At 58.8% G+C, this 60,016-nt stretch overlaps 1 protein-coding gene across 1 annotated transcript; it reads right to left on the bottom strand.

Annotated features, from left to right (window-relative positions):
- Window positions 1–13,231: 13,231 nt before the first annotated feature.
- On the bottom strand, window positions 13,232–16,732 carry LRRC4 (leucine rich repeat containing 4). The gene has a single exon (XM_032778362.2). The coding sequence runs from the start codon at window positions 15,623–15,625 to the stop codon at window positions 13,688–13,690; it is 1,938 nt and encodes a 645-aa protein (XP_032634253.1). The 5' UTR covers window positions 15,626–16,732; the 3' UTR covers window positions 13,232–13,687.
- Window positions 16,733–60,016: the final 43,284 nt, after the last annotated feature.

Raw genomic sequence — 60,016 nt, 5'->3', positions numbered from 1 at the left:
GGCCCCAGGCTCAGTCGCTCACCAGCCATGGCCACGCTGGAGTCAGCCAGGCTGCTGAGCGGGTGCGATGGGGACCAGGCTCTGAGGGGCACAGGCCTTGTGTCCTTTAGGGACTGAGCCAGCGTTTCAGCAGCAAGTGTGGGGCTGCCCCAGGCAGCTGAGGGGTCCTCCCCAGCAAGAGCTGGCTGGCTGGGCCAGCCAGACTGCAGGGTGCCCCGTGCCAGGCTGAGCAATGAGGCAAGTTCCCTCAGCTCATTTGGTGATGGTGTGGAGGGGGCTGCCCTGAGCCTACCAGAGAAGGAAGCTGCAGCAACATCTCCTCCCAGCACCATGGCCCAGGGCACTCAGCCGGGAACATGCTGTCTGTGCGCCCTGGGCGGGCACACGCTCTGCGATGGGGACATCCTGTGAGAGGGCCTGGTGGAAAGCTCCATGCAGGGAGGGCTTCCAAACCAATGCCAATGTGACAGACTGGGAAGTCCTCAAGTCAGGGCTCTTGGCACAAGGCTGATGGCCAAAGGGCCACTGCTCTTGTGGGGATTGAGAGCAAGGAAACGGGCCATGATTAGCCACCAAGGCCAGGCCAGGGGTTGCTGCTTACAACAACCATACGGAAGTATTTCTTCACACAGCACACAGTCAGCCTGTGGCGCTCATGGTCAGGGAATGTGGTGAAGGCCAGAAGAATAACTGGTTTAAAAAAAGATTTAGATAATTCCTGGACAATAGGTCCATCAGTGGCTATTAGCCAAGCTGCTCAGGGACACAACTCCATGCTCTGGATGTCCCTAGCCGCTGTTTGCCAGACGCTGGGAATGGGCGACGGGCTGGATCCCTTGATGATTCCCTGTCCTGTTCATTCCCTGTGGAGGTCCCCTCGGCGTGAGAGCAGGGGGACGCTGCACCCTGGAGAACCATCGCCAAGCCAGAGCCTCACCCAAGAGCAGTTCGCCTGAGCCAGCAAATGGCAGGGCAGGGAGATATTTCTCCAGGTGCTTTCCCCCTCTGCTGCTAACCAGGCCGACACAGGCGATCGGGAGGGAGCAGTTCAGTGACTGCTCCAGGATTCTTCACTGGCTCCAGAAGCCTTGGCTGCTCTCGGAGATGGTGCGCCTTGCAACGATGCATCCTCTTCCAGCCAGTGCCTGTGGTGCCGAGACCCTGAGGTCTGAGCCTGGCGGCCGAGCAGAGCCGGAGGAAGGCCCCACAAGGCCATTAGAGCATGCGCTGGCCAGAACGCACTCTGACTGCTGTGCCCAACTCCCACATGGCATCTGGAATAGAGGGCCTCTCCAGCACATCACATGCAGCACAACCACTGGCTCCCGCCCCAGTCCATGCAGCCCAGTGTCCACACCAGCTGCTTCCAGGGACGATGCAAGAACCGGTTGTCACGGAGTGTGGGGGAGTCCGGCCCTGCACCCCTCTTCCTGGGACTCTCAGCCAGCCAGTGAAACAGAAGGTTTATTGGACAACAGGAATGCAGGTTACAGCAGAGCCTGGAGGCCCAACCAGGACCCCTCAATCGAGTCCTTCTGGGGGTTCAGGGTCTTTGGATCCCAGCTTAGGATTCCCTGAATTCCAACCGCCCAACCCAAAACCAAAACTGAACTGCACTTCCTCCAGCCGGCCCCTTCCTTTGTCCGGCTTCCCGGGCAAAGATGCTGACACCCTCCCCCCTTACCTGACTCAGGTTACAGGCTTAGGTCCTGTCCCTCACCTAAAGTCCTCCCTGGCTCTCCCATCCCCCACACACAGTCCCTACTGCATCACACCGGTCGATAGCAGCTAGGGGATAATCAGCCCCCCATAAAGATCTCCCACCGCCAGCAGAGATTGGCTTTAGCCCTGAAGCTGGAGGTTTTATATCCACTCCATTAGCGGTAACAACTCTGGCTAATTCTTGTGATCCACTGAAATGTCCAATCCCTCTCTCAATCTTGCTAAGTCTTGAACTCTGACATCCAGTGTCAGGGAGTTCCACAGGCTAATGTCACCATGTGCAGAATAAGTATTTCCTTTTTTTTTATCAATTTTGAATATGCTCTTGAATGGAACCAGGCTGGGCAGATGCTCCTGAGTCCCTATCTCTGTCCTTCTCATTATTTAATCCTCATTCCATCCATCTGGTCTTGCATGTCTTCACCCACTGCAGCCCTTCCTGCAGCATGAGCAGCCTGCTGTTTGTAACCTTCACGGGCAGCTCCCTAGTGGCCAGTGCTTCAGCCTGGCTGGCTTTGGAGTTGGGAGGCTGGGGACATTCTGAGCAGCTCCCTCATTTGTTGCCCAAGGATGGAGAGGTTCGTGTTCCTTGGACGATTTCACAGCTACTGGAAGCTGTGCTTCATAGCTCCTTGAGGGCAGCCTTGCCATCTGTGCCTCGCAGCCCAGAGAGCCTCTGGCATGTGTTAGACATCAGGAGAGCCCTGGAGAGCTACCTGAGCCCGGGGCGGGGCCAGGATCCCCTCCACATGCATCTGCGATTGCCGCCCTGGGGCAATAAGCAAAACGCAAGGAGTTGTCAGCGTCTGTCCAGAGCCCCTGCATGCTGGCAGGTGACACCCAGGACTCTCCCAGTAGTCTCTGATACATCCTTTGGCACCAGCGTCCTGTGCCCATGCCACCGATATGGCTTGGCTGCATGGCTCATATGGCCTCCATGCCCTTACTCTGCTCATCCTTGAGCTGTGGGATCCCCAGCTCAGAGAGTGGGGATTTGCCTTGCTGTCCGCTCAGCGTTCCCTGTCCCCCAGCCTGCTTACCGCTCCGACCCTCCCGAATCGGTGTTGGGGTGGCGGATCCCTAGGGTCAGAGGGACTGTTCCGCCCCTTGGGGTCCTTGTCTGGGGTATTCCCCGAACATGACACGCCTGTACTCCGCCCCCATGTTGGGATCAGTGGAGCTGTGTCTGGTGGTCACAGCCAGCATTAGGAAGCCAGGTCTGGCACACACAGCACTGCCACAGAGAGCTCACAGCCAGGACAGATGGAGCAGGGTGCAAGGAAGCAAAGAGACTTGTCCAAGGTCACTCAGCTGGTCGGTGGCAGAGCCAGGAATTGAATGTAGGTTTCCTAAGCCAGCGCTTTCCCTGCTGCTGCCGGCTGAGCCCCTGAGATCCAAAGCTGCAGCTACCCCAGCCCAGTCTGCAAAAGGCTCAAAGAGAAATTGATCCAGCAAGGCCAAATAGCCCGTAAAAGGAAATGCTGGTGGAAAAGAGCTGGCCGGATAAGTCTCTTTCCCCCGTGCCCCCAAATTCCAAGTCTTTTGGGGAGGAGGTAAGATTTACTGGCCATGTTAAAGCAGGGATGTTGATGCTGCTGGAATGGCTGGAGAACAGCCTGCCCTGTAGCAAGGCCATTTTCTTTGGGGAAAAGACAGCCTGGCTCTGATTTCAGCTGCTCTTGCCAACTTGCCCCTCAGAGGAGCGAGAGCTCAGGGAAACCCGTGTCAGCAGAAGGCTCCGGCTGCTGTGAGCTGGGCTGCTGCAGCGGTTCAGGGTCTCTGAAGAGTAACTGTCTAGGGGAAGAAAAGAGGGGTTGGGACAGCGGAAAGGCCAATGAAGAAAAGGGGTGTGTGTGCAGTGCTCCCTCCCCTCCATCAACTTCCGTGATGGCTGTGAGCCTAAGGAGGGTTGTCACACACACACACGCACGCACACTCGCTCGCTCGCTCGCTCTCTCTCTCTCTCCCTCCACCTGCTGCCATAGAAGGGGAACAGAAACTAAGCAGTGCAAATCAATCTGACTAATGAAAGCTTTGCTGTGGTTCTGTGAGGCTCACTGGCCAGGGGCCACAGAAGGGCCACTGCCCGATTCCTTGGGCTAATGTAAATGTGGAGTAATTCTCCTGACTCCAAGAGGGTCACTGGAGTGAGCGAGCTCAGAATCTGGCATGGGACGGGCACCCTGCGCATGTGCCAGCGTCCCGCTGAGATTAGGGGCTGGGCTGCAGGAAGGTTCAGGGGCGTGTGCGTGTGTATATTTGCACGCTTGTAGAGCCCAGAGCTGCGCTGAGTGTGACATGCTTGCACATGCGCACGGTCCATCCACCAGCTCTTGCTCCAAATCATCATGTCACAAGCAGTGGAGTCCAGTGGGAGATCACAGAGACTGATGCTAATAGAACGGAGAACGTATTGTTCCGGCTCTTTTACATACAAATAGCCTGCATTGGGTCCCGCCTTTGTGGGTGTTTCCTTTAACCCCAGCACTGGCCGCTCAGCTGGTAGCACTGGTAGCCTGCTCTCTGGCTGGGAACAGCGTAAGCGTTCTCTTGACATCATTCAGTTCTCTAGGGCGAGCGGGGAGGGGAGTTGTTGGGATGCCAGATGGGGTGGGAGGGTGCCCACCTAGCAGGGAGATCAGAGCCTTGCTGGGAGAAGTGGAAACCAAATACCTTCTAATTTTCCTAGTCTGGCAGGAGGAGGAGGATGTATTTTTAAAATATTGTCTCTGGCTGGCTGCTGACTCACCAGCCAGGTGAAGCGAGCAAACCTGTGACTAACCCAGCACTAACTAATTTTGGGGAAGGATCACGTTCCGATTGACAACAGCCCTGTAGCAGTTGGTTGTGCTGGAAGAGGATAAATGGCTTGTGGTTTTATAGTCGTATTGCACTCTTGGAAACAGGATCTTCTAATCCGTGTGTGTCGTACTTCACCACTGCAGATCTCACACACCCACGCACTAGTGTACACAAAGATCTGTGCAATATCTCGATGCATTTTAAATATTGAACTCTATCACTGTCAGGTACAGAGCTGTAGGCCAGCTACAGTATAGAACAGGGACATCCCATAGACACAATGGATGTAACTGGGCATTATCTGTGTCGCATGCTGAGAATACACATGCAGAATAGGGGCATTGAACTCTGTACACTGTAAAACCATGAACCATTTATATATACATACGAATATGTGCCACACAGGTTATAGGGGTGTGTGTGTGCGAGTGTGCATGTATGTGTGTGTGTATATGCAAAAACTGGAGACTAAATTGAATCATTCTAGTGTGAAGTACGGACTTGTAGTCCTTTAAACTCCACCATCATTGGCTGGATTTGCTACCACCTCTGATGACTGGGGACACACTCATATGCGCCTGGTGTATCTTTTGTGGGTTACAGGAAAACTACCATGGAATATGAAAGGATTCTGAACACTTTTTTTTTTAATTAAATGCATCTTTTTTGTCCCTCATTGCAACCCCTGGGCACCTCTTCGAAGTATACCCCCCCGCCCCGGGTGGACTAGGGAGAACCTCAGAAGGGTGCGTTGCCAGTCGGCGGCTGCTGCTACTTGAAAACTCATGCAAGCTTCTGCAAAAACATCCGCAGCAACGAAGCCAAAAATATTGCAGCAGTAAATAATTACTGTTTAAACCCCAGGCGGAGTTTCTGTGGGAACGTCTGACCCGCCAGCCAGAACAACCCGGGCGCTTTGGCATGGCTTGTCCGTGTTTGGGGATGTCCCCAGAGGAAGGCATCTGATGCTGCTTAGAACGGGTCAGAGCAGCGAGCGCTCGTCCCATGCGTACGCTGCTGGTCCATTGAAGGAAATTTCTCCAAAATCAAGGCCAGACTCCTTAATGCAAGTTCTCCTGTGACAGAACCATCATTACTGGCTGCATGGGGTCACCCTAATCCTGTCCCCCTCCCCTCTGCAGACTGAGCTGGGCCCAATTGGGAAGCCTTTCTGAGGGGAAAAGTGACCGAAGGCAAGGAAGGATTCCTGTCGCTCAGTTGCATTGAAAAGGTGTGATGGAGTAGGGACTGTCTGGTGTGGGGAACGGGAAAGCAGTGGGATGTCTGTAGGTGAGGACAGGTAGTCAGGTTGAATGTGAGCCGGCAGGGGGCGAGGGGTGAGCTGCTGGGCAGAGGAGAAGGAAACAAAGGGTTTGAGTTCGGGCCGGAGGAGGAGAGGCAGGACAGTTTGGGTTTGGCTATGGGGAGGAATTCAAGGGGATCCCTAGCTGGGATCCAAGCACCCTGAACCCCCAGAAGGACTCAGTGGCAGGGGTCCGGACTGTGCCTGCAAGCTCTGCTGTAACTGTGTTTCTTGCTGTCCAATAAACCTTCTGTTTTTTACTGGCTGGATAAAAGTCACTGTGGGTCCCAGGAAGAGGGGTGCAGGGCCAGACTCCGTGACAAAAGGCAATTGGCACATTTTAAGGGTGTAAGGGAACTGTCTTAGCCTGAGCTCCTGCATAACACAGCCAGAGGATTTCACCCAGGGATGCCGGCACTGGAGGGAAGGATTTTGCTTCTGCAAAGCATGATTTGACTCGGAAAAGTCACTGGTGCCGTCTCCTCATCAGATTCCAGGCTTGTGTCACACTGATGCCATAACAAATTTGCTTGGTTTCAGAGTATACAACTGCTTGTTTTTCCCCTAGCTGCCAGCCTTGCGGCTTCAGCCTGGGCTGTAGGAGGCAAGCTGTGATCTTTCCTGTTCAAGCATCATCACCGGTGGTAAAGAATTCTGCTAGCCAAATTCAGCCCTTGATGACATCTGTGGAACTCCATTGTCTGCAGTGGAGGCTGCAGGAGCTTGGCCGAAGCCCTGCGATTGGCATGTCTGGATGATGCTCGAAGAGGTGCAGACTTCAGCTCCCCTTTGGCTGTAGTGGGAGTAAAAAGGGGTGACAAGTGTCATTAAGGGCACCCGCTGGCGGGTCTGAATCCCCCCCGGGAGCAGATCTGCTGAGCTTAGTTATTTGTCAGTCAGGTCACCCTGGAAAACTAGCTGCTTGTCCTAGTGCTCTCCATTGGGGCTACCCCACCTAGCCCTTCACAGAGCAGGCCCAGGGTGAGGCTGGGCTTGTGTGTCCCATGGGGACTCCCAACAGTCACGCTGCCCAGTTCTCATGGCACTGAAAGCCAGAATCACGCGGGAATCTGCCCTGACGCACGCCCTAGCCCTCGGCACAAGAAATGCAGCCTCAGCCTGGAATGGCTAGGAGAGGAAGGGGGTCCCAAGGCCCCAGCAGCCTTGACAGCCTCCCACCTCACCGGGAGCAAAGCATCCTCTGTCCCAACCAGCTTCCTGCTGGAAGGTGCCAGCAGCGTGGTGGGAGACACCCCTGCCAACGCCATCCCAGAACGGGGAGGCTGCGGCACCGGGGGGGGATTTCTCGGCGCTGTTCTGACATTTACTTCTTTTGAAAGTGCATCTTTGTTAGTAAATATTTGCCTTTTGTGGGTATTGCAGCTAATTAAATACCTGGTGCTGTGATTTGCGGGGGTGGGAGGGAAGGGGTGCGACAGGCCTCGCCCGTGACTCATTGAGAGAGTCCAGAGCTGGGGAACCCACCTAACCTGGCTGTTGTGCTGCCCCTGAGAGCCAGGAGTTCTAATCCCGCTGACACCTTGGACAAGTCACTTCCCCTTCCCCGTGGCCCGTCTCAGTTGCGGGCAGGAGCTAGCAGTTATACAGCATTTATAGCAAAGCCTGGTGCAGTGCCACTGAAAAGTCTCTCAAATCCTGTCGGTTTTCGGGAGAGAATCCAGCGTCGTTCTAGGTCAGTGTAAGCCTGCGCCAGTGTCATTGTGCCATTGGTTCAGACACAGCACAGCCTGCATCATGGCAGGGGATTGGCCCTTGCGTCCCTCTAACCCCGTGGGTCTGTGATCGTCTGAGGAACTCGCCAGGTCTTTTTACCCTGGGGTGCCTGGCCTGTGGGTTTTGGGAATCGGCGCAGTTCTGAGTTGGCTTCCGGGCCTGTGGGGGGGGTCTCTGTGGTTGGCATGTGTGGTGCCGGGTATGCCTGGAGCCGAAGTGGGTGTGTCTGAGGGGTTGTGATGGAGGAGTATTCAAAGCAGCTTTGACAAGGACTCCTGGGCGCGGTGTTAGGGTCTTGCACCGTCTGCCAGCAGCACTAACCGCAACTCCTAGGCATTGTTCTAAAACAATGCACAGGGCCTGGCCCGGCGAGACCTCCGCGCCCCCAAGCGATGCGCAGAGGGAGCTGCCTTCCCAAGCTCCTCTAATGCACCCCGAGCATGGTCTGAGCAAGAGCTGCCCTGGGAGGTTGTAGCTCCATCCGCCGTCCCTGGGCCCCTTGCAGCCCCCTTCCCTGGAGACCGGACTGCAGGGCCTGGCTCCCCATCTCACGGAGTCCTGTACTGCAGGCCATGGCTGCTATGGCCGAGGAATAGCTCAGATTCCTCTGCCTGTCCCGTCTCCTCCCTCCCCACCTTCTCCGTGTGATCCACGAGTTGCCCCCTCGGTAGGGGGTTCTGCTGGATGGCGCGGGGGGTCCTGGCCATTACGGAAGCTGTTCCCACCCCTCTGTGGCTGTTGGCCATGTCCCTGCGTCTCCCCCTGGACGCCTGGCTCTTCGGGATTCCTTCGACAAACAAGCTGGGGTGTTTGTCGAAGGGGGTGCCGGGGTGGGCCCAGCCCTGGAGTCATAAAACCATTCCAGCGCCTGCCTGTCTGAGAAAACAATGGCAAAGGCTTCTGCCCAGAATCCCCTGCAAAGATTGCCCCGCTCTCCATCCCCGTACACCTCCCCGCTGGCTTCTCTTCCTGGCCTCGGCCTGGGCTGTTGGCTGATCTGCCGTGTCTCTGCAGCCCCCGAATAAACTGCCTCCCATAGCCTTAATCGTTACTGAACGATATTCAGGGAGCAAAGTTTGGCAGAGCTCGGGGAGAAAGGGAAGCAAACGGGCTCTCTGCTGCCTCTAGCAGCTGTAGCGTTCAACCGCAGCCATGCTCTCAGCTGCAGCTCACCCCCGGCCAAAAGCTCTCCCCTCGCCGGAGCGCTGAGCCGCAGAGCCGGGTTCCTGAGGAGAGGAGGCTGGTTTCGCTCTCCCTCTGAAGTCAGTTTTTTGCTAGAAGCAAGAACGTTATTTGCTTTGGTATTTTAATTTAAAACCCAAATTAAAACTAAGCGCTTAACTAAAACCACTGTGTGGCTCCAGCCCGATCCCTGCCTGTCTGGGTTTGGGGGAGATAGTCCCCCCGGATAGGAGGGAGGAGCGCACAGCGCAGGAAGAGCCCGGAGCACAGACCCAGTTCGTGGCAGAGCTGGAGCAGAGACCCGAACGAAGTGGTGCAGCGTTTTCATTAACCGATCAGCCGGAGTGATAGAAGCCGTCCCGGAAGATAAAATCAGACACATGTTTTGACAGAAACACTCCCAGTTTCCACAAAATAAATAAATAACCCGACTAAATTAAATGTACAGAACCCCAGCAAGACACTCCCACCACTTCTCCTGCGGGCGCTGGCCGAGTCGGACTCATTGGAGCGTTTGGCTCTGCAAGGTGCAGAGGCCGTGAGTGGTTTGGGGTCTCTGCAGCCCGGGGCAGGGAGGTTAATGACCTTCCTGCCTTTGCTGCAGGATCACAGGGTCCTGGCAGCCCCAAGACACAGCCTGCCCTGCTCGCTTCCAGGACAGTCTTCTCCTGCCTGGCCCAGGCCTCTGTCCTGAGAATCAGAACTTGGGACGCGGCCTGGCAGACTCCTGCCACAGAGCCAAAACCAACCGGCATACTCCCCAGATCCATGACCCCGAAATGCTGGGGGGTGGGGGAATGCTTAGCAATTTGTTCTTTAATTCTAGGGAACGGGGCGGGAACCGGTCTGTGCTAAGCCCAGTGCCATCCTGTCTCAGGGCCATGAGTCCTCGCCCTCACCCCTGGGGTACGGCAGGCGGGTTCTCCTGCGGACTGAGCCTTGCCCCCCAGCAGACATTCGGTGAGAAGTCTCGTTGGGGTATCAGTGCCCTGTGCCCCTGCCTGCAGGAGGAGACGCCCAGAGATTGCCTGGCTGTGCTTCCGCCAAGCGGCAAAGGGGGGGCCTGTTTGTCAGGAGATTGGAAGTGACCCGCCCCCTCCTCCAGAGCACCCTGGGGAGGGGGGGTCCCTCTCGCTCCGCTGGGTCTGGGGGGTTGACAGGGCTGCTTGTTGATTTGGGGTTTAGCTCATGGCTCCTCCTGGATGTGGTGTCTTGACAAAAGTTGTGTGTAGGTCAGGGAGGCAGGATCCCACTGGGTACAGCCAGCCAGTGCCCTGTTTCTGGGGGTTGCGATGCCCAAGCCCCTGGCAGGGTGTGGTGGACTTGTGTTCTTTGGCTGCCATTGTCGTCTGGCTGGGCTCCCCTCCCTGCGCGTCCCAGGATGCGTGGGGACAGGTTTAACTTTCTCTGGACCAGGATCAGCACTAATGATTCCTCTGCCCATCAGTGATGGGGAAGTTCTCTGGTGGTGGTGGCTGCATGGTGGGATGAGGGTGCTCGGCAAGCTGTTCCTTGCCGCTGCCGGCCTGGCCCGTGGCCCTACGGGGAGTTTGGGCAGGGGGCTGGCTCGCTGGGAGGGCCAGGGTCGGATCAGGGCAGGGCCTACCCCGGAGGTGAGGCCTGCCTTTGGTTAGCCTGTTGTGTCTCGTTCACACACCAGCCCAGCCCCACGCATGGCAGCCTGCAGCACGCGCCCTCCCCTGGAACAAGCTAGCGAGTGATTCATTCATGGATTTAGCCCCTCTCTCGTTTAATGACGAATTAATATTTTACAGCAGAGGAACCTATAAATCACAGCGTTAACTGCCTCGTCTGTGCCTGCCTGGGGAACTGGCCCCTGTCCTTCCCCCCCCATCCCGGGCGCCCCACAGAACGGCCAGTGGACACAGGCCTTTCCAGCCCCCGTGTGTGGGTCACGCCCGGCTGGCAGGAGTCCCTGGGAAAGAACTGTCCCTTCAGCCGGCAGCTCTGTCTGGCTTGTGCACATTGCGGAGCTGGCATCGGTTGGCACAAAGAAAGTGACCAGGGCGGGGGGAGCTTGCGCCTTACATCCCATTCTCAGAGTCTGGAGGGCGTTGGCCCATCGTGGTTGGGAAAGATTTGGTGACCCTTTATGGTAACTAAAGCGGGTCGCTTTAAAAGCCTCCGTCGTGTTGCAGGGGCAGATGCAGAAATTTCACTCAGCAGCCGTCTCCCAGAGACCATCCCCTGGCGTGAGGACAAGAGGAAATCCTCTGCGGCTGGAGGGTCCAGCATCCCAGAGCCGGCTCAGGCCTCTGGGGCAGCAGAGCATGGGGGAGGGCAGCTGAGAAATGGGCTAATGCAGGATCCCGCAACATTGGCCAGGACCAATTACAGCTTCTCGTGGCAGGGCCATCCCCCCCCCTCCCCCCAGGGCTAATGGGCTTTGTCCCTCTGCGCTTCCTTCCAGCCCCCCACGTCCCCCTCCCAGCTGCTTTTCAAATGGCCTGTGCTCCCTGGGAGAATTTCCTTTCAGTGCAATTTCTCTGCTGGCCGAGTCTATTGAGGTGCAGCACTCAAGCTGACTAATGGACCCGCGCAATGGCGGTCTGCTCTGGCTTTTGCTGAGGGGGTCGCCCCGCAATCAGCCGGGTGGCCTCCCCTGCCCCGCGGACTCCTTTCGTAACTTCTAATCAGTCCGGTGCTGACAGCCAGGCGCTTTCCCTGTGGTGGGGGTCGGCCTGGTTCAGAGGCTCCGGTTCAGGGAGCAGGACCCGAGCAAGGGAGGCCGCCGGCTGGCCCTGCGCCAGGTTGGCCTTTTTCTTCTTTTTAATATGATCCTGCCAGTCCTTGTGCAGTTTAATTCCTACATGCAAACTAGCCATGCCAGGGGCTTTCAGCATCTGCAGCTTAACATGTGAGGCTGGGGAGAGAGCCCTGGCTGCCTTGTCTGTCCTTCCATCCAGGCACCTGTCTGGCTCCCCTGCGCCCACCCACTTGCTCCACGACTTCCCCCTCTCTGACACCAGTATGCTAATGCACCTTAGCCTTGCTAGGCCACCAGGCTCCCAGGCAGGAAGCCAGCCCTCCGGCACCATGAACTTGGGAGTGTAAATAGCATGCAGAGAGTGGGTAATCCAATACCCTGCACTGGAGAGAACTCCTGGGAATCCCGAGCAAGCATTAATTGCGAGGGGAAGGGGGCGGGGAGCTGGGTTATTGCTTGCGGGGAGCGGCTTGATGAGGTTGCAGTTAGTTCTCCCCTCTCCTTTGGCAACTCAGTAGGGCTGGTTGTTCCCCATGCACCCACTCGCACCAGGGCCCTGTGCCAGCCGGGAAGCTCTCGGACTCGGCTGCGGCTGCCGGCGCTCAGTGATTTTATTTCATTTGAGGAGAGGCTCCAGCCAGCTTGGAAAATGTTCAATGCTTTTTTTAAATGAACCTCTTCGGTTTCTCTCCCCTGCTCCCACTTTATTTTATTTTGGCTTTTCTGACCAGTACCAGGTCAAAACCCTTTGGGTTTGATTCTGTTTGATTCCCACCTCGGGCCAGCGGGTCAATTTAATCCTTTAGGGACGTGTCATTAAAAATGTGAACAATGTTTATTAAAATACAAAAATACACTTGTTTCTCAGAGTACAGGCCGATTGTTCTGGAGTCACTCTGTCTGTTCTGACCCTTAGATTTGAATCCTTTCACTTTATTTGTTAAAAGCTCAGCTCAGAAAGGAAAGAAGTTCCGCTGGAAATGGGCTCGGCCTCCCTCAGCGTTTCCCTGTTCCCCAGACACCTTCCACAAGTTGGTTTTGGGGGTGAATGTGCCAGGGAGGAGAGCCTTTTCCCCCTTCCATGGTTTGCAAGATGCTCACATGAGCAAGAGACACTCTCTCAATCTGACGATTCCCCCATGCGTAATCTGGTTGCATTTCTATAAACAAGTGAGAGTATTTCTGCCTTGCAGCAGCTCCCGTTTGATTTGCTCCTGCCCCCACCAGGTGACAGATATCTTAAAGAGCCCTCGATTGATTGGGGAACCCCAGCAGTTGGGGAGGGGAGAAAAACTTCAGCTCTTGCCACCTTAATAAAGATGGTAAAAAAATCCTAAAATTGGAGCATAGTCTACAGTCATCTGTCAGCTCTCCCACATCATAGCCACACACACGCAGCGCACAAGGCTGCTAGGATGTCCTCTAGCCAACCTGACCTAACCTTCCCTTGCTCCCTTCCCTCCTGGGAAAGTCAAAGGCGCACACACATGGTCCCTGTGCGCAGCAGGTTAAACTGAACTGCAGGAATCTGGTGCAGTGTGGAAGCATTTGACTGAGAGTGACGCCAATTTCTCTCTCTCTTTCACTGCTCCGTTGGGATATGTGATCCCTACAGAGCCGGCACACGCACAGCCCTGCTGAAATACATGGCAAACGTTGGCTTTTTTTTCTTTAATACAGATATATATTTAGCCCCATGGTCTCTCCATCTCCCTCTCCCCCCCCCCCCCCCCACCCCACAAAAAAACCATTATTGCATTTGTAACATTTTGGCACAGTACAAATTCTTGGGGCGCTTTTTCCTTCTTTTTTTAAATAAGATAAATCTGCAAATATCGACGTTGGGCTTTCAGAAAAGATGGTTATAGAAACGGGTTTGTGTCCCGCATTCTGTGGAACAGCGCCTAAGAGCTGATCCTTCCTCCCCCGCTCCCTGCCTGGCCCTTCGCTCGGTGTGTTCCCAGCCTCGCGCCAGAAAGTCAGTCTGGCCTCGGTTTTGTTTTAGGTTCTGATCCCCCCCACCCCTTTTGCTTTAAATAGAACTTGCAAGTTAGAAAATAGGTTTTTTAATTTTAATATAATCTGCTTCTCTTATCAGCCCATAGATTTAATATATAAGCATATACAAGAAAAAAAGTCTCTCCCCCACTCTGTACAAAAGTTGCTGACTTGTTTTGTTTTGTGCATTCTATTGCATGTATAATTTCTGAAAAAAGTCATATTTGAGTTTCCTGTACTTTGTCCTTGGTGTGGGTCTGAATTATATAAGGTTCAGAGATAGTGGTTACCGTGGGGTGTAGCGAATTCCCCAGGCTGTTTTCTGTCCAGTGGGCCCCATGTGACGGTTTGTAGGTGTTGTAGTTAATATGGTCATGAATTGTAGGCAGCACAACTGCCCCCTCACCTGATACACTGGGCGGAGCCGCTGGTGCCGCTGGCAGATCCTCGTCCACCTGAATGATCTCCACGGTCCGGGCGGCCGTCACCGTGCTGCGTTGCTGGTGCCGCTTGCGAAGTTTGTAAAAGACAATCAGCATGGCCGCTGCCAGCAACGTCACCGCCACGAAGCAGCCGATGATGATTTTAGTGGTCTTCATCACCTCGTCCAGGCTGGTCTGCATTTTGTCATTAGTGTCCGCAGTGGGCACCGCCATCTGCTTGGGCGTTTTGGTGGTCTGGATCAGCACTGTCGTGGTGGTGGTGTATGCCGGCTGGTACCCTGTCGAAGTTGTTGGCACTGGTTTAGTGAATTTTGGGGAGATGTCTTCGGGGGAGATCTCTGTGGTTTCCACCGTGACAGTGGTGAAGAAGCTGTAGTTGGAAGTGTTGAGCTCGGCCGTGCTCACGTTGAGGTAGGCCGAGGCATTGGAGTTCCCTGCCACATTGGTGACCATGCACGTATAAACCCCGGTGTCCGTTAGCAAAACATGGGAAAAGTTCAAGGTCCCATCATTGAGGACGGATATCCGTGGGTGGTTGGACGCGTGGCTCAGAACGGTCCCGTTAGGCAGCAGCCACCTCACGGAGGACATGGAGGGAGTTCGGCACTTGAGCTCCGCCACTCGTCCTTCAGAGATGTTTAGATCCATGGGGGCGTCCATGATAAAGGGCGCAGAGCACTGGAAGGAGGTCTGGTCCACCTCCACCAGAAACTTGCCCCTCATGTGCATCGGGGCGTGGCAGCGCCCGCAGCAGGTGGAGTTGGTGGGGATGTACTCCCGCAGCCACCAGGAGAGCCACAGGATGTCGCAGTCGCAGCTCCAGGGGTTGTGGTGCAAGTGCAACTCCACCAGGTATCTCAGGGGGGCAAAAAGGTCGTGTGGCAACGAGGTCAGGTTATTGTGGGCCAGGTTGAGCTCCACCAGCGAGGTGAGGTCGTCGAACGCGTTCCGCTCAATCAGGCTGATCTGGGAGTTCATAATCCACAACTTCTTGAGAGACTTTAACCCATGGAAAGATCCTGGCTTGATGTCAGGGAAGTTATTCCCCGACATCTCCAGTTCCTCCAGCCCCACGAGGGGCGTGAGGTTCGGCATGTCTTTAATGTTACACATCCCAAGATTAAGGTACTTCAGGTTGTATAATCCCTCAAAAGCCCCCTCAGAAATATACTCCAGCTTCTTCAGCTCACCCAGGTCCAAGCGCATGAGGGACGGGACCCGGTTGAAGGCGTATGAAGGGATGCTCTCAATGGGGTTGTTCCTGAGCCACAGCTCCCGCAGCTTGGACAAGTACTCAAAGGCCCCGCTTGGGATGACGGTCAGCCAGTTGTCAAACAATTCCAGGGTGTTGAGACTGGCCAGCCCATTGAAAGCACCCACCTCAATCTGGCGGATGGAGTTCCTGCCCAGCTGCAAGACCTCTAAGTGGTGCAGGTGCCGGAAGGTGTCCGCTTGGATCAGCTGGATGTTGTTCTCCATGAGGTTGAGATAGCGGGTGTTGGAAGGGATGCCCTGAGGGACCTCTGCCAGGCCGCGGCGCGTGCACACCACCTTGCTGAACTGGTTACTGCAGGAACAGACGGAGGGGCAGTTCGGGGCTCCAGCCCAGGCAGCTGCTGCAGACAGAATCCACACCTGCGCCGTGAGGTAGACGACCGAGAGCAGGGCAGCATTCCAGGTGTGGTGCAGAGTTGCCTGCCACAAGAGCTTCATGATGTGGCACGTTCATAATTCACCATTGTCCGGGATTTGGCACAGAAAGGAGAAGGGGCCCTATTCCCTTGGCTTAAACCAGCTATTCGTTCCTCTTTCCAGCTAACAAAGGGGGGGGGGGAGCTGGGGGGAGTCAAGGGAAAATGGGGTTAAAAAAAAAGAAGCAAAGCAAAAGCCCCCCCCCCTTCCCCCCAGCCAAGCCCCCTGCTCTGTAATTGGCACCTGCCTGGGGAGGAAGGGGTCTGTGAGCTGCTCTTTAAGCTCTCGCCACAGGATGCTGCTCCATCCCCCCCTTCCCCTCTCCGGTGCAGCTTTGAATGAACAAAGGGGAGGAAGGGGGAGGGGGGAAGGGGAAAGGGGGTGAAAGACAAAATGGCTCCTAGTAAATCCAAAGCAGGAGCCGGGAAAGCAGCGTGGAAGGAGCCCGGCTGGAGGTGAGGCCCGCTTGGCTAGGCAGGTGCATAGTTGCCTTCTGCCCCGGGGAGCAATGCTGCCAGCGCTTTGCAAATTTGTCCTTGGCTCCGAGCGCAGGCTGCTGCTCGCAGCTGCTGGGGCTGCTGCTCCATCGCTGGAGCATGCACCCTGCCCCCCCCCCACCCCCGCCGGGAACAGCCAGACAAGGAACCAAAGAGAATCACTCTCTCTGCTCGCTGCCCCTTTGCCAGTCTCTTCCTCCGCTCCGTGCTCGCTCCCCTCCCCTCGGGGGGCTCTGCTGGGGCTCGCCGGAGGCTAGTGGTCACTGCACGCCCCCCCTCCCTCTGTGTGCAGGGCTGCGGTGCCTTGCCCGGCTGCAGCCTCCTCGCACTTTGCGGCGACCCGGCAGCTTCTCGGGGGAAGGGGGCACGCGGCCGTGTGGAGGGGGGGCCGCTCTGAAGTGCTGCTGTCCTGCTGAGGGGAGCGCGCCAGCGTTAGCGCCGAGCCTGAGCTTCGGCGCAGGATGGGCAGGGCAGGCGGCTCCCCTCCTGTGGCCCCGGCCGGCTCCCCCACGGCTCTGAGGTAGTGAGTTGTGGCGCCAGCCTTCCGGTGCCGTTAACGTCTTTGTTGCCCGTCAACTGCGGTGGCGGCGGGAGGAGGCGGAGGAGGCGCAGCAGCGGCACAAACGGCAGCAGCAGCAGTAGCGGCGGCGTGAGCCACACCGGAGCCCGGTAACATCTTCCCTTCCTAGCCGTGCCGGCGGCAGCCCTCTCCCCTGGCACCCGGGCTCCCCGCGGTGGTGCTGGTGCAGGCGGCAGCCGCGCAGGCTGCTCTCTCATCCTTTTGTCCTTCAGTGGGAACGTGAATGTACTGCTGACGCATCGTGTGCTGGGCAGAGCAGGAGCGTGATGCAGGGCTCGCAGCCTCCCCCTCCTCTGCTTCCCTCCAGGGGTTAACGGCCAGGCTGCCTTCGCTCGCTCCGTGCAAGGAGGGCCAGGGAGCCGGGGCGCGAGGAGCCGCTTCGGTCCGTGCTGCTGCAGGAGGAGGCAGGGTGGCCGCGGACGGGGCGCCGGCGACCCCCGCTCCCCCGGCTCTCAGGGTAGAGGCCCAGCGATGCCCTGCCGAGGGCAGAGCGGGCTGCTGTCCGGGGGCCTGCGTGGGGGCCCGGGTGAGGGGGCGGCGCAGGGACAGAGGCAGGCAGCACTGAGCAGCTCAGACCGTTCCTCTGCCTCCCCCACGTGCTCCGTCCCCGCCCCCGGGTTTCCCAGGTGTCCTCATTCCACGAAGAGGGGAGTGCGGCTGGGCAGCCTGGGGCTGGGGTAGAACGGCCGTGTCCCAGGGCTCGGGGGGTGGGGGATGTCTGAACTGAGTTGACCCATACCCTGAGGGGTGGCTGGAGCTGCACCATCCTGTGACCGCGGTGGGAGGAGGGATGTTGGGCATCGCCCTGTCCTGTGACCCGGGTGTGTGTGTCTGGAGTCCCCCTGTCCCGTGACCCTCAGGGATAGTTGTGGGGTCGCCCCATCCCTTGTCTCTGGGGGGTGGGTGTCTGCAGTCACCCCGTCCCTTGACCCCAGGATGGGCAGGGGGTGTCTGGAGTCATCCCCATGACCCCAAAGAGTGGAAGGGGTCTGGAGTTGTGTCATCCCTTGAACGTGGGAGGAGTGGGGTGTCTGGAGTCGCCCCATCCTATGATCGAGGAGGAGAGTGCGGTCATCCCATCCCGTGACCTGGGGGTGGGGGGTGTCTAGTGTTGCCCAATCCTGTGACCCCATGGAGAGGGGAGGGGAGTGAGGATCACCCTGTCTCGTTAGCCATGTGTATGTGTCTGGAATCACCCCATCCTATGACCCAGGGCGGGGTCTGGTGTTGCCCCATTCTGTGACCCTGTGGGGGGGAATTTGGAGGGGGGAGTTGCCCTGTCTCAAGTGTGTCTGGAGTCGCCCCGTCCCATGACTGTGTGTGTGTGTGTGTCTGGAGTCGTCCCGTCCTGCAACCCGGGGGGCGGGGTAGTGGGGGTATCGCCCTGTCCCATGACCGTGTGTGTGTGTCTGGAGTCGCCCCATCCCGTGACCCGGGGGGCGGGGTAGTGGGGGTGTCGCCCTGTCCCATGACCGTGTGTGTGTGTCTGGAGTCGCCCTGTCCCATGACCGTGTGTGTGTGTCTGGAGTCGCCCCATCCTGTGACCCGGGGGGCGGGGTAGTGGGGCTGTCGCCTTGTCCCATGACCGTGTGTGTGTGTCTGGAGTCGCCCCATCCCGTGACCCAGGGGGTGAGGTGGGCGGGGTCGCCCTGTCCTATGACTGTGTGTGTGTTACTAGATTCACCCTGTCCCAGGGGTGGGATCTGGAGTCACCCCCATCCCATGCCCCTGAGGGGCGAGGGGGGGGGTGACGCAGGAGGGAGCGGGACCGGGGACGTGTCTAGTTTTACTCGCACTGTCTGCATGAGGGATGGGAGAGCAAGGGGGGATACCTGAGCCAGGAATGGGTGGCCCCAGGTGACACCTTTGCTGAGAAGGAGCCAGGGGGAGGGGAGTGAGTCAGCTGGAGGTGGGGTTTCAGTTTGGGGCTGGCTGGGAACAGGCAGGGAACCCCAAGTCTGAGGTCTAAGCTCCTTGCCCCCCCGAGGGACCCGATTGAGGGGTCCTGGTTGTACCTACAAGCCCTGCTTGGGACTGTGTCCTGTCATCTAATAAACCTTCTGCGTTACTGGCTGGCTGAGTGTCACGGTGAATCGCAGGAAAAGGGGGTGCAGGGCCCTGACTCCCCCACACTCTGTGACAGGAAGGTCTGGAGCTGCATCATCCCTTGAACTTGGGGGGAGGGAGATGTCTGGAGTTGCCCCATCCTATGATTCAGGAGGACAGTGGGGTCATCCTGTCCCATAACCCTGGGATGGGGGGGTGTCTTGAGTCACCCCCATCTCATGACCCGAAGGGGTGTCTGAAGTTGCCCTGTTCTGTGACATGGGGGGTGGGGGTGAGTGGAGTCGTCCTGTTCCAGAGTGGGTTCTGGAGTCGCCCCATCTCTTGACCCCAAATGGACGGGGGTGTGTGTGTCTGGAGTCGCCCTGGTGAGTGTGTCTGGATTCACCCTGTCCCGGGGTGGGGGATCTGGAGTCGTCACCATTCCATGACCCCAGGATGGGCAGGGGTGTCTGGAGTCGCCCCCAGGATGGGCGGGGGGGTATCTGGAGTCACCCCATCCCATGATCCATGAAGGGCTGGGAGCTCTGAAGTTGACCTGTGCTGGGGGGCGGGGGCAGCTCACTTGTTGCCTCGTGTGCCCTGAAGCACGAGGGGCAGGGGCAGGGGAGAGAGCGGTGGTGGTGGTGGGTGGGGGCTGTGATCCTGCTTGCGGCCCCTTGCTGGCTCCCCATGCCCCAGGACAGGTGTGTGCAGCCTGGCTCCCTTCTTGGGGTGGGGGCAGCAGGCTGGGGTGTTTGTGATGCCCCTTCGTACCCCTTGTAGCTGGATCCCACCGGGACTGGCCAGCCAGCATTTCCCCATCCGCCATGGGAGGCCGGGCGTGCTGCCTTGCCAGCTGGGGGCTCTCAGCTGATGTTCCACGTGGCTGCTCGGTACCTGGACACTAGGCCAGGATCCCAAAGGGCTGAAGGTCCCTCGTGCCCGCAGCTGGCTCCGCCAGGCTGTGCCCCCACACACACACACGCACCCACCTCTGGGTCATGCCAGAACAAGCCTGGCTCTCCGCCGCCCACAAGGGGAGGCTGGGAAAGCAGCGGGATGGCTTGGCAAGGCAATAGGCACATGATGCTACCTGCTGCATGGCTGGTGGGCCTGTCTGGCTTTGCAACCCAGTCTGGTGAGCGGGGAAAGGGAGCAACTTGTCTCCCAAGCAGCCTTGGGTTCATTCCTTCCCCCCTGGGGCAGAGTGATGTGATGGGCAGGGCAGTGGTCTCGGGTTAGAATGACGCCTGCTCCTGCCTGGGGCCTGTTACTGACTGACAGCGATGGGGGGAGGACGGGCAGGGTATAATCGCTGACTGCACCCTGCTTGGGGCACAGGGTTAGCTCGAGGCTCCCGAGACCCCGGGTATTGACGGAGATTGCGTTCGACGTCGGCAACCTGAAGCCACCGGCAGAGGGTTTGCAATGTGCTGCACTCGTTCAATCTGTTTGATACTTTCCATGGTAAGACCCTGGTCTTAGCTGCTTGTACCTGTGTCCAGCTTTAACTGTAGGTGCCAAAATGCTCCCTGCGGCGCGTCTGCCTGCGGCTGCGGTTTTGGGATGCGTTTCTGCTAAACCAGTGCAGCCCTTTCTGCAAACGAGGTTGGGGGAAATGTGGCTTTGCAGCTGTTTGAGTGAGACGCTCTGGTGGCCCGGAGCTGGCAGCAGGTCTAGGAACGGAGCTGCGAGGGCGTCCCTGGGAGCACGGACCCAGATTCTGCTGTTCCTATGGAAAGCCACCCAAACTTGGCAAGTGTGCGGGTGCACAACAGACTTGTTAGTTCGGCAGCTCAATGTGCCGACGATTCCATCTGCCCCGAGCCAGCATCAAGCCCTCGCGCTGCCCAGCCTCCGCCTGTGTATCCCTGCAGAGGTGAACGTGCTCCATTGTGGGGCTGCCGGCACCGCAGCGGCACCGGACTGAGAGCAGGGGCCTGGCTCTCCTATGCTCTGTGCCCCCCACCCACTGAGGCACAGGGAGGGTTGAGGAGAAGAAGGGAGCAAAGAGGGGGGTGGCAGGAGCCGGAGTGAGCTGCGTGGGTAGGAGCAGAGTGGACCAGAGCCAGGCGAGGGGCATGGGGCAGCAGGGGCATTTCTCCTGAGAGCACATTCCCCTACCGGCTCCTCATTCTCAGCTGTCGTCACTGCAAAACCCACTGGCCAAGCATCTCGCCCGGCCCCTCGTGCTGAGAGGATAACAGTCTGCTACTGCTGCCGGTTTCTCCGGTCGCTCACGGGGTCGAGCTCTGTCGTGTGGGTCAGAAGATTCCAGCCTACTGATGACCCACGCTGGGGGTCAGTGTGGCTCCAGAAGGTGGAAGGTCTGTTTTTTCCAGGGGGTTTGTTTTGGAAATTACATCCAAAAAGCCCAGGAAAAGGATGTTAAGGAGCAAAGTGGAGCCCACTGCAGTCAGGAATGCCACAATTGAGGTTGTTTGTGCAACCTGAACTCTGCGCCCTCGGGCACGATGACATTATCACACGTTTTTTTCCACACTGCCCCGGAGGTGACTGAGGCGGGGCAGTAAAGGAGGCTGGGTCTGCAGAACCCCCGCATCCTTTGCTGCAGACGGGTGTGCAGTGACTGGGGCAGGGGATGCTGGAGGAGAAAGGAGGATCTCCTGGCGAAGGCAGTCGAATGCTGCCCGGGAGAACTGGATTCTCCCCCAGCTGCCACCCCATTGTTTCTGTGCAGCACTGGACAAGTCACAGAGGAAAATGCTCAGCTGGCCACTAGCTGGGGGGCCCAGGAGAGATGCAGGGGCAGACCTGGAGAAGTGCAGTTGATGGCAGCTGTGCTTCAAACAGACAGCACTGTACACGTGCTAGGTATGCTGGAACACCAGCCCGCAGGTGTCTCGAGTTGGGTGCCAAAAACTAGCAGACGTTCTTGACAATTTTGGCCTTAATCTCTCCAGGTGTCAGCCCCCAGCTGTAAACAGGGATGATAATGCCACCTAATCTCACTGGGGAATTGTGGTGACAAATCCACTAAGTGTGTGAAGTGCTTGGATACTGGGGTGAGAGCACCATGGAAACGCCCAGGAGGAAAGGAAGAAATGTGCAGCGGGGCCTGGGGCACGTGAAATCAGGCCTGGGTCGCTCGCTGACGGAGGCAGGAGGCCTGTGGAAGGAGCAGCCTGGGGGAGCGCTGCGCCTTCTCTGCAGCATGGGATGGGATGGGCGTTCCGGCATTTCCTGACTTCTGAGTGCCCCACTTGGCCACCTTCTCGCTCCCTTAGGGTAGTTTTGTGTGTGTAATAGACAGCCTGTCGATGAGGGTGGGGGAGCCGTATCGACAAGTGGGGTGGCCTGGCACCTCTCAGAGAGCTCCCAGACAGCAGGGGATGTGAGCTGGATCTCTGGGGGCCCCTGAAGTAGAGCACCCTTGGAGAGCAGGGGCAGATGCCCGTGACCACACTAGGCTTGGCTGGAGCGGAGCGACCGGCGCTGCAGTTTTCTCCGGCAGGGTCCTGGAGGTGGAGCGGTAGCACCTTGTGGTTGTCTGTGTCGCGTGCTGCTGTGGTTGAAAAGCACGAGCATTGAAACGTTTCTGTCTGGGCGGGCACGGCACCTGCAAGCCTGTTGTATTGGGACGAAGGCTCTATCTATAGGTGATGGAATGTGCTCAGGTCCCGTCATGAGGCTCTCGCTTCTGCTCTGCCTACGAGACGTGTGGATTTTGTGCCCTTCACCACACAGTCCCAGTTCCATGCACGGGCACTGGCTTGGTGTAGAAATCCAGTCGCTGTTCCCGCCTGTGGCTAGCTAGACCCCGCTGAGTGCACAGCTGTGGTCACCCTAGGGGGAAATTTCTCAGGCAGGTGCACACCAAAGCAGCATGACCAGCGGGCCCAAATGGACTCTGAATTCAGGAGGGGCTGACTGGCTCGCAGGGACCTTCGCCCCGTGGCAATGCAGGTGCATGGACTGGTTTCTTGTGTCACTCTGTGTCCTGTTGGCGGGCAGAGCTGGGTTCCCAGGTGGCGGTTGTGTGGCACTGGAAGCTGTTGGTGGGCAGGGGAGAGCTACGTTTGTGCCTGTCCCTGGTACGGAGGTTGGATGCCCCCGTTTGCTGATGGAGTCCACGCTCTGGGGAGTCCAGCGGCTATCTGGCATCACACAGCAGCATCTTCTTTTCAGGCATTTCCCATCATCCCCCTGGCACAGCTGTTCCCTCAGCCCCGGGCCTCGCTCCTGTCGGCCAGGCCTTTGTCAGCTGGGGCGTAGGCTCCTGTCGTGTGCGCCACATGGGGCTGCCCCTTAAATTCCCCAGGGAGCGGGCACAGAATTGGGTAGCTGTGAGCCAGTGACACGACTGCACCGCATGGAGCCTCAGGCGCCGGATGAGGCCTGCGTGGCTCGGGGCTGGCTTGTCAGAGGGACGCGGCTGTGACAAGTCAGAGCTGGAGATCCCTTGGGTCTTGGAGAAGGAGCTGCCAGCTGGGCATTCTCCAGAATCCCCCCCACCCTCGTCTGTAGCCCCAACCTGAGGACTTTCAGGTCATGCTGTGCGGCGGCCGGGAAGGACGGAGGGTCCTAGCGAGGACTAGGGCTGGAGAAGGAATGGGCGGCTGACTGCCTCTTCGGGGAGGAGCAGCAACTGGGTCTACGGGCTGCGTTTTTAACATGCCCCTTGGGCTGTTGGCCTTGTGCCTCCCTCCCTGTTCCCCCCCTCTCCCGTCCAGTGGAATAGCCCAGGATCCCATCCAAGCTCTGCAGGAGGGGGCCTCCCCTCCTCACCCCATGTAAGAGCCCGGGCCCGCTGGAGCTCCCTGCCTGGCAGAGTGAGGGCCGTGGTGCCCGTTGGCGAGGGCGGGGACCCTGCTAGCGCCCGTAATGGATTGGGAGGGTTTGTGAGATGAGCCAGTTCTGCTGATGGCAGGCTGCCGGGGGGAGGGGGTGATTAGAGTTGCTATTTTTAAATACTTGGTGGCGCTTGACGCCGTAGTGGTAGGAGCCCTGCCGGCACTGAGATAGATCGGTCTAATTTTGCTGGAGCTGGCTACGTCGGGAGGAGAGTAATGGGATGTAATTCTGTCTAGCCTAATGGGAATCACTCTCCCCTGCTCCTCCCCGGCCTTACTCTGTGCAAGCGTCTGCTTGCCTGAATTCAGCCCCGCCAGGTTGCCAGCTCGTCCACAGTGCCCCAGCAAGCAGCAGGACAGGAGTGAACTGAGCCTGGGCGGGTGGTGGGCTGGGCTGGCTTATAGCAGCTCGTTCATTCCCTGCCAGGCTCCCTCGGGAGAGCCCCAGCTCTGCCATGTCCCTGTCTCTCTGCCCCATGGCTCTTGGGGTTTGTGGTGGTGCAGCACCAGGGAGAACTGGTCCCCGACCAGCACCCTGGGCTGTGCCCTGCAGATACGCACCATCGGCAGGTTCTCCAGCTCCAAGCCCCACGGAAGCAGGTCTGGGACACGAGGGGGATGTTCCTGGCAGGCGGGAGCAGTTCCCTGGTGGATGTTCACTGAGTCGCTGGCGAGTCCCTGTGCATTGTGGGAGAACCATTACCCTGTGATTGAGCACCAGTGGAAACAATGTGGTGGATGATTGCTAATTGTTTATACTGTGGTAGCACCATGTTGAGCCCCACGGAGCCGGGCCCTGCCCGGACCCCGTCCGGGATCCGGGGCCCCCACGTTGAGCCGGGCCCTGCCTGGACCCCGTCCGGGATCCGGGGCCCCCACGTTGAGCCGGGCCCTGCCCGGACCTCGTCCGGGATCCGGGGCCCCCTCGTTGAGCCGGACCCTGCCCGGACCCCGTCCGGGATGCCCAGACATACAATGAGAGGCAGCCCCCGCCCCAGTCAGAGCGGGCGGGACAAAAGGAAGGGTCTGTCCTGTTATAGAGCTGGGAACAGAGGCCCAGAGAGACCCTGTGGCTTGCCCAGTGTCACCCAGGGAGACTGTGACATGGCGAGAGCAGAGCACAGAGCTCCAGGGTGCTCGTTCAGTGCTTCTGCCACAAGGCTCATGTGACGGCTGCTCCGGAGCTGGGTCTGAACAGGAATTTTGCTGTCTGCCTCTGCACGTGGGTGAGGTGAGGCCACACCTACGCCGCCTCCATTGCGGTGGAAGGTTCTGGCCCGGCCCCGAGACAGGGATCCAGCTGTCAGGCGCCACTAGATCATGGTGCTGTCTAGTAAGGAGGCAAAGATCTTATCACGGCTCAATTTTCCATCTAGCTTTGTAACAGGTGATGCTACTTCATGGAACAGGATGCACATGGCGGGGGGCTGGCAGTCAGCGTGCCCCTCCTTGGAAGGCCCCACAGTTCCCGAGCCGGATCCCAGCCTTGGCCGGCCCCTTTACAGTCGCCCGAGTTGTGATGATGGAGGCGCTGCCGCCAGTTTGAGCATTCGGAATCTCCTCATCTTGGGGAGCTCTGAGAGTTCAGGGGCTCAGCTGGGATGGAAGAGCCACAGGAACGGTGCCTCCGCCTCCAGTACCAGCCCAACGAGCAGCGCGCCCGGGGTGCTGGATCTCACACAAAATCCAACCTGACCCGAGCGAGCCTTCCCCAGCCCTGGTGGTCATGGTTACAGCCCGGCCTGTGCACTCACAGCGGGAACGCATCCACTCTGGGGTGGAACCCAGCCGCCGGTCAGCAGCCCCACATTGCAGCAGGGCGGAGGGCCAGCTTGGGCAGGATGTGATGGATCTTCTCTCCAGGGGACAGGGCCGGATGGTAGAGTGGAAAGCACATACCCCGTGGGGAGCCCGGAGCCCACGTTCCCAGGCAGGGCAGTGAAGGGTTTGGGGCACGGTCCCTAGGTGGCATAGCAGGCGCCCCTCCCTTTCCCAGGGGCAGAGCGTCCCACCTGTAGCCTCGGCGGCCAGCGGCTTTGCTGGGATGGGTGCACGGCTGACAGCGTGTCCCAGCTGGAGCGGTGAGCGGGTGACTGGACACTGCTGTGGGCACGGAGCTGGTTCCTAGCGATGCCAGGGCGCGCGTCTGGCAGCGAGTCGCTCTTAACCTCCTCCATCGGCGTTTGCTGGCAGGCCAAGACGGAACGGGAGGAGTGACGCGGCAGGAAGGGTGACAAACCGATTGAAGAGGAGATCAGACTGGGAAGCCCTGGGCGTGTGGTTGGAGCCAGACACAGTTACCAGTGCGGTGGCTACACTGGGCCAATTGAATTACAGCCACGTGGCACCTATAGGGCTGCACCAGGATCCATCCATCTCTGCCTAGTAGTCAGCTGGGGCCGCCCACCCGGGCTGCCCTCCCACCCCGGCTGCTCTCCCACTGCCCTGAAATGCGGGGCCGAGGGGGGGAGCAAGTCCCCACTGCTGGGCTCTGATCCCTGCTCCGTGACCTGGGGCGAGTTCCTTCCCCTGAGATAACCATGGCCTCCCACCCCCACAGGGCAGGGGCTGTGGCTGACAGAAGCTCTGGGAGCTGCGGGTGCACTGGGTATGTTCCCCACACCACCTTGACGGCACCGAAGTGAGAAGACGCAGGCACAAAGCCATGGCATGCCGGGGCCCCTGTGGGCTGCGCATCTCCACGGCATCTGGCCACCAGCCATGCCACTGACCTCCAGGGACCATGCTTGTCCGCGTGCTGCCCTGCGTCCGCCCTGGCGCTCTGGCTGAGCGTTTCTTCTGTCAGGCAGGCTAATTCAATTAACGAGCTGCCACTGCTAGGCCCTGATGAGGATTTGATTGCAGAGGAAAGCACTGGACAAGCTCCGGGGCCAACGGGCTGCAGACGATTGATCAGGATCTGGTCGCACTGGGTGTTCATGTCGGCGCCACGAAATCTCGAGCAGGCCCCGTCCTTGAAGAGGTGCAACCCTTGCTCTGCACCGGGGCAGCAGGAGAGCGCTGCTCCCGCGGCTGGCCCCATGCACGGGCCAAGCAGTCTGCTCCCTTTAGGGGGCAGGAAAAGGAACATGCCACCTCTTGGAAGGTCCCCTCCCTGCCCTGGGTGCCCAGAGCCACCTCTGCAGGGCTGCCCTTGGGGGTTGGCTGGAGAGGCAGCAGGGGAAGGCGCTGGCCCAGGGCTCAGGAGTCTGGGGGTGAGTTTCAGGGCAGGTCACCAGTCTTCCTGCAGAGGGGTGCTCCCTCTTTCCGGTCTGATCTCTTTGGCTGTGTGCTGTGCAGGGCCGGGCCCAGGGAGCCCCCGAGCTCTAATGCAAACGGTGCTGCCAGGCCCCACCGAGGTCAGGACGTGGCCATTTTCCCTGCCTGGTTTAGATGTGGCCTGAGGTGCCTGCTCTCCTTCCCCCGACCAGCGACTAGATGTCCACAGAGCCCCCCCGGCGGTGGCGGGCAGGGCTGGCACGCTCCTTGGCGTGGCTGCGGTGTCGAAGTGCCAGCTGCGGCTGGCCCTTTGTCCCCTGGGATGGGCCAGCCCGTGCGGCTCACCCGGAAATGGGCCTCGGGGCGGGGGGGCGGGCAGCGGAAGAGTTGATCTGTTACTTGGTGGTGATCAGGGTGGAAAAAGGGGGGCATGTATGTTTGCATGTGTGTACACAGTGTGTAAAAGCTGCTGCACCTATGCAAGCGAAAGCCTTTGGAGCACGATTGTGTAGCAGCCGGCGTTCACTAGCTGCATTGTGCACTGCACAGCCATCTCTCTCCCCGTGCCTAGAAGGGGTGGCGCTGGGGTGGTGCGGGCTTGGAGAGGTGCAGTGACGTTTCTGCCATTGGGGCTATTTGGCTTGGCCTTGGGGTAACGGGGGCCAGGTTGTTTATAGGTGCAAATTTCAGAGCTTGCCTAGGGCACATCCGATTACGGAAGAGCCAACTCTAACCCTGTGTAGCGGCCTGCGCTGTGCCAGTCTGGCCAGGAGGGGGCAGCCTCCAGGGCACCAGTTTGCCACATCGCCGAGTGCTCCGTGTCTCGCTCTCTTCTTTCAGTTGAAAGCCAACTAATGTCATTTGCTTTGCAAGGAGCCTTATTCTGCAAATCCGCTTGTGTGCAGGGGCTTTAACTCCCGATTACAGGATTAGCAGAGATTAGCAGGGCGGCTCCATTCCTCCTGCCTAGCTCTTTAATGGGAGGACAATCTGGCTGCGGCTGGGAACTGGGCAGTTCTCCCAGTAGCGTCTCTATGGGTGCTCCACCCCCGGTGTGCCTGCATCCTCGCACTGCTGCCCGGAGAACTTCGGGAACAGTGTCCGTTGGGCCCGCACATGCGCTGTCTCTCCTCATGCCCCGCCACGAAGCTCACCAGCGCATGGAATGAACTGTCTGCCGACTGTCGGGCCCCCTCTGCCATGGAGGGATGACAGTAACCGCTTTCCAGTGCGCGTGATGAACTGCCAGCCGAGCCAGTTCTGGACAGGGTCTGCAGGGTACCGGTGCCCCTGTATCCCCTGTTCCCCAGAGTGTCAGACTGGGCTGCTCATGCCACCCCCATCGTGGGAGCTGCCTATCTGTGCCCCCATTCGCTGCTGACGGGATGGCCACAGGGGAGAGGCTGACAGGGTGGCAGAAGCTCTTTGCTTTTGGGGGGTGTTGAGAGGGGTGACCAGGGGCTAAAACAAATGCCCAGGGAGCAAGTGAACCTGCACCCCAGATCAGGGTGGACTTTCTGTCCCCCCCCCCCACCCTACACCTGCCAGGGAGCAGGGACCCCCCTTCTCAGGACTCATTCTGATTGCCTCCAGTCGCTCCTCAGCCCCCGGCTTGGGTGGGACCTGGACCCCAGAGGGACTGCGTCTTGACACTGGGCAAGGGGTCCCTGTAGAAACAGCCGCTGTACCCCCCCCGCCCCCCAGAGGTGGCTGCATCTCAGTGCCGGATGAGGGGTCCCTGTATAACCGGCTCCTGCAGCTGCACTTTGTTCCTTTGGCTGCTTATCCAGTGCTGTATAGGACTCCTTGTGTGCTCCCTGGGGGTGCAGTACCCCATTCCCTCAGAGGTGTGATTGCTGCGGCCTTGGAGGACCCCATTCTGTTGCTCCTGCTGGGTAGATCCTGCCTTCTCCCCGATGCTCCTGAGTCAGCAGGGCCCCTGGAGACAAGGATATTGTTTGAGATGTTCAAAGTCTGGGCAGCGAGACTGGGACCCCCCCTCACTGATCTGGAAGGGCTGCTGGAGTCTGTGGGGCCAGGGCTGAGGGGGAAGGAACAGGAATGCCTCTCTCTCCAGTAAGGAGGCGGGGTGCTAAGCAATAACTGTGAAAATGAAGTTTTGAGATAGACTGGACCAGATAACTGGCTCCCAAGGGTATTAAAAGACTCGGCCGAGGTGCTCGCAGCCGCTGCTGTTTAACAAGTCATGGAGCGTCCCAGAGGGATGGGAGAAGCTAACGGGCCAGTATGTGAAAGGGGCAGATGGAATGAGCTGGGTAACTAGGCTGCACAGCCTGACCTCAATCCTGGGCAAAATCATGGCATGGCTGATCTGGGACGCACTGGCTGAATTCAAGGATGGCAGCGCAGTCAGTGCCAGTCCGCCGGGCGTTACAGAAATGGGTCTGGGGCAGCTGGAACCGGGTCTGTGATGAGACACGAATTTCCTGTGTCTGACTTGCCCTCTTCAGCATTCTGATTAAAAACCACTCGCCCCATAGAAAAACTCTGCGTCCCATATTGAATGGAATAAAACTGGCAACTTCTAGCTCTGAAGAAGTAACTGTAAATGGGGCTGGGTATCCCCTGGGGGTCCTGCAGGGGTCTGGTCTAGCCCAGGGCTATTCAGTAGCTTCAGCCATCATCCTGAAGGGAATAGAGTCCTTGCTGGAGAAGGTGGTGGCTGACCCAGTAGCAGCTGGAGCAATAAATAACGCAGGGGCCGCTCAGTCCCCCAGAGCGCTCAGGTGGCTGGTGGGGGGCTCACTCCAAATGTGTGTTGGCCAGTGTGACGGAGCAGGGAGTGGGGTGCAGGGCCCTGACTCCCCCACACTCCATGACAGCCAGTCAAACGGAAAGTCGTGCGTCCAGCAACAGGGGTCCCTGGAACGCTGGGACTTGGGGTCAGGGCAGAACCCAGCAGCATGTGAGCTCCCTGGCCGTGGTGGAGGGTGACGACGATCCTGGGTAGCCTGAGCCCTGTGGGGAGAGGACGGGGGGCCTGGTGGCTAAGGCATTGGCGAGGGCTCGCTCCCCAGCCCTGCTACAGACCCAGGCCCATCACCGGCTGTCTCAGTGCCCAGGGGCTAGTAACCCCTCTTCCTTGTCTGGGCAGACTGTGAGCTATGAGGAGGCAGGCTGCCTCTCCAGGTGTCTGTGCAGCACTCGGCCCCGTGGGGGCCTGGTCCCAGCTGTGCTCTGTGCCTGGTGGGGTATAATCACTAACACCCCCAGACCCCGGCTTCGTTGCTGCCGCTGAGCGAGGAAAGGGTTGGTAGATTCTGCTTCAAGAAAGGCTGCTGTTGGAAATCCCAGGCTGTCACTATGGCTGCAGGGAGTTGGGGTCCCCAGCTCCCCTAGCGTGGGCCCCATGCTGCTGATCCATGCGCATCTCCGCTCCGAGCAGGACCTGGAGACGGCCTGCCCTTTGTGCCACCCGGCGCTCGCTGGCCAGGTGTGACGTTATTGATATAAACTGGGACCATATAGAACATGGTTGCAACCAAGGTTCTGTAGTGGCACCAAATTCTATGTAAAGGGGGTCATATAAGGTGTCTAAGAGCAGGTTACGGGTTACTGGTTATGATTATGCTGTCTGTATGTCTGTATCATTTTTGTAGTTGAAGTATGAATATTGGCTGTGCATTGTTGTATTTCAAACTTGTTTGTGTTACTGGAAAAGTCCCAGACAGGCTGGTGTCAGCTCAGCTTAGCCTGCTTGATGGCCATTAAGGACCCATCACTTACACAATTGACCCATTGAGAAGGAGGCCAAATACACTTGCTACTCAGCAGGTTAAGCAAAAACTGGCCCCTGTGACTGCAAGACTGCATTTGTGTAACTTTCCCACAGTAGGAACAAAGGAGTGTTCGGACACCTGGAAAAGTCTATACAAGGCAAAGGCTCACTTCCATTTTGTCTTCAACTCTGCTCTCTACTCTGGAGGAACTTCTGCTACAATCTGAAGCTCTGCACAAAGGACTGATGACCATCCCAGTGGGGGATGTTCTCAGAGACATGGATTTAAACCTGCAGTTTACTTCATCAATGCTACACAGCCTGACCTAAAAATTTTGCCATCACTGCTATGTAATGATTCCATTTAACCAATTCTAGCTGCTCACCTCTATCTTTTCCTTTTATGAATAAACCTTTAGATTTTAGATTCTAAAGGATTGGCAACAAGCGTGATTTGGTGGTAAGATCTGAGTGTATATAAAGCATATCCTCGTTGACGCTGACGACTCCCATTCGAGAACAGGACCCCGCTTTCCGCGAAGCCCAAGCCCGTAAACTCGAAAAATCATGCCCCCTTGACTGACACCTTGCAGGCAAAGGGCCTACAAGGTTTACACCGACGCCTCTGATCGTCGGGGCGCTAGGCGCCTGGGACCCCTGTAACGAACATGTACTTAGGGCCTGTGGGGTGGGCCGTCGGTATGCACGACTCATGAGACGTTTGATGGTCTCGGACACTATCCCAGTGGTCCCAGGACATCTACACCGAACACATCACCGGCCACCGCCAGTACTAGGAGTGAGCCGATGTGCTCCACGCACACCACGGGGGGAGGGGAAACCCTTACACACCCCCCTAACTAAACTACATCCCCTGAGTCCTGAACCCACCGACCTGGATTCCACCTCGTGAGGGTCACCCTGTCCCATTCACCGGCCCGCTTGCTCTAATCATGACTATTGTACACCATTAGATGAGCGATGTACCCTCACTGCTCCCCTACTATACTTTGCACCCACCCACCGTACACCCCGCATTGGGGACATTACAGACTGTATGTACTATATGCTAACCATAACCAAATACCAGCGTCCCCATACTCTGTGTGTTTCCCCCGATGACTAATGACTGACATGCCAAACTCTGTGTATCATCCTTATTTAAATATTTCTCTAATAACATATTGACCTGGTCTGGGGTGGTCCTTTGGGATCGAGAAAGACACTTTTTCTTTTACTGGTGTTGTTGTTCATAACCATTCATCCCCAGGACGTGTGGGACTGTGGGATACTGGGAGACTGGAGTGTCTAAGGAAATTGCTTGTGTGACTTGCGTTTAAGCCAGAGGGGTGACACCGAAGTCTGTTGTCTGGCTGGTTTGGTTTGCCTTAGAGGTGGAAAACCCCCAGCCTTGGGCTGTGACTGCCCTGTTTGAGCAATTGGTCCTGAATTGGCACTCTCAGTTGGGTCCCGCCAGAACCACATTGTCACACCAGGGCCTGGCACTCTGGCAGGACGGCTCGGCTGAGGAGACGTGCTGGATGTTGTAGTGTTTCAATTCCCGCTAACTGGGCGGAGCTGGAGAAAAGTGTCTGACTGCTGGGGAGCAGTGTAGTGAGGCAGGGCGCTGAGCAAGGGGTCGCCTCTCCCGCGCAGCCAGGAGTCAGTTCCAGACACCATCGACCGCCAGTCCTGTGGGCAGGTTCCCTGGCAGGGGGAGCAGGTGCCCCCGTCTGAAGGGGGCACACGCTGAAGGCTGGTGCATACGGGAGAGGGGAAGAGGTGGATGGGTGTTCTCCAGCAGCACCAGGCGTTACAGATCAGGGGAGCTTCCTCGTAACGTTACAACCCCAGTGGGCAGTCTGGGCCCGTGGTTCATCGCCTGTAAATTTCATTCTTCGTAGCCCCAGCTCCAGTGCAGAGCTGGGCCTCGGGCTGCCAGGGTGTCTCAGCCCATGTCTGCAGGGGGCAGAGTAGCTGAGATGGGAACACCCCCAGACAGGTCCCCACCGCGAGCAGTGCCCATGGGGCAGAGCGTGCTGCTTTGTCCCTGGGCTTATGTCGTGATGTGTCCGTACTGGGCTGGGTTTGGCTCAACTTGTGGGGGGCACTGGTCCAGCCCTGGCTCTCCTCAGCTCCTAACAGCCAGATGTTGGTAGGCCTGCCTGGGCGGCAGTGGCGTGTCGTTGGGGCGTGGGGTTGGCTGGGCTTGCTTTGCGTGTGCAACCAGTGCCGAGCCTCGCACTCCTGTCATGGTAGAGCTGACCCAGGGGACCCGTGGAGCCAGGGCAAGTGTGGGTGCCAGCTTAGATGGTGCTGATGGAGGAGGGGAACACGCTGTTCTTTCGCCTCCCGGGCGGCTGCCGGGAGGACAAAGTCTCTGGTGCTAATATAACCTGACAGACCTTCCTAGGCACCTCGGCTCCCTGGAACAGTCAGATATAACTGCTGCTGCTTCCCAGAATTTCATCCACCCAGGGCTCTCCACCAATGGGGGCCTGCTCCCCCTGCTCCCCAACGCTCCTGGTCTCCTTTCGCTGGGCTTTGGCCTCGGGTGTGTCCCTGGCACACTTCGGAGATTGTGGTGCCCTGCTCCCCATTAGCACTGAGTATGTCTGCTCTGCACCCTTAGCCTGAGCCCCACTTCCGTCCGCCCACAAGTCAGCCTGACGTGTGAGCAAGTGCAGGGCCTGGCTCCTAGGATGCTGTTGGGTAGGGGGCAGAGGCAAGTCCTGCTACAACTCAGGTCCAAGCCCTGTCATTTTGCAGTGTGGAGGCAGCTCAGGCCTCATCCCCGACTCAGAAGGTCTGCGCCGTGCAGTGTGGCCATGTTAGCACGGCTGAGACACCAGGGTCTAGCTGTTGGAGACTCAGGTTTTGCAATGCAGTGCATGTGCCCAGTCCCACATACACGGCTTACAGTGCAGTGTAGACAGACCCCTGTGATGCAGTAGGGTCTGTCTGTGTGGGGGATGGGAGAGCCAGGGAGGACTTTAGGTGAGGGACAGGATTTTTAAGCCTGTAACCTGAGCCAGGTGGGGGGGAGGGGTGTCAGCACCTTTGCCCGGGAAGCTGGACAAAGGAAGGGGCCGGCTGGAGGAAGGGCAGTTCAGTTCAGTTTCGGTTTTGGGCTAGGTGATTGGAATTCAGGGAATCCAAGCACCCTGAACCCCCAGAAGGAGTTGATTGAGGGGTCCTGGCTGTGCCTACAAGCTCTGCTGTAACCTGCATTCCTGTTGTCCAATAAACCTTCTGTTTTACTGGCTGCCTGAGAGTCACTGTGGGTCCCAGGAAGAGGGGTGCAGGGCTGGACTCCCCCACACTCCGTGACAACCCCATGTGGGTGAGATCCCAGTGCTGTCCTGCTGGGCAGGCTGGATGCTGCTGGAGCCAGCTCTCTGCCAGTCTCTCGTGCCTATGGGGAGGCGCCTCTGGGCCCGGGCCAGGAACCGTCAGTTGCTCTTAAAAGCTGAGCCCGTCGCAAGATCTGGCTGCTTACTAATGTGCCGAAATGGGAACTGGGCTCTTTGGAAAGTCCAGCTCCGATTGTTGGTGCTGAGCACAGGGAAGGGTGACGTGGACGCTCCGCAAGGCACCAGCACCATAACCAGACCAAGCTATCCCCCGGAGGCAGCGTGGCTGGGAAAGCCAGTAATGCTCTGCCAGAGTTCAGCTGCAGGCTCTGTGCCGAGCCGTGGGGCTGGGATCTCTGGTCTCCTTCCTCGCGCCGTGGCTTGGCCAAAGCCGACCGGCGTGAAGAAAGCCATCTTACCGTCTGGAACTTGCAGTATTAAGCTTGTGTAGCTCCTCCCAGAGCCTCGCAAGGCTGCTGAGCCGGCTTAATCAGGGCGTATTCCCACCCTTGTGTGTCTCCTCGGACATCGGGCACTCGCTAGCGTAGCATTTTCCCAGCAAGGACGTTGCTAGGGTCCCTTTTCTGCTGCCTGTTCAGGTTGCTGGGGGTGAATACCGGGAAAGGAGGCTGCAGGGAACAGCAGGTGAGGAGCACAGCACTGGGGATCGTTAACCTCTACATTGGGGTGTTTATAAATCAGCCAAGTCTGCTCCTGCTGCCAGCAGAACAGCTCCATCGACCCCATCAGTCATGCAGCCGTCGGAGCAGGCTCCTTTTCCCCCACTTATCAGGGGCTGCGGGCTCAGGCCATGCCCACTGGCAGCTCCTTGTGGCTGCCGGGATCTCCAGAGAGCTGCCCGCTGGGACTGGCAGCGTGATGACCCTGCAGGGGGTCTCCGCTGCTGGGGGCCAGAGACCTTGAGGTTGCAGGTTGGTCAGTGGTGCTGGGCTTGGTGGAGCTCTCCCCCACACCGAGTTGTGCGTGAATTTTTCACAGGCTCTGTGGTTCGGAGGGTAGCACATCCCAGGATAGGGTCTGGTGCTGAAGAACTCGCCCATCCAGTATTCCTGCCCGTGCGCTCCCGCTCCGCTGCTGGCCGAACAGCTGGGCTTCCTGTCCCCTCTCACCCCCCAGCAGCAGAAGCCCCGACAGGAGCTCCTGCCTGTGCTGCCAGAAGCCCCAGTTTGTGGAGAGCAGAAAGCAGCCAGAGCCATATGACATTCAAAGCCAGGGCCAAAGGGGGACATTTAAATCCTCTATGCCATGCCATGTTCCCTTCCCTGATGATGGGCCTGGGAGCAGGATGCCAGGCTGTGGGCACAGCCATGCTGAGACGCTCTCCTCAGTGCTTCAGAGGAGTGTTCGCCTGCGGTCCCGGCTCTAGCTCAACTGGGCAGCGGGCAGAGGCTGGGGTCAGTTTGCATCCGGCTCCCCAAACCCCCCACTTCATGGCGTAGCTGGGGGGTTCGGCCAGGGCCTCACTTCCCTGTGAGGCTTTGGGGGCCAGGGAAGGGGTCTGCTGTTCCCCTGTCACTGCGCTTGTAGGCAGCCTGAGCACTTATAGCTGTCTGGGAGACGCCCGGGTTCGTCTCCTCCCTCGAGCGGCCACCCGGGACGAGGGTTCATGCCGCGCCGGATACTCGCCAGGTGGTGGCATGCAGTGCTCCCCTTGCTGCGCCCATCAAGGTGCTTCTTGGTCACCTGCCTGCTCCGGAGCCAGGGCCACGTGAGTGGATCACCCGAGTGTCCTCTGCCTGTGCCGCTGGCCCTGTCCTCGGCTGCTGACAGCAGCCGCACACGGCCTGCCCCGAGCAGCACCAAGGTTGTGGCGTTCTGCAGAGTAAGAGCCTCGATGTCTGGCCTTGCTGCAGTGCGGGGGCGCAGCTCTGTCCCCCTCCCGCGGGGCTGACGAGTGGTAGTGGCTTACGCTTCCCGATCGGGGGTCCCGCTGCTGCCCCCTGCTGGGGTGTTGGTAACCAGGCTTGGGAGGGGGCCCAGAGACCGTATCCGGGTGCACTGTGCAGGCCAGGCTAGGTGGAGCAACGCATGCTGGGACCCATCGTCCCCACAGGAGGGCACTGCCATGTTCGGGCTCTGTAACGTGTACCATGGTACCCGCTGGCAATTGAGAGGCCTGGCTGGACATGGCTGCCCTGCGTCTCGTTGTGCTGCTGTCGCTCTGCCCCTGAGCTCCAGCCTGTGGGAGTGGGAAACGTTTTTCTCCTGCACAGCGAGCTGTTTGCATGGCCGTCTCTGTTCCCATCGCACCCCGAGGGCTATGGCTGGAGGGGAAGCAGTTACACTGAGCGGGTCTGGGGGCCGTGGTGGATGATCTGCTGAGCAGGAGCTCCCAGGGCAATGCTGTGGACAAACAAGGAGCTAGCCCCAGAGAGGCCAGGTCGGTTTCCTAAAAGGATCTGCTGCCCTTTCCCCCATTTAACCCCTTGTGTGACAGGCCCAGGACAGAGGAGACCCCCGGGTGAGACAATGAATAATGGTTGTGCATGGGGGATTTGGTGACCCGGGCACAGCAAAGGATGGAGGTGGTGCCCACCCCAGAGATGGCTGCATTTCTAAGAGTGTCAGGTGCTGGTAGATGTTCTGAGGCACTCTCACACCATACCCCATCAGGTGGTAGGAGCAGATGGGAAAGGCCTTGTCTACTCCCAGCTTGGCAGGGCTGTTCCCTGCATATGCCATGGCGGGAGGCCGTGCTGGAGCCAGCAGGATCTCATGCTTGTGTCCTGCACCCAGCTGCATCCCATCCTTCCTCCACACCAGTTCCAGCCTCTCTTAGCCTGTGGCCCAAGAGTGCCAGGACAGATGCTGCATGGTGGAGGCAGGCAGTGGCAGTGTGAGGCTTTCTGGGCAGGCATGCTCGGGGGAGTGCGCTGCGAGCTGTACTGGGAGGGAGGCAGTGCCCACGTTGCCATGCTGGGCCGCGGAGAGCGAGCGGCGGGAGGGACACCAGCCTGGCTGGGCTGGGGAGAACGAGCAGCAGGAGGGTCACCGGCTGGGCTGGGGAGAGTGAGCAGCGGGAGGGACACCGGCTGGGCTGGGCTGGGGAGAGGGAGCAGCGGGAGGGTCACTGGCTGGGCTGGGCGGCGGGAGGGACACCCGCCGGGCCGGGCTGGGCTGGGCTGTGATGAGACCTAGCTTCCCGGGAATGGTTCTGCGGCAGGTCCAGAACCGTCTCTCTCTGGCAGGGGGCTGACGTGCTCTGGAGATAAGCCCCAGCTCTGATAGAGGCTTGTCAGGGGAGAGGTGTTAGCATGACAGGCAGGTGCTGGAGTGTTTACCTGACAAGGCTTGTCAAACATTCAGCGGGAAGCTTTCGGGCCTGGACGGCTATGACAGCTGACACTGCTCCTAGCAGAGGAGCTGCTGGTGCTCACTGCCCCGAGGAGTCTGGGGTAGGGAGGGGCTGTAAACCTGCTCCCCAGGGTTCGGGGCCCTGAGGCTCAGGGAGAAGTCTGAGGTGCAGCAGAGCTGGGTCGGCGCTGCCTCCCGAGGGACAATGGCAGCTGCATGTCAGTGCCGTGTCGTCTTAGACGCAGGCTCTCACCTGTCTGCAGATTGGCAGGGCAATCTCTGGGGGGAGCACTAGGCCAGGGGAGCCGTAACCCAAGACCCTGCTAAAGCCAAATGGGGGGAACCTGAACCGGTCCCTGTACTGCTGTGACTGGCTGGCACTGTGCTCTGGTTGTGTGTGACGCAGCAGCCGCATGGATCCCCTGCCCATACATCCCTGGCAGCACCAGGGCTCCCCAGAATTATCTGTGCCCCTCAGTCCCTGCCTGTGCCCTCTCGAGCAGAGACAGAGACAATTGCCTACCAGGGCAGGGCCTCGCTCTCCCCAGCCCAGCCCAGCTCAGCTCTGACCCAAGGGCTGCCTGGCAGAGGGCACAGGGTGCCTAAGGGACCCTCGAGGCCTGGTATCCTAGTTCACTGGGCAAGGTCTCTGCCGAAAGCCCATGTCACATGGGTCAGCGTGATCTCTGGGAAGCACGTGTGCGAGCAGTGTCCTGGGAGAGGGGTCTGTACCCTGGAACTCGTGCTCCTAAGGTGGGGCAGTTAGCGGCAGGGGCCCAGTGGTGACACCCTCGGCCAGGTTCCCCCAGACAGGCCATGGGAGACGCTCCCTTCCCTGGCGTGTGCAGCCTGAGTCCACTGCTGAGGAGGAGCTCGCAGGGACTGCAAGAGAAGAAATGAACAGGAAGAGGTAAGGAGCGGGGGCTCCGGTGAAGATTGCCCATCACAGCTGATCTATCTGGAGAGGCAGCCAGACCCCCCGGCGCCCTGCATCGGGGAGACACTTGATCTTCCGATCACGCTGTGAGAAGGGCGCGGGGTGGGCAGGACCCAGGACACCGCAGGGCAGCATGTGGGTAGTGGTTAGGCTCTAGAATGTAGCTTGCGATTTTTTTTACACATCACCATTTGTGTCCCGTGTTTGTGTTTGCTGCCCTCTGAGCCTCGGATCTGTGTTAGACCCGCAGCCTGGCTTCCTCTCTGGGTGCTCAGCGGAGCCACTCCCAAGCTGGTGTAATGTCACGGAGTCCCCGGGCGATGCTCTGGAACTGCTCCCCACCAAGCCAGGCAGGACTTTGGGGAGCCCCCTCTCCCTTGGAGCAGACTTGTTCAGGGCAAGAAGCTCACACGGCTTCACCTCCTGGGTCTCTCCTTGGTGCATTCAGCATCCTCTGCCCCTCCGTGCGCTTCCCACAGCGAGCCCACCCAGGCGGGGTCCTGGGGAAGCCACAGGGTCCTGCACCCCAACTTTGCAGTCAGACGTGACTCTCAGCCAGCAAGCAAAACAGAGGTTTTTTTTCGATGACAGGAACAAGGTCTAAAACAGAGCTTGTAGATACAGCGAACCGGACCCCTCAGCCGGGTCCATTCTGGGGGGCAGTGAGCCAGACCCCCACATCTGCACTTCGCTCCTCGTCCCCAGCCAGCTCCAGACTGACAACCCCCTCCAGCCCCTCCTCTCTGCTCAGCTCCTTTCCCGGGCCAGGAGGTCACCTGATCCCTTTGTCTCCAACACCTTCAGTTGGCACCTTTGCAGAGGGGGGCCCCAGGCCATCAGTTGCTAGGAGACAGAGTGCCCGGCATTTAGGTGCACTGGCCCTTTGCTCTGCAGCAATCACACACCCTTATCCCACCACCTAGATACTTAAGAACTGCCTAGGGGACACTGAGGCACCAACACAGTATTCAGAGCAAACATTAAGAACAGTCCTAAGTTCGTCACATGTGAATGGTTCCTTGGGGAACCACAGGCCTGGGCAGTCTGGAAGCGCTCAGTGGATAAGAGGTCGGACGCAGTGGGAGGGCACCTGCCGCTCTCCTGCGTGAGGACTGAGAGCCTCTGGCCGGGGGTGTCGGGGAGCTGAGCCCGGCCAGCTCAGGTGAGGTTCTCTGGCTGCGGAGAGGTGGTGGCACGGTACCTCACAACCCTGCCTACCCCCAGGAAGCTTCTCATACTCCACCTTAACCAGAGAGCAGCGGTGACACTCCAGGGGCTGGCAGCCTGCCCCTCAGCTGGGTGCTGCTCCCAAAGGGTCCTTCTCCCCAAGGTGGGCATCTGCATCCTGTTTGGGCTGCTGACTTTCGAGCGCTCTCAGAGCCCAGCCCTGCACCTAGCACACGTTCCCCTTCAGAGCAGTGAGTCCTGATCCTGGCAATGCACAGCTGGCAGAACGGGCAGGATCCGCCATAGGGCAGCAGCAGAATGAAGTGAAACCTGGGCGTGGGAATTAGTGGAGCCCCACCCTGGCCCCGGAGGAGGCAGGGCGAGCACTGGCCGTGTATTTCTCATGGAGCTATTGACCACTGCAAAGACACTGCATAAAGCTGGCCCCGCTCCAGTGCTGGTGGCTCCCAGGTTGTGCTGAGCGAGGGACTGGCTTGCGGCGTGTTTTTATCCCATGTGCTTACAGACAGGGAATGGGCTGTCGCAGGAGACTAGGTGTGTGCTCAGCATTTGATCTCTGGGGCACAGGGTCGAATCCAGCCTTTGCCGTCTCGCAGCCCTTCAGCAGCTGGGGCAGGACAAGCTGGTGAGTCTCAAGCCAGTTCCATGTGGTGACTACACGGCGCGGCTTGGCACTGGCTGGTGGCCTCAGCAGACGGGCTGAGGACCGAATCAGCTGTGGAGCAGAGACTGAGCTGCCTGCTGCTCCTCAAGGACAGCCTCGGAAAGTGGGGCTGGGACCCCTCAGTGGGAGGGTGCGCTGCCCCCTTGTGTCCTGCTCCTGTTCTGGGCACGGGGGGGCTCTGCTCGGGCCATGGGTCAGGTCGGTGGCCCGGGAGCGAGAAGGCAGCTGAGGGCGTGTCTGTGTGGCAGGGAGCTATTGCCCTTTGTGGCGAACTGGGAATGTTCTTAATGTTTGCTCTGAACACTGTGTTGGTGCCTCAGTGTCCCCTGTGCAGTTCTTAAGTATCTAGGTGGTGGAATAAGGGGGTGTGATTGCTACAGAGCAAAGGGCCAGTGCACCTAAATGCCTGACACTGTCTCCTAGTAACTGATGGCCTGGGCCTCTCCTCTGCAAAGGTGCCAACTGAAGGTGTTGCAGACAAAGAGATCAGGTGACCTCCTGGCCCGGGAAAAGGGGCTGAGCAGAGAGAACCGGCTTGCGGGGGTTGTTAGTCTGGAGCTGGCTGGGGGCAGACGTGGGGTTCTGGCTACTGCCCCCCAGAATGGACCCAGCCGAGGGATCCGGTTCGCTGTATCTGCAAGCTCTTGTTTTAGACCCTGTTCCTGTCATCGAATAAACCTCTGTTTTACTGGCTGGCTGAGAGAGACGTCTGACTGCAAAGTGGGGGTGCAGGACCCTGTGGCTTCCCCAGCGATCCGCCTGGGTGGGCTGCTGTGGGAAGCACACGGAGGGCCAGAGGATGCTGAATGCTCCAAGGAGAGACCCAGGAGGTGAAGATGTGTGAGCTTCTTGCCCTGAACAAGTCTGCTCAAGGGAGAGGAGTCTCCCCAAAGTCGCCTGGCTTTGTGGGGAGCTGTTCAGAGCATTGCCCAGGGACTCCGTGACAATGGTGGCAGCGGTGGGATATTACTGAGCCCGTGAATGACTCTTCTTTGCAGTAGAGGAGCAGTACTGGGAGCAGTAAAACAAAGGGGATAATGAGGACCAGGCATGCTGAAGGCTCAGAGAGGGATGTTTCAGGGGGCAGTTAACCTCTGTAAGCGTGTGACCAGCGAGGAGGACTGTTGAAGTAACAGGGTTCCCCCTGAGGACTGCCAGCGAGCAGTCTCAGGGGCGGAGGAGCTTGCGCTCGACCCTGGGGAGAGAAGGATTTTGCAGTAGCAGGGGTTCCCCTGGGGATTGCAGGAGCAGTCCCAGGGGCGAGGAGTCTGCAGCTCGACCGGGCAAGAGGTGGTGATCACAAGAGGGCTGGCACACCAGGGTTCTTCCTGGAAACCATGGGGGAGCCGAGAGCACACAGGCCTGTGAGTCCAGAGCCACTTGGGAACGGTGAAGTGATGGCCTATCCCACCTCCATAAGAGGACATTTTGATTCTGTGCCCAAAGAGAGGGTTACGCATGGGGAAGTTCACCAGGCACAATTAATCCTGCAGCTGGAGGAGAAGGACCATTCTGAGAGCAGATTCCTGACCCGATGGGGCTACAAGAGGATCTGGAGCAGCTGGAGCAGCAGCCAGGCACTCCTGAGAGTCTGGTCCCAACCAGACGAGGGTCTTCACGATCGGGTTCCCCATCAGGGGATCGAGGCGGATGGGATTGGAGCAGAGCCAAGGAAGCGAGAGCAAGAGCCTGAGGAAAAGCTGCAGGAAGAAGCAGCAGCAGCATGGACGGCAATGGTGGAGCGGAGAAACATACAGGGCTTCCACGGGGTCAGTGAGGAAACACACCTTGGGTGGCGAGACCTGGGACAGGGAAACTGTGGTGGTGCAGCCCCAGATGCTGAGGGCTGTGACCCTGGGTGAAGGTCCTGGGGTGAAGCTCCTCGCCCTGCCTATGGCCCGGATCCCTGTGCAACCAGGAGGGTCGGGCTGGCTGGTATTTGGGGTTCTCCAGGATATCGCTGGGAGGCCCTGTTGGGTGGTGACTGTCTCCCCTTGGACAAGGATCCAGGCCCTGCTCCTGTAATGGCCGAGGGTTTGAATTTGAGCCCAGGGAACGAATTGGCTGGGATGGAAATGTCAGTGAAACAAATGAACTGCAAATGAACCTGGCTGGCAGTGGGGAGGGGCTGCTGGCTCAGGATACCTGCTACCTGTACCAGCCCCACGGGCTGAGGGGAGGAGAGATGCTCCCCACTCCTGCACACCGGAGAGGGGGCTCCACGCTGCTCTGATGCTGTGACCAGAGCAGAGAGCTCGTTGCCTGCCCCCACTGGGACAGCCAGGGCAGCGCTGAGCACGAGGGGAGCTGAGATCCCAGCTGAGTGGGGGCACCCCAGGCAGGGCAGGTCGCTGCCAACCAGGTTTACCTGGTCCAGACGTGCTGCTGGGAAGTGATTACACAGCAGGGAAGGAGCTGCCAGGGGCGGGCTCAGTGGGGCTGTGACCCAGGCCAGCCAGCAAGAGGGAGCAGGTCCACTCCCTGCCCAGCAGGCTGAATCCAGACCGACTGCAGAGGGATCCCTCCTTGGAGAAGCTGAGGACTTGCTGGCCACAGTGCTGCAACCCCCTGGGAAGCTGCAGGGACAGAGTCCTGCAGGAGAAGGGATTCCGTCCGGGAATGGCTCCCAAGGGTAAGTAGAACTGGGGGAACCGGGAGGCAGCGGTGGTGCAGACCACAGGGTTCTTCCTCAAGTGCGTATAGGGAGGGAGTGAGGGACCCGGACCTGAAAGGGGAGGATGGAGGAGAAGGGGAAGACCTCTGTAGTCTCTTCCGAATGGGGACCTTCCCCAAGGTGCATAGAAGTGAACTCGGGGACCGAATCGGGAGTGGTGCCCAGGGAACAGGGGGGGGGGGGGGGGGGGGGGGGGGGGGTTTACCCATCTCGTGCGGGAGGGTGGGGACCCCATCAGGGGCGGACCCGAAAGGAAGACCCTGTGGATTTGTCCTGATGTGGGGCCACTCGTGAGGTCGGGGGCCGCCCCTTTAGAGTCACAGGACGAACCCCAGAACTTTTGGGGGGGGGAGAATTAGGAATGGTTAGGGGGAAAATCCAGCCATTTCACAGCCCATGGGCCTCACCGTGGGGCTGGTCCCAAGGAGACAGATGATCGGTTAGCGGGGCATTCAGAAGCTTAAACCATCACAGTGTCGATGCGCCCATGCAGGCCTGGGAGATTCTAGACCAGTGAGGGGATGGAGAACTTGGCCCTGAAGACACTATAACGTGCACTTTAGCCTGACCTGGGAGGAACAGGTGCTCCCAGGCGAAGAAGGGCTGCTGCCTCAGATGAGATGGGACTGACGGTAAAAGCTGGAAGTGTAAGGTGGGACGCAGAGGTGGTGTATCGGGCACAGTGGGCAGCATGCCAAGCCCTAGAGCTGGCCAAGGCCAAGTCGGGGTCTAACCAAGAGACACGAGAGCGCGTCCAGAGTGTCGGGAAAAGACCCCATCCAGGTTTGAACCCCAGGGGGTAATTGGGTGCAAAAGGGTCGAGCGCATAAACTCCACATGCGGCCTGCGAGGTGCTCAAGCACACTCAACCTAAGGAGGTCGGTCGAGAGGACTGTCCTGGTGAACCACACCGAGGAATGGGAGATGCTGGAGCTTCCCGGGAACATTGGTGGGTTCGAACTTCCCAGGTCACTGGCTGAAGGACCTGCTCGCAGTGGTCTTGAAAGGGGAGAGATGTAATGAACTAGGAATTTCTTACTATTTTTCTCTGATATACGTGTTGGTGCTCGGTGTCCTCTGTGCAGCTTCTTAATATCTAGGTGGTGGAATAAGGGGGTGTGATGCAGCAGAGCAAAGGCCAGTGCCCCTAAATGCCTGACCCTCTGTCTTGGCAGACTGGATGCCTGGCCCCCCCTCTGCAAAGGTGCCAGCTGAAGCGTGTTGGAGACAAAGAGGTCAAGTGACACTCCTGGCCGGAAAGGAGCTGAGCAGAGAGGAGGGGCTGAGGGGGTGTTAGTCGGGAGCTGGCTGGGACAAGTAGTGAAGTGCAGACGTTGGGATCGGCTCACTGCCCCCAGAATGGACCCGGCGACAAGGGTCCTGGTTCGCTGTACCTACAAGCTCTGTTTTAGACCCTGTTCCTGTCATCGAATAAACCTCTGTTTTATCGGCTGTGAGAGTCGCATCTGACTGCAAAGTGTGGTGCACGGACCCTGTGCTTCCCATAGCCTGCCTGGGCGGCCGCTGTGGGAAGGCACGAGGGCAGAGGATGCTGAATGCTCCAAGGAGAGACCCAGGAGGTGAAGCCATGTGAGCTTCTTGCCCTGCAGACAGTCTGCTCCAAGGGAGAGGAGGCTCCCCGAAGTCCTTCCTGGCTTTGTGGGGAGCAGTTCCAGATCATCGCATCGCCTAGGGACTCCGTGACAGCCTGCAGGATTCCTGGGAAGGGGGGTAAGGGGCTTTGCTCCTTTTGCTCTGGCTCATGATGTCCAATTCGCGTGCAGGGTGAGCGAGGGCACCGGCTGCTCCGGCAGAAGTCCCCACCCAGCTTCCCGCGGTGTGGATTTATTTGTGTATAAATATCTCATATACATGAGGGGTGACATTAATAACAGCGCCGGGTCCCAGGAGCTTTCGCTTTTATCTGCCAGACTGGCTGGTCCTCTGACCCCTTCAGCTCTTAAATTCATCATCCCGTCTCCTGCGCCTTGCCCCCTTCCCTCGTTGAGGAGCTTCAGCTTTTCCTGCAGCCCAGGCACTAACTCTCGCCTCCCCAGCTTCCGACCCACTATGGCCTGCGCCTCGGCATGCGTGATGTAAACCGTCGGCACCACTCGGCAGGTGGTAACGCCAGAGCCCACCTCGAGCGGGGAAGGAAAATGGGGTGATGAATGTACTTGGAAAGCTGAGGAGAAAACCATACAGTGTCTGTGGGGCAGGCAGAGGGCTACTGCTTTAAAAATTTAGTTGAATGAGCAGGATGTGTGGCACGTACAGTTACTCTGATGGGGAACAAGCTCCCTGATCTATTGGCCAGCAGGCTGGTTCTGGGTTTTAAATTTCTTCCTCCGCGCAATGATAAATCCTTGGGGGTTTCAGTGCTAGCGTTTGGGAGTTGGTTTTCCTTGGTGGGCAGGGGGCGTACAGGGCGCATGTGTCCCCGCAGCTCCCCTCCCCGGACCCTGGCTGGGCAGGTCTGCACCAGGGAGCACTTGGACTGGAGATTTCTGCCTTCTCCATGGCGTCTCAGGGGGACAGGCTGTGCGTGGCAAATCTCTCCTCTCTGCTTCGAATGTCTCCTTGGCAGCAAGTGTGCTGCCCTGCCCTGGAGCCCCCGCGGGCCCTGCACTGCCTGGCGAAAGGGCAGCCCTTGGCAGGATGCGGCTCTCGCCGGAGCTCCCAGGCTGGACTGGGGACGTGGGCTGAGATGGCTGCTGAGGAGCAGGGCTGCGGCCGCCTTATCTACGAAAGCCGGCAGCGGGGAAGAGAGAAGGCTGGCACATGGGGCTGGGCAGCACTGGGCCTGGGAACGACTCTGACTCAGATGGAAGCCCCTGCCGCAAACACCTGTCCCCCAAGGCCGCGTGAGGGGACTTGCCCACTAGCCCGCGCTGTCTGTGGCGCAGCAGGGGGGAGCTGTCAGGGTCTGGGCACTGGAGATAAGGACGGCCCTGGATCACTTCCAAAAGCCAGAGGCAAGGCTGCATTGGTAACGCTCCCCTCCGAAGGACTCCAAGTCTGGCTCTGAGCAGTGGCAGCAGCCACGGCCCCAGCCTGCCAAGTCTCCCATTATCTCTTGAACAGGCCACGCCTCCCCATTTATCACCACGCAGCAGAGACAGCTCCACATCTTCCCGAGCAGCGATCAACGCAGCCTAGGGGAGCGGGCACCTCTGCTGCCAGGCCCAGCAATTGGGACGATGCGCTGGGCAATCAAAGCAGCCGTTTGCCAGGCCTGGCTGGGGGAGGTGTGCCACTCTGCCGGCTGCCACCACATCCGGCGTCTTCCCGTCTCGGCCTGCCCCGTGACTCCCCGTCCTGTGGCAGGAACTGGAAGGACCCAGCGCTAGTCTTGTCTTGGGGCATGTCTCAGCATCAGGCGCTGGATTCTCATCCTGTCATGCAGCGCAGGAGGAGGCTGGGTCTGGTGGTGACAGGGCACCGCCACCTGGGTGCCACTGCCCCCTCTGTGCCTCAGTTTCCACTTAGGTTTGCCCAGACTCTAGGAGGGGAGGTTGGGAAGAGTTCTGAGAAGGCACCAGAGACGTGAGGCTCGGTGCTCCAGTGGCTACACTCGGCCCCTCTGCAGTCAAATACCCTTTGCATGCACATGGACCCTGCTTCCGCAGGGGGGAGCCGTGAGAAAGGGTTCTAAACGACTAGGGTCCCAGCGCTGGGAGCCAGCCCCTCCCTGGCCTGTGGGTGCAGGCAAATGCGTCTCTTCCCCCTTCCATCCACTGCAGCTTTCAGCTCTCCCGCCAGCGCACACCTGTGTTCCTACTACCAGAATTGGGCAGGTGTTGTAGCAGGTACAGTTGCCGTACAGGGACATGCGCACTCCCTCCTGCAGGCCCTATGGCCCATGGATTCGGCCAGAAAGAGGGGGGCTCAGCTGCTTTCTCACGGGCATGGCTGCATGTGGCTGTGAGTCCATGTCTCTCCACTTCAGAACAGCCTCCTGCCTTTCCTGACGTGCCTCCAGCCCCAGGGTTAAAAACTGCTGCTTGGAGTTAAACTCCCCAGGGCTCGCTTAGCTCCCGCTGCAATGCGGCCACGTCTGGGGTGGGACGCCATGTCTGGTGATACGGCGCAGTGAGGGGTCCCACCTGCAGCTGGCATTAGCCAGGATGCTGCAGGACAGATGCTCGTGGCATGAGCTGGGACACTGCTGTTTAGCCCCTCCACGTTCCAACGCCCTGGACTCTGCTTAGCTTCGGAGCAGGGCCACAGCAGGGCCTGTCACGGTGCCGCGTTGCCTGTGTGCTGGTGATGGTGAGATGACTGGCACCTCTTTCAGAGGCATGGCTGGCTCCACGCTCATGGAGGGCCCGGCATTAATCAGGGCCGTGCACACGTCTAACACAAACCTGCCTTTTCCAGTGCCCGGCGATCCATTATTCATGGTATTGTGTTAGTGCTAATGTCTGGCAAACGTCAGAACCAGGTGGCTGGCTGAATGCGGGGCTCCCGGCGCAGCTCTCATGCAGTATTCATGGGAGCAAAATGCACCATTCCAGCAGCCGTGCTCTCTGGAGAGCCAAGCCACCCGCCAAGGCTAGCAACTCCAGGGCCCCCAGCCTGGCTTCACCCTCTCCCCAGCCCAGGGCGTGGGACCACCCTGCCCCGTACTCAGTTCCTTTCGGCCACTGCGGGCCATGGGGGCTGATAGGAACGGCTGTAACCATGCAGGGGTGTGCTGGCTGCCCATAGGTGCAGGAAGCCTGGATGCGACCCCCGTCGGCTAGGTGCTGGCAGCTGGGTCGCCTCTCTCAGCCTCCTGCAGCCTCTGCTCACTCCCTACTCTGTCACCTCCTGACAGTGCAGCCTGGGCACCAGGTCAGAAATGCCCCAACCCCTGCATCCGCCTCCTTCCCTCTGCCTGGTCATCCCAGTCTCCTCACCTCCCACCACCCCTTACATCCAGTCACCCTGATCCCTGCTGCCCAGCACAGCACACTGGCTCGCTCAGAGCCTCCACTGCCTGCTGAGGCCTCCCTGTGGTTGTGGCCGACTCGGGTACTGGCTGGCGGAGGCGGTGACTTGGCTGGCATGTGCCCAGCCGAGGCAGCCAGAGCTGGGCTGTACTCAGCAGACCTCGCGACTGCGCCCGATGCCGCCAGTTCTCGCTCTGTCCCCAACTCTGGCAAATGAAACCGGGAGCCACCTCCATCGGCACGGCATGCGGGAGCTCTGGCGCATGCACGGACCACAGCTCTACGTTGCCCTTGACATTCCCTGCAGTGCCCCAGCTGCATCTGCACAGCCCCTCCTGCCACCCGGAGCAGATGGGCACAGGCTTGAGTAGTGGGAATGGGCTCTTGGCCTCTGGAATTCTGCTGTCATGATCCTGGGTGCAGATCGCTGCGGGACGCCAGAGCGTAATGAATGTCTATAGAATGGGGCAGCCCCAGGAGGGCGCGTCGCTCTTGGACTGTGGTTTGCCAGGGCTTCAGAGACAGCAGCATGAGCTCTGCCAGGTGCACGGGGGTCTCGACCTGGGAGACCAGGTGCCAGCTCATGCCAAGGTCCCCATCCCTCAGCTGGCCAGACAGACTCAGAGCTGGGTGTAAGGGTTGGTAACGCGGGGGCTGGAGATCTGAGAACGCATTCAGTGCTTAGAATTTATGGCATGCTTGAGTGGCTGCCAGCATGAGTCTTCCAGATAACATCTGTGTCCCATATTGTACGGACACATTGGAGTGTTTTGTGTTGTGAGTCTCTGTAAATCACCCGCCAGGAGAGAGCCATTAGCTAGTGGGAAATGCTGCTTTCCAGCAGGAGGTGGGATGGCTGCCTGGCAGGGATGGCCCATGGACACCAGGCGCACTAGTGTGGGACATTAATGAGGACAAAAGACTTTGTTGTTCACCCCGTGCCCGGTGGAGATGAGTCATGCAGGTGAAGTCCTCCTGTCAGCTGAGTTTGCAGCTCAGAGCAGAAGCAGGGATGGGAATAAAAACACCAGCCCAGGTGGAACTGGATCTCACTGGAGTCTGAGGGGCAAGGTTTTCCTGGCATAAGCAAGGGATCCCCAGTGCTTGGCCTGGGTTAGCCCTAAGGGACATAGAGAGCTTGTTGAAGTTGTCTTTCGAAACTTAAGGCTGTAACTCATTAGTGTGTGTCACTTGCTTTAACCTTGTAAATAGCTCTCTGCTTTCCTTTTCCGAGTACGTGATCGCAGGACTTGTTCTACGCGTTCTCTCTGCAGTGAGCTCTAAAGCGCAGTTGACCTGCGGTAAGTGACTGGTCCCTTGGGTCTGGCAGAACCCTGCCTGTTACTGTGAGGGAAGCAGGCTCACATGGGTGGCAAGCCAGAGTGGGGTGCCCAAGGGGACTGTCTGTGGCTCCAGGTTGTTATGGGGCCTGAGGAGTTTACACTGGGTGACTAGTTGGTAAAATGTAAGTCTAGAACTCACAGCCAGTTGGGTGTGTGCCCTGTTTGCCAACAGCCTGCCCCAAGACTGGTGTACCTGCACTTTTAGCCACTGCCAGCCAGCTTGCCAACGTCCTCTGCCCTGGCGCCAGCAGGTGGCACACACAGAGTTTGATGCCTTGAAATTATTTTCTCCTCCCTTCAAGTGTCGCCGGTGCACATCAGCTGGAGAGCTCTGTCTGCAGAAGCAGGGGCACCATCTGGTCGGGGCAGCTGCCTGCAAACCCCCTTGAGGATTTAAAAGCTCATCACTTCCGAAACCTGACCGTGCCTGTGAGTTCACGGTGCGGATCGCTGCTGTGTGAGATCACGGTGCCTTTGCTGGACAACACCAGCCCAACCCAGCCGGGCCCATGTTCCCCTCCAGCCGAGGCCTCGGAGATGCGGGGATCAGCTGGTGTAGGAGCATCCGCTCGGGCTGAGCCTGGTCCCATTGTAAATGCCCCAAGCAATGGGGCTCCTGCCCTGTCCCTGGGGAGAAGATTTCCCAGCCTGGTGCAACCCATGGCTCAGAAGCTCCTCGGAGAGTCAGTGTAAATTTTCCTGATGAGACCTGGTGAGTGGCACCCCAGTGGCCCGAGCAATCGAATACTCTCCTCTGGTGGGCTCCCTCCCTCCGGGCTTTGCACACGGTGTCTCTCTGACGCTCACGCTCGCTGCTTGCTCCTCCCGTAGCCACGCGGCATCTGTTGCTCGTTCCCCTCATGCTGCTCTCCCAGGCCGTTCTTATCCCATCTCCGCACCCCTGGCAACTTGCCGGTATCCCTCTGGGTACAGCCTGCCTGACCTGCTGTCACGGAGTGTGGGGGAGTCCGGCCCTGCACTCCTCTTCCTGGTCCCCGCAGTGACTTTTAGCCAGCCAGTAAAACAGAAGGTTTGTTGGACAACAGGAACGCAGGTTACAGCAGAGCTTGCAGGCACAGTCAGGACCCCTCCATCGAGTCCTTCTGGGCTTTCAGGGTGCTTGGATCCCAGCTTAGGATACCCTGAATTCCGCCCTCACAGCCCCAAACCCCAAACTGACCTCCCCTCCTCCCGCCGGCCGATCCCTTTGTCCCGGTTCCTCAGCAAAGGTGCTCACCCCCTCCCCCCTGCCTGGCTCAGGTTACAGGCTTAAAGATCCTGTCCCTCACCTAAAGACATCCCCTGCTCTCCCATCCCCCACACAGACAGCCCCTACTCCGTCACACCTGCCATGCCAGGATCTAGGCCAGCAGGGCGCTGCAGACCTTCCAGATGCATCCACAGAGTGACTGAGCAGGACCTTTCCAATCACCTGGCTGTCACCAGATCCACCCTCCAGCGCTGGGGGACTCCCCAAGTGGACCTGTTTGCAACCATGTCCAACGGAAAACGCCCTGGATTCTGTTCCCGAGATGGTCTCTGTGACAAAGTGAGACTGGATTTCATGTTCCCTCTGAATACTGTGGGGGGCCTCAGTTCCTGGCTGACACTCTGTCTCCTGGCAACTAATGGCCAGGCCTTTCCCCCCTGCAAGGGGATGCTAAAGGTGTTGGAGACAAAGAGGTCAGGTGACCTCCTGGCCCGGGAAAGGAGCTGAGCAGAGAAGAGACGGGTGGAGGGGGTTTCAGTTTGGGGCTGGCTGGGGACGAAGAGTGAAGTGCAGACGTGGGGATCTGGCTCACTGGGCCCCAGAATGGACCCGGCTGAGGGGTCCTGTTCTCTGTCCTTACAAACTCTGTTTTAGACCGTGTTCCTGTCATCGAATAAACCTCTGTTTTACTGGCTGGCTGAGAGTCATATATGACTGCAAAGTGGGGGTGCAGGACCCTGTGGCTTCCCCAGGACCCCGCTGGGGTGGGCTCGCTGTGGGAAGGGCATGGAGGGGCAGAGGATGTTGAATGCTCCAAGGAGAAACCCAGGAGGTGAAGCTGTTTGAGCTTCTTGCCCTGCAGACAGTCTGCTCCAAGGGAGAGGAGGCTCCCCGAAGTCCTGCCTGGCTTGGTGGGGATCAGTTCCAGAGCATTGCCCAGGGACTCCATGACAGTCTCAGCCCAGGCTCCTTGACACATGCGTCTCTGCTTCCCTGGAGAGACTGACTCCTGTGGGCCTTCCTCCGCTTCCCCTCCTGCCCCAGGTCTTGGTCAAAGTCAAACAAGACGATGCTTGTCTCATCCTTGTCGCATCAGCAGGGCCTGGACCCTACTGACCTTTCAGTCTAGTCTCCACTGTGTCTCCGTCTGGATTCAGATGCCATTTCTCAGGACCGTGGCCACCTGCTCTGCCCCAGCCTATCAGCCTGTTCTCAGGGTGTCCAGGAAATGCATCTGAATAGGAGAAAATTCTCACCTAGGGGCACTAACCTGGCTAAATGGAAGCGCTGCTCCATTCAGTCCCCAGAGCGTGCACCCCTGAACCTCACATTGGACTCTTCTCTGCCTACAGTGTTAGCGCTGGGCCCTTTGCTCTGTAAAAAAACACCTGGCAGCTGTCTCAGCCTCCTGCCCCTTGGTGGAGAGCCAGTCCCTCTTCTCCAGCCCCATTGTCGCCAGATTCCTGAAGGGCTTGGTCAGACTGTACCCGCATGTGCCAGATCCCATCCCTCGAGATCTGAACGTAGCGCTAGCCAAGTGACTGGGATTTGCCCACAGAACTCCTTGCCGCTGGCTGTCTGTGAAGGTAGCATTTCTGGTGGCCATCCCCCCAGCCAGAGGGAGGGGGAGTGGCAGAGCCTCCCAAGAGCGTTTTCCATGAGGATGACGTTTCTCTCTGCCCTCTCCCAAAGGCCGCCCATGTCTCTTTGCTGACTTTCTTCCCAGCCCCCTGCATGGCGGATGAAGAGAGACTTGGTTCATTGGGTGCAATAATGCCATTAGCTTCCTCCCTGGAGCCTCCCAAGCCCTTAGATCCCCACACACTGCATGGCAGTTGCAGACAGGGCTAAGGGCTGATCCGCTTTCCACTCAGAGAATCTCCTCTTCCGTCTCTTCGGGCAGCCATTTGTGCTGCCAGGTGGCTAATGCAGCCCTGCCAGCTAGCACGTCGGCCCGTTCCACCAGAGCCCAGGCAACATCAGCGGCTTTTCAGTGCAAGTGCTCAGAGGGGTGGAACACCAGCCATAGGCGCAGAGGCTGAAGTAACGGGGTGTGTTCAGTTCAGAAAAGAGGAGATGAAGGGGGGAGGTGACAGCGGTCTTCAGATACGTGAAAGGCTGCCATAAAAAGATGGAGGACGCTGTTCTCTCTTGCTACAGAGAGCAGGACAAGGGGCAATGGGCTCAAACTACAGCAGAGCAGATTGAGATTAAATCTCAGGAAAAACTTCCTAACTGCAAGAGCAGCAGGACAATGGAACAGACCCCTCGGGAGGTCGGGGAAGCTCCTTCCCTGGAGTTTTCCAAAGGAGGCTGGAGCCACCTGTCCTGGGTGGTTTAGACACAACAAATCCTGCATCTTGGCAGGGGGTTAGCCTAGCTGATCCTGGAGGTCCCTTCCAGCCCCATGGTTCTGTAAGTGCTGATCTTAGACATTTGCAAAGCAGCAACCACACCTCTGCTTCTCCCAATGCCATTCCCTGCCAGTCTGCAGATGGGCCAGTGTCAAACGGGTTGTCAGACTCCAAGCCGCCCTCTGGGTTTGTCTGCTTGGGACTCGCCCGCAGTGGAATGGACAGGGGCAAGCACACAAAGGAGAAACGGTTCCCTACCCTTCCGTAAGGGTCCCTTTCACGCCCGGCTGCCTTCCCCTCTCTGTTGGAGTCTGTGTGGGGCAAAGGAGCTGAGGGGGTCGGAGGCAGCTCAGCTACCCGCGTGCAGCAGCGTCAGATGGCAGAGGCCACCCCGCTGGGTACCACAGAGGGGAAGAAAGTTCTCCAACAATGGAATGGGCGCATGCAATGCATCTCGAGGAACAAGTTACAGAAGAGGAACCACTTTTTCCTCCTTCTTAGGGGCTTCAGTCTCTTCTCCCAGCGTGCTTTGTGCTGCAAAGCTGAGCTGACGGGAGCAGGCAGAATAACAAGTCTGTTGTCCTCTCGTTGACTGTCTCGCAATGGTCTGTCTGGGTTGGATGGGGCGTCCCATTGGGCAGGGCTTGGAGCTCTGCCCTTCCCACTAGTTAGTCTCTCTCCTGGCTAGTGGTTTGCAGTCAGAGGCTCACAACACAACCACTCAAATGTTACCACAATACGGGACACAGATGCTCTAAGTGAGGCTCATGCTGGCAGCGACTCTCAAGCATCCAATAAAGCCTGAACACGGAGCACATTCTGGTAACTCTGACACCTGTTCTAACGAGCCTACGTCACAGCTGAGCCGGTCAGGTTCCAGCTACGGAGCTGGCGGTGTTCGGCTGAGGCCTGGGGACCTTGGCATGAGCTGGCCCCCAGCGTCACACCAGGAAACGGGCTGTGGTGGCCGGCTGTAGGATTTGTGGAGGGTCTATCTTAATACACATGAAAAAAGGCCTTGGTCCAGCCTGGAGAGGTGAATGCAGGAGGCTGGATCTGAGCTCAGCCTGTGATTGCCTGGACCACGTGCTGCGGGGCAGCCCTGGGGATGTAGGGAGGATACTGTGGGGAGACCCAAGGATGGCATGATAGCCAGAGAGGGTCAGCACCAGGCAGGAGTGCCACACGGCTCCACGCTCACCGTCTGTCTGCTTTGGAGGCCCAACTCCACTAATGCTGGGTGCAAAACTGTGCCGGGGCTGCTGACGGGCATGTGCCTTGCACTGCTGCAGGGGCTGGTGCATACGTTGCCCTCCAGCACCCTGTGCCATGGCCGAGAAGCAGCCTTAGCGGTGGTTGGTGCAGTGGCCTGGGGCAAGTCTCCTCCTGATCCAGCCTGGGGATCAGCTGGAGCCCTGAAGCATGGGCATTGGAAGCCCTTGGGAGTTGTGATGGAGAGTTGGTCTTGGAGATTCTCTTGTGCCCAGGCCGAGGGTTAGCAGTGCCCCTAAAGTGCCCCCTATTTGCCTGTCCAAGGAGAGCTCCTGACCTGCCTGCTCAGCATGGTGGCCTTGCTCCCCTGCCCAGGCGCCTCTGGGGGGGGCTTTGCTGGAGGACACGGCAAGATGTCAGTTGAACTTTGGTTGCCATGGCAGCCAGGGTGGCTGTCTGAATAGAACACCTAATTTTGATCAGTTGTGTTGCTTTGAGTGTCATTTTTTCCCATCCACGGTTCCCTTTTGAGATCCCTGTGGCATGATAATTGCGGGAGGGAGGGACCCTGCATGTTTAATAGCAGCTCTTGCAGCTGGAGCTCCCAGGCTCCTCTTCGCAGATCCAGAGCGCTCGGGCGGTGGCTGGGACGCAGGGAGGCTGCGGCTGGCACAGGCAGTGGCACTCTGGAGGTCTCGTGCGGAGCAGTGAGCCAGTGCTGCGCAGAAAGGGGCAGGGGCTGTCGTCCGCACACCAGGCCAGATGAGCTCTCCGCAGCATGCGGGGCAGCCACGTGGCGTGGCCTGTGGCACTCTGCCTTCACCTGCCGGGGGGGGATTTGCCTGCAGGGACTCAGGGGTGCTGAGAGCCAGTGAACCAAACTGTAACGCCTGGTTATAATGGAAAGCACTTCAGAGTGGGGGTGTGGCAGCCCCCCTGGTTCCAGCACTGACGCTGAGCCCACTGGGTGGTGATTGGCTCCATCCTGTTCCAAAATGCCTTCTCAGTGCCAGGGCTGCAGCCCTCCCTGGTACGTGAGCCCCCTGCGGGGTCCCACAGACTGTGGCTGGTCCAGACACTGTCCTGAGCGAGCATCCATTGGCCTGGAGACTGGCATTGCTTGAGGTGCCAACTTGTTCTGTGGGCGAGAGGGCAATAGCCCCTTGGCAAACTACCACAATACTCCGGCTCTCAGCTGGGCTGGCCCAGGACTCCCCAGCAACAGCAGGGTTAGGACCCAGCCCCCTGTGCTCTCAAAGCAACAGCTCTGACCATGTGAGCTACAGGAGACTCCCCAGCAGCTGTTAGCATATAGGACCTATGACCCGCACGCATGTCATTCTGAACGTGTCCAGTAGAGGGCAGTGGTGCTGGCCAGGTCATGACTCCGCCGTAGGTAGGAAAGGAAACACTGAGCGCAGGAAGGGACGTTCCTCTGGGCATCTGTCCAGCTCGGATTTACTCAGAGACCCAGGGGAAGGTGATGATCTGTCAAATCACTTACCCCCAATGCAATCACCACCTGCTCTGGGGATGGGAGAGCATGAGCAGCCTGCCTTCTGCCTATCCCCACGGTCCGCTAGGCACCCCGCTCGCACCCCAGCCCTGCTCCACTTGTCCCCCCAGCCCCTGCGCTCCACCAGTCCCCCGTCACCCCCCTCGGCCCTCGCACTCTGCCAGTCACTCCCCGGCCCTGCTCCACTTGTCCCCCCAGCCCCTGCGCTCCACCAGTCCCCCGTCGCCCCCCTCAGCCCCCGCGCTCTGCTAGTCACTCCCCAGCCCCGCTCCACTTGTACCCCCAGCCCCCCGCGCTCCACCAGTCCCCCGTCGCCCCCCTCGGCCCTCACGCTCTGCTGGTTTGCTCCCGGCCCTGCTCCACTTTGGCCCCCCACCCCCTGCTCCACCAGTCCCCTGTCACCGGCCCTCGGCCCCCGCGCTTCGCCAGTCACTCCACTTGTCTCCCCTGCGCTCTGCCAGTCCCCCCTCAGCCCTTGCGTTCTGCTAGTCACTCCCCAGCCCCGCTCCACTTGTCTCCCTAGCCCCTGAGCTCCGCCAGTCCCCCGTCGCCCCTCTTGGCCCCTGCACTCCGCCAGTCGCTCCCCGGCCCTGCTCCACTTAACATGGCATTACAACGGGCAGGAAGCCCATCCGCATGGCAAACCGTAATTGTGTCTCGCAGTGCTGAAAGGTGAATGCCGTTCCGGCTGGAACAGCTTTATGTGCAGTAGCTCAGGGGCAGCAAGCAAGCCGTGCAGGGCTTCCTAGCAGACCCACGTCTCTGGCCCTGCCTGCTCGGACTGCGCGCCGAAGTTACTTCTGGCGCCTCACTGAGGACGGCGCCGAGTCGTAAGGGCTGCTCTTTGCCGGCGTCTCCCGCGTTTACGAGAGCAGCTCAAATGGACGGCCCTGCATTCGTGCCCTGCACTCGGCACGCAGCATCCCGGCGCTGCCCTGGCAGGAGGAGAGGGCCCTGGTGCAGTGTGCCTGGGGCCTCGCTCTCAGGGCTGTGCGCTCAGCGGCTGGCTGAGCTCTCTTCCTTGTCTCTCTGATGCTTCATTTCGCCAGCTCTCCCTAGCGCCGCTGGCCCCAGCCAGGTCAGCAGGGGCGACCTGCCAGGACCCCCCGGCTGCTGCGGGAAGCGGAGCCCTCAGAGCACAACATTGGGCAGCAGTGCCGCAGGAGGCACCATCTGCTAGCTAGGGCAGGGGACCCGTTGCATTGTCTGCAAGTGTCTGAGCACGTGCCATGGGGCCCAGCCACGCCCCGACGTGGTGAACCACATCCTGCAGGGGCAGCGGGAGACAGCAGGCTGGGGTGCGGGGCCACTGGAGACAGCAGGCTGGGGTGCATGGAAGTGCTTGGCCTGGTGGGGGCCAGCTGCTTATGGTTGGGGGGCTGCTGTCTGCTAGCACTCGTGTAAGGTGTGCGCAGGAGCCTCAAGCTCTGGCTCCTGGATCTCAGAGGCCGACAGCACCGTGCAGGGGAGGAGGCCCCGGGGAACTGACTCAGCCAAGCAAAGATGAGTCGATGAAAGGCTCGTGCTCCCCATGGCTGGGGGAGGGGAGCGGGTGCAGTGCGGGGAGCAGCTGTCTGGGGGGATGGCAGGGCGGGGCGCCAGGGTGTGAATTAAGTGAACTGAATTTGGCCACTTGAGCATCTGCATGGGGTGGATAGGATTTAACTAACCCGCCTCGAATCACACCTTTAGTTCCTTCGGCTTTTCTTTCCTGAGCATCCCTGTGGAGACAAGCCCTCGCAATGGCTCCGTTGTAAGCCGAAGCCGCCCCGTGCATCACAGAGCCACCGGATCGGTGCCACCCCCCCACCCTTTGGACCGGTCTTTGGGCAGAACCTCTGTACTGCGCCAGCCCCCCAGGTCTCACTCCTCTCTAGGGTAGGTCACGTGGCCTCACCACCTCTTGAGACAGCCCAGCCTCCCGCCAAGCAGGGCCCTGGGAGAGACACGGCCACGGTGCCGGGAGTAGTGGACGCAGCAGTACCAGGAGCACCGGGGTCTTAGCCGTGGGGGCAGCCTCGGCCTTCGGTCAGCACGGAGCTTACAGCGGAGGAAGGCCCTTCTGCTCAGCCGGAGCCCAGCCAAGCTGTGGTGCCTCTGGGTGTCAGGCCCCTTCTCTCTGGCTCCTTCCTTTGTTCCCAGATGAGAGCCCCTGCGCCTTCCAGAGCCCCCGCTCACCCCCCGTCCTTCATTCTCGAGCTGGGGTCTGTGCCCGGCTTCCCAGCGGGGCGGTGGGGAAATCCCCCTCCCTCCGGGCGTTGCTCGCCAGGGGTCCAGGCCTGGTGGTTGGTCCACTGGGATTTTCTGTTGATATGGGCCAGCCTTGGCCAGGCCTTTTAATGACCCATTTGGTGCTCCCCCAGCCCTCCTCCGTGTTACCCCTTCCCCGCGGCTGTGCACCCGCCAACCCTGCCCCTCCCTGTACCCCCCCGCCCTCCCCCCGTTCTCGATTCTAACCCTTCCCTGAGGCCTGTTGCACCCCCAGCCTCCCCCGGCTGCTACCCTTCTTGATTATCTTGCCCCCCCAGCCCTCCCCCCATTGCTACCCTCTTCTGAGACTGTTGGTCGCCACCTTGCCCACTCGGCTCTGCCCACACCCTGCTCTCCCCAGCCCCCCATGCTCCCTGCCTCGGCTCTGTGCCCGTCTGCCCCTGAGCTCGGTGCCCATCACCCTGCACTCCGCCCCCCCACCCGTGTTCCCCTCGCCCTCGGCTCCGTGCCCGTGCCCCCGATTGCTCCCGCTGCCGCGCTGACTGGCCTGCCCAATCTGTGCAGCGGTGGACGGTGAAGTGCGGGAGTGGACAAGGCTGGGCACTTCATTGTGCTGGATGGCCCCTCCCTGCTCGAGGACTGAACTGATCGGTCTGCCGCTGTGTTTGTTGGCCGCGCTCTCAAGGTGCACTTCCCGCGAGCCGCAGCTTTGCCTATACAAGGCCCTGTCTGGTGCGTGAGGTGGCGCCTGCAGAAGCAGGAGAAGGTGACGGAGTCCGTTCCTGGGAGGGAGCTGCTAGGCGGGGGCATGTCTTCCCTGAACTGGTGGCTCTCCCGCTGCATCCCCCAGCACAGGCTAAGGGCCTCGTTGCAGGCCGCCCCCTGGCTGTCCTTTCCTGTGTCTCTGCTCACATCCCTCCTCCTTCCGGAGTCATGCGGCTGTTCAGTGTGCCTGTCAGAGTTGCTTGGCGGGAGGGCTGGGATAGTTGCCAGCATGGGTCCATACCCGTGTGACGAATGCGGTCTCTGGGGGCCCAACTGAGCGTGCCAATTCGGACCATATTGCTCAAACGGCAGTCACAGCCTAGGCTGGGGTTTTTCCATCTAAGTCAACCAACCAGCCAACAAATAGGACTTCGCTTTCACCTTCTGGCTAACCAAAGTTCACCAAGCATTTTTCTTAGACTGCATTAGACTGTTAGGTTCATTGTATGGGGTACCATTCCCATGCTCGTTCTGATCCTATCCTAGCACAAGCAGGGCCAAGAACCTGCCATCACTTCTTATATAACCCTGATATTTCATAGATTCTGAGTTATTTGAGTCTCAAAATTGTGGTTTGCCGCCCAGATCACCAGCAAGACCCATGCCCCGCTGCAGTAGAAGGTGACAAACTCCAGGGCCCCTGCCAATCCGCCCTGAGAGGAAAATTTCTCTCCCTACCCAAACTTTATGGCGATCAGCTAACCTGGATGTGTGCCGATCCCCAGCCTCGCACCCAGGAAAGCATTTTCTGCAGTAATCCGATCCTCATCCAACATCCCCTCAGTACATTTGAGCAGTACTTATCTGCTTGATACTCCAGTATTCACTTGCCAAATTAACTTTCCATATATCATTCCTCCTTATACTTATCAGCTTAGTCTTAGCCGATATTCTTTTGTCCCCCATCCTATTCTCCTCGGAGGCGTTGTTCAGAACGCTTTCAGCTCCTCATTGGTAGAACCTTTCGTCTATTTAGTTAACTTCTAATATTCAGTTTCCCTATTGTCCTTGTGGCACATTTGTGTGCTAAGCTTAAATAATTCTCTCCCTCTGCTAACGTTAATTCCTGATATTATAATAGTAGAGCAGCTTTATCCCGGCTTCTTTTGGCAGTGCTAACAGCAAGTCTTTGGTCTCCTTTCTAGGCAGGTTTTCTTCTCGTATCCTATTAGACCGTCTCATGAACCTGTTCAGTTTGATTCTCTTCTTAACTTTGGGACTCCGAATTGCACACAATGCTATTCCAAGGTGGACGGGTTCACTGCCACCTACTTACGGCACTAACCTTCTTTCGTTTGCTGGAATTCCTGCTGATTGCTCTAATAACCGCATTTTGTCTTTTATAAGTCCTATTTGTGTCTACTGGCGGTGTAGTGGCATGTTGGACATACCCCAGGTCTTCTCCTTCTTCGGTTCAACTGATGCGTCCCCTGTATATCTAAATTTTATTATTATTCTAGTGCAGGACCTTTTGCACTTTTATATTATATTATATTCCTCTTTGATTATACTCCAGTGTTAAACCAAGGGTTCCGTCTTCTGATGTATCCGGTCCTTCTCCGTGTTAGCATTACCCCGGCATGTACACTTGGGGTTCCCGCTCTCGGTCCGCGTGTGCGCTCAAAGGTCACGCTCGTGTAATAGGAGTGTGATATGCTTTGATCAAGCACGGATCTTAGGACGATCTGTTAACTCCCTTCACGGTTAGTTCTCAGTATGACCGCGCTGAGTATGCCCTTTACCCAGTTCTTTGGCATTTGTTCGTAGACCCGATGACCTCTGGGGTGTTATCATTAGTGTACGAATATGTGCTCTTGATCTGGCAGCTCTCTCTCTCTCTT

The sequence above is a fragment of the Chelonoidis abingdonii genome, chromosome 1, assembly GCF_003597395.2.
Source record: "Chelonoidis abingdonii isolate Lonesome George chromosome 1, CheloAbing_2.0, whole genome shotgun sequence".
NCBI lineage: Eukaryota > Metazoa > Chordata > Testudines > Testudinidae > Chelonoidis > Chelonoidis abingdonii.
Note: the sequence above shows the minus strand (reverse complement) of the source record. Positions and strands in the feature narration are given on the sequence as shown.

Excerpts from the sequence above, each read along its gene's own strand:
- LRRC4 (XM_032778362.2), bottom strand. The coding sequence starts at position 15,625 with ATGAAGCTCTTGTGGCAGGCAACTCTGCACCACACCTGGAATGCTGCC.